At 34.7% G+C, this 72,089-nt stretch overlaps 3 protein-coding genes across 3 annotated transcripts; 2 read left to right on the top strand and 1 right to left on the bottom strand.

Annotated features, from left to right (window-relative positions):
* Nucleotides 1-16,499: 16,499 nt before the first annotated feature.
* On the bottom strand, nt 16,500-17,246 carry LOC132799566 (putative ubiquitin-like-specific protease 1B). Its single transcript, XM_060811749.1, has 3 exons — nt 17,133-17,246; nt 16,790-17,052; nt 16,500-16,674 (listed from the first exon to the last, which is right to left on the bottom strand). Exons 2-3 carry the CDS (start codon nt 16,960-16,962, stop codon nt 16,536-16,538), a joined length of 312 nt encoding a protein of 103 aa, XP_060667732.1. The 5' UTR covers nt 16,963-17,052; nt 17,133-17,246; the 3' UTR covers nt 16,500-16,535.
* A 25,806-nt stretch (nt 17,247-43,052) lies between these two features.
* On the top strand, nt 43,053-44,330 carry LOC132799692 (receptor-like protein 33). The gene has a single exon (XM_060812144.1). The coding sequence runs from the start codon at nt 43,053-43,055 to the stop codon at nt 44,328-44,330; it is 1,278 nt and encodes a 425-aa protein (XP_060668127.1).
* A 14,093-nt stretch (nt 44,331-58,423) lies between these two features.
* LOC125421023 (receptor-like protein 6) lies at nt 58,424-61,312 on the top strand. The gene has a single exon (XM_048468729.2). The coding sequence runs from the start codon at nt 58,424-58,426 to the stop codon at nt 61,310-61,312; it is 2,889 nt and encodes a 962-aa protein (XP_048324686.2).
* The last annotated feature ends 10,777 nt before the right edge of the window (nt 61,313-72,089 follow it).

Genomic DNA, 72,089 nt, shown 5'->3' with positions numbered 1-72,089 from the left:
AAATGTAATGATTACAAATTTGTTATAAAGCATAAATCTGTATTTTCTCTCTCTCACACTTTCACGCACTCACACATTCATTCTTGTAGTTAGTTCTGTGACACGTGGCATATGAGCCACTGTGAAATACACCTATGTAGCCTCATTTATCCACATCTGCATGAACCTCCATGTCAGCACAGCAGGTTATATTCCAATACTCCCCTGTAACCTCTGTGCTGAAATAACTCTAAGCTTTTTCCTCAAATAATTGAGCATGTCCTTTGGCAAAGACTTAGTAAATATGTCTGCAACTTGTTCTTTAGAGGCACAATTTGTCAAATCTACAATTCCATCTTGCAAAGCTTCTTTGATAAAGTGGTACCTATTGGCAATATGCTTGGTTTCCTGATGAAAAACTGGGTTCCTAGTGATGGCAATTGCTGAGATATTATCACAATGTAAAGGTGTAGCTTTTACTTGCATTTCACCAAATTCTTCTAGTACAAACCGAAGCCAAATTGCCTGTGTAGTTGCTTCTGAGACACTTATGTATTCTGCCTTAGCAATAGAAAGAGCAACACAGCTTTGCTTGACTGAGGCCGATGAAAACACCCCACTTCTAAAACTGAAAGCATATCCTGACGTACTCTTCATGTCATCCATAGATCCACTCCAATCACTGTCATAATATCCCACTAATACTAGTTGTCTTCCCTTGGCATATTGTAAACTATATTCTAGAGTACCTTTAACATATCTTAGTACTCTCTTTGCTATACCAAGATGCTTCTTTGTGGGACAATGCATGAATCTTGTTAGAAGACTTGCAGCAAACATGATATCTGGTCTTGTAGCTGTAAGATACAGAAGACTTCCCACAATTCTCCGATACATCTCTTCATCTACAGCTCCACTTCCATCTTCTTTACTTAGTTTCTCATTTGCAATCAATGGTGTGAGAACTGGATTGCAATTTGTTAAGCCAAACTTATTTAGCAATGTAGAAGCATATTTCTTCTGGTGCACAAAAATGCTAGAACCTATTTGTATTACTCCCATACCAAGAAAATGATGCAGCAATCCTAAATCTATCATTTCATACTTGTTCATCATATCTTCCTTAAACCAATGCAGCATTTCATCATCATTCCCTGTATATACTCTGTCATCAACATATATAGTAGCAATTAGTATTGCTTTTTCTCCCCTAGTTTTTGTGTAAATAGTGGCCTCATTTTGACTCTTTTGAAAACCACTCTCACTGAAGTATGCATCAATCTCACTATACCAGGCTCGAGGAGCCTGTTTCAACCCATATAGTGCCTTGTGAAGTTTATACAATTTATTCTCATGCCTTTCAATGAGAAAACCATCTGGTTGTTTTACATAAACCTCCTCTTGCAGCACACCATTTAAAAAAACTGATTTAACATCAAGCTGGTACAATTTCCAACTTTTGTGAGCTGCTAAAGCAATTAAAGTCCTGATAGTATCGAGTCTAGCAACAGGAGCAAAAGTCTCATTAAAATCCACTCTTGGTTTCTGTGCATATCCTTTAGCCATGAACCTTGTTTTTTCTTTTGAATTGAGCCATTTAGATTGAGTTTAGTCTTGTACACCCATTTGACACCAATTACAGGCTTATCTGTTGGTCTATTCATCAACTCCTAAGTTTTGTTTTTCTCAATCATTTTCAACTCATCTGTCATTGCATTACTCCAGGATTGATCTTCTGCTACCTCATTGTAGTCTTCAGGTTCAATGATGCAATTATTGCACTTTGCTAATATATCATTCAAACTCCTCCATTTTACTGGTGTATGATCAAATTCAGCATGCCTTTCACTAGTTTCAGTGTGTGCAGGATCCATACCTATGCTCCTATGTGTATTCAAAATGTTCCTGCTGCTATTTGTAGCCTCTCTTGAATTAAGGACACTTTGTGCTGACTTTCCTGGTGTTTGGTAAGCATCTTCGAATACTAAATTCACCTCTTCTGAAGCTTTACAAGCATCCCTGGTTATTGAAATTAACCTTCCACCATCATTTCTCCCATCTTTCTTCCAATCCCATGAATTTTCTTCATCAAATATAATATCCCTTGATAAATCAGCCTTTTAGCTATAGGATCAAATACCCTATATTCTTTCTCATAGGTTCCATAGCTAACAAAGATTCCTTTTACACTTTTGGAATCCAATTTTTGTCTTGTCTCAGTTGGTACATGAATATAACAAAGAGATCCAAAATTTTCAAATGTGTTACACCAAGTTTTCTTCCATTATAAGCTTCAAAAGGAGTCACACCATTCAAAGCTTTGGTGAGGCACCTATTTAACAAATACACAGCTGTATGAACAGTTTCTCCCCACGGATAATAGGGTATCTGTTTATCTGTTTATCATGTAGCATGGCCTTAGCCATTTCAACAACCACTCGATTCTTCTTTTCAACCACCCCATCCTGTTGAAGAGTGTAGGCCATTATCATTTGCCTTTGAATTCCCTTAAATTCACAGAATTTTATAAACTTAGCAAAAAGAAATTCTCCTCCTCTATCACTCCTTAAACAATTAATTTTAAAACTGCTTTGCAGCTCAACCATTGCTTTGAATTTATTAAAACAGATAAAAGCTTCAGATTTGTTTCTTAGAAAGTACACCAAAACCATGTGTGTACAATAATCTACAAATAACATAAAATACCTATTTCCAGCAAGTGTCTCTGTCTGCATTGGACCACATAAATCAGTATGAATTAGTTGCAGTGGCTGATTTGCTCTCCATGCACCATTCTTTTGAAGGACTTCTCTATGCTACTTTCCAAATTGACATCCTTCATAAACCTTCATCATTTCTCCAAGCTTTGGTAATCCCAAAATCATATCCTTCTTCTTTAGTTCAAAAAAAGCATTCAAATGAAGATGTCCCATTCTTTTGTGCTAAGTTTCCACACTGAATTCAGCTTGAACTCTTAATGCAATCTACTCACTCGATGTCATAGTCAATGGATAGCATCGATTTGTCTTTGCCTTCACTTTCACAACAAGGTTTTCTAATGTTGGTCCATCATAAACATTACACATTCCTCCACAAAACATTAGATAATAACCATGCTCATCTATTTGACCAACACTCAATAGATTTTCTTTCAAACCAGGTAGATACAATACCTCTTTGATATGTCTTTTTCTCTTGTCAGTGTCAATCACGATTGTACCTTTCCCAGCTATGTTCTCTAGTGTTCCATTAGGCATTTGGACTCTTCCAAACAAATTTCTCTTAACATCAACCAATAAATTGATATACCCTATCATGTGGTTACTGCAGCCACTATCTATGGACCATTCACTGCTTTTGCTTGAGCCGCTAATCTCATTAGCTGCATAGAACATATTCCCTGATAGTTCCATTTGATTTGTACAATTGGCTTTCTGCACATTCCTTCCATTTGTACATTCTCTTGTCCAATGTCCAAACCTGTCACAATTATAGCATTTTGGCTTTCCTTTAAACCTAAACTCTCCAAAATGGTATTTGCCATAGGTTTTACATTGTGGTTTTGAATTTTATTGACTACCTCCAACTTGCCATTTATTTCCACCGTGAATAGTGTTTGCAACATGTGTGTTTGTCATTTAAGTTCCATGAAACCTTTGCTAAAATCTCTGCTTAGGTTCTCATTTCTTCTCTTTTGAATACCATGACCTCTGAACTTAGCTACATTAGCTTGTGTTACTCCCTTGTTCTGTATTTTGGAATTCACAGACAATGTAGTAGAATGCTTTCTCTATGGAATCAGTAATTTGCAAGTCAAGTCTCTGCGCTTGACTCTTCAAAATTGCAATTACTTCTTGAGATTCCACCGATGTTAAGTCCTTAGTATTTTCTATCACTAAACAAATAGGTTCATATGCTTTTGTCAAGCTAATTAATACCTTTTGAACCATTCTCTCATTAGATAGAGTTTCTCCAAATGTTTTCATCTAATTTATTAGATCATTTGGCCTAGTTAGATAACTAGACAATGTTTCATCATCCTTCATCTTTGTATATTTGAATTCTCTCCTTAAACTTTGCAATTTCACAGACCTTACCTGATTTTCACCATGAAATTCTTTGTACAAAAGCTCCCAACTTCTTTTGAGGTCTCTGCATTTGCTATCCTTAGGAAGATCTTATTTGTAACAGCACCTTGAATAATTCCCAAAGCTTTTGCATCCTTCATGTAAAACTCCATCATCTTCCATTACTGAACTTCCTTCAGCTTTCTCACACTTCTCCTTTTTCTTTCCAACAGAAATTGGGATTCATTTCTCCACGAATTTCCAAAGCCCAAAGGATTTGAAAATAGTGACAATTTTGATTCTCCAGAACTCATAGTTCTCACCTGAAAATATTGGAGCTCTTACCTTAGATCCAGCTATTGATGATGCAGATCTGAAGCTCTAGCTTGCACTCTCTAGTCAAGCTTAGATTTACTAGAACTCTGTTTTTTTTTTTTTTTAAATCACAGTGTTTACTCCCAACTCAAATTCGACAAGCTTTGATACCATGTTAATAGAGCTTGAAGAATTTTGTAGTTACTGGTATATTTTGTAGTGAAGATGATGATAGGTTGAGAGAAAAGTTAGGTGAGAGAAAAGTTAGAAGAGAGAAAAACATGAGCTCAGCTTGTATATTTTCATATTTCCTCAATGTAACAGTAAACCAAAATATTTCTGGTTACATCATAAATGTAATAATTACAAATTTATTCTAAAGCATAAATCTGTATTTTCTCTCTCTCACACTTTCACGCACTCACACATTCATTCTTGTAGTTAGTTCTATGACACGTGGCATATGAGCCACTATGAAATACACCTATGCAGCCTCATTTATCCACATCTGCATTAGCCTCCATGTCAGCATAGCGGGTTATATTCCAACATCATTGACTTTTCTTTTAATAATTTTAGTGGAAGTTTACCATCACAATACTTTAGTAATTGGAGTTCCATGACAAAACTTGCTGATGGAAATGGGTCGCAATTGCATTATATGGGAGATAAGTCCGGTTATTATGTTGACTCAGTGGTTGTAATGAACAAGGGAAAGAAATGACATTGGTGAAGATCTTAACCATTTTCATATCCATTGATCTCTCAAATAACAGATTTGGCGAAAAATTCTAAGTACAGTAGGCAATCTTCAATCCCTAGTTGTGCTCAATTTGTCAAGTAACAGTTTCACAGGCCTCGTTCCGCCATCTTTAGGGAATCTAATTGAGCTTGAATCATTAGATCTCTCTAATAACAAGCTCTATGGTAGAATACCTCAAGAACTAACAAGCCTCACATTTCATGCATATTTGAACATGTCAAAGAACAATCTCACAGGACCCATTCCACAAGGCAGATAGTTTGATACATTTCTTAATTCCTCTTATGAAGGAAATTCAGGGTTATGTGGATTTTCATTGGTACATCAAGTTCTGACCTTGAAAATGAATCAGAATCGGGGGATGGTTTTTCTTGGAAAGTAGTATTAATTGGATATGGATGTGGAGTAGTAGCTGGAGTGGTTATTGGACATATCACCATATCAAGAAGGTTGAACTGGTTCCTGATTAGGACTTTCTGTGGGAATCTACGCAAATGGAGATGGATTGGTGGATAAATAATTCTCATAGTTCACGGGACTTTGCCTTGTGAAAAAACTAAGAATTTGTCGGAACTTTGTACTTAGTTCATCATTAATTAAATAAAAGTCATTATAATTTAATAATTTTATTATTTCCATTTTCCATACCACTATCTTTATTTAGGGGAGATTCAACATGGCAGGTGACCATGGATTAAAGTGTTAAATTCGGCCATATGTGGTTTATTTATTTAATTAATGATTTAGTATATGTTGGATTAGAAATTTGATCACATGTACAGGATTTTTAAACAAGCCAAAATTGGTTCTTTTAGACTACAGTTGCGTTTGCTTTTTGTCTGTGATTTCTTGTTTAACTTCCTTTATGAGCCATAGTTTTATTGCATTGAAAGAAAAACATGAAAAACTATCAAATGTCCCCTTATTTCTTTGCTATTATATTGAACTCGCTAATAGTTTTTGACACACTGGTATTGGAGTTTATAAAACTCGAATAAACAAATTTAATTTTGTCATCCAATTGCCCAAAAAATTATAATTGTAATATTTGCCATGCGGAAATTAAAGAAAAATCTGGAAAGAACTGAGAAAAAGACCAAGTATGTCCTTCTATTTTAGAGAGAATATAATTGTACAGAATACATCTCAGAGTTGTTTCCAGCTCATGTACAAAGCTAATGGTCGGTTATGACGTAACAAACTTTAATTTGTTTTATCACTAACTAACTAAATAGTTAGAGCTCAACTAATCTTGCTGAGTTGGCAAGAGTGGATGAGTTTCACAATTTTTACCCCTTCATTTGTTATCTTTTTTTTTTCTACCCTTTCAATTTTTAATAATCCTAAAATACTCTTATATCCAAATTAAATATTTTTACTTTTTTTTATTTTATGTTATTTCTTTTTTTTTCTTCACTCGACTGTTCTCTTCTCTTTTATCATGCTTCCCTAAAGCTGGCTCATCTCTTCTCATTCATCCATTAAGCTTTCTTCACCTAGTTGCCCTTTTGCCAAACAACCCCGTTTCGTCTCTCCGGTCACCAAAAGTCCATACAAAGAAAGAAATTGATGGTTTGGAATTCGAAATTAGGGTATTGTGAAGAAGGAGGACGTGGATTTTTATACGAAGCTCAAGGGTGGTACTACATGGCAGAAGCAGATGCCTAAGCTTGCTGTTTCACTTGGCCTCTCTGATAAAATGCCTGGTCTGTTTGCTTCATTTTTCCTTTAACTTTTCGATTTGATTGGTTTCAAGGGTTTATTTAAAACATTTGTGGGGTGTTTTTTTTTTTTTTGATTGCTTTTGGGATAAGTTGGAATCGAAATTAGGGTTACGTTTTTTTTTGTTTTTGCTATTTCTATAATTTTTTTCCTTATGCTTTTGTAATTTTTGTTTTAGGTAGTGTTCGGTGTGCGATTTAACAGTCTGATAATGGAAATCGACAAGGATTCGGGAATGGAGGACGGGGATTTTGTGGTGGAGACTTGGATTACACATACTCTACCCCCGGCATTGACGCTTGAGAAGGGATTAGAGAGTATCAAAGATGCTGTGGGAAGTTGAAGCTGAATCCTCCTTCTACCTCCAATGGGTTCTTTCGGTTTCAGGTACTGGAAAATTTCGTATGTGATTTTCATTTCACATACTATGTCGTTTCACTTTGCTGTTTTGATACTATGTCGTTTTGTTTGTTTTTTATTTCATATGTGATTCTGTGAGGATTTCTAAAGGTCGCTGTGCCTTCTAGTGCGAAAGCTTTGGATTGGTTTGCCTGTCAGTCAGAGTCTTGTGAGGTTTTCCCTTTGTTTTTATGTCGAAGTAAACAGAAAATCGTGATTGTATGTGAATGAAACTGTTGGAGTTTTTGGAATTAGGTCTGCTATTCACTTTACACGGAGTTCTTCTTCTATCTCAAGAGAGAAGACAATGAGCAAAAGGTTTAGATTCTCGTATCTCTTATTTCTCACTCATCAAAAGCGTCTCCTATGATGATTTAGGGGTTGCATTTGGTTTTTGTTGTTTGTTGTCTGTTGTTCATTATATATATATATATATATATATATATTTATGTAAAAGTAATTTTAACTTTATTAGGACAAGAGTTCCTTTTTTCCTATTGAGCTTGATGGCTGAACTGGTTAAAGTTGGGGGTTTGTAATACGGTTCCCCAACTCTATAAAAGAAAAGATTGCCCTTTGAATAGTTAGTCTGAAAGATGGATGTTTCAAACTTCTATTTGGAGGGTCATGGACAATTTTGGAGCTATTGAGACTTACGGCTTACCCTATTCCATTGACATCAAGGTGCAGGAGCTTATGTAATCATTTTTTTAAGTGGCTTTAGGCTAATGAGTGGAATATTTGTTGAATAAAAACCCAAGATTTGTTAGTTATTTTGTTGAAAGTTCTATTTGGAAAATGACAGAGCAGAAATGAAATTGAATATTAACGTGAACTCTTCATTGGCAATTATGTAAGGAATGTTCAACATATATGCTAAAGGCTCTAAAACATTTATGAAATTTAGAATAATTTTGTCCATTTATTGGAAATTTGTGGTTGGTATGAAAAATTGATTAAGTAATGATGGTTAGTTGCTTATGGTTATACATCTAATTATGATGCAAAATCTGTTGCCTTTAAGGTTCCTGCGTGTTTGATAATTTGCATTTAGTATTGCAAATATGATGCATTCTGTAGTGGCAATTTTTTTATCTGCATTTAGGTGTACGTTGTTTTTACGGATACTTGGGTCTTTTAGATTTGTATGAATCTTTTCCTTGACAACTCTAAAAATGGTAGCAAGATGCTATTAAATTTAAGTAATGTTTGTGGTTTCTCCATAGATAGAACAAATGAGCTCTTGCAAAATAAGGGTAAAACTTTGACTGTTCATTACTCACGGTTTTGCATGTGATAGTTATTTAATTTATTGCTTTACGTAGTTGCATGTGATACTTATTTAATGTATGTCTTTGCTGTACTTAGTTGCCTGGTGCCATTGCTTATCTTTTTATTACCGTAGTTGTGTTGTGTAATGGTATGTTTTTTCTTATTCTTCTACTGTTTGTTATTTATTTATTTTTATTAATTTTTGGTTAGTGGCATTCCAAAGCATTGTTGAATGTTGATCATGTTGATGTTTTGTTTGATTTGTTGCATCTGTGATGTGTAGTTTGTTCTCTGCTACATGTTTTGTACTTGTTAGATTACTGGTGGATGAATTTGATGCTGCACTTTGGAAGGTTGGTAGAGGTTGACAAGGAAGTAGCAAAAGAATTTGATGGAAAACATTTTCACATTCTTCCTTTTTTGGCTGTTTTGGAGATTTGGGCATCCTTTAGCAAATCAGTCTATGAGATTGGATTTTGGTTCTCTACAATTTATAGAGAGCAAGGGATATTACTAGGTATGAGCTATTGCCTCAATTGTTAGATTTGAACCTTTATACTTCTTTATGGATCCTCTAGGTATTTAATTATTTTCTTTGAAACTTGTATGCTAAATATTGTAACTAACTGCAAATATTTCGTTTGATTTCATCTAGGTATCAAATCGGTCTCCGTTTTAGTGGAGGTGCCCCGTATGCTTTTAATGCTGTCACTAAAGTTTGGCATTATACTAATTGTGGTGCCAGTTGGTGTTCAAGATTTTGACATTGATGGGGAACATTGGATCAATTCGGGATTGATACCAACAGAGGCTTTTATAGGAGCTGTAATATTCTCTAGTTTTTATTCATAAAACACTTGTACAATTTCCTCTTGCTAATTCAGATTTTGTTTTTAGTTTTTGTACATGATTCTCGTGTCAATATGATGTGTAAGGACCCAATTTCATTATTAAATTCTTCATATTATTTGATATGTGGAAAAGCAATAAATAAGAAGGATGATAATTTAAATGGATGGTAATTGAGTTCTCAAATATTGGCTCTCTAGTTTCTGACCATTAGAACTTGTTTGAATGGTATGCATTGAAATGTAGTTAGTTTTAGATTGTAGACTATTCCCAGCTTGCAAGCTTCTTCCAATCACTTTTAAAATGCGGCTCTATGGTAGTATGTCCAAACGGAGTTGTTAGGAGGGAATTAATTGTGCACTTATGGAAACTATTTAAATAAATGGATATGAAAGTGTAAAACAAATGTAACAGTTTTCCATTTCTTATCTACCCTCATTTCTCATTAACTGTCGAATAAAGTGGAAAATATTAAAATAAATTTTTTTACCATCTCTCATTTCTCATCTACCCTCATTAACTTCTATCCCTCTCTCTTACTCTCCTTGCTACCACATTAAATGAATCCTGTGTGTTTTCCTCTCTCTTTCTCTTTTGTTGGTTACGTACCTTTCAGCCTTTCTTCGCATTGACGAACCATTGCAGAAAACACAATACCACCTTCAGTTCAGTTCACTCTCCCTACATACCCCCAACTTTTTGTGATAACAACAAGACTGAAAATCTTCAGTGTGGAGCCCATACACTTCAAAAGGGTGTAATTAAATTGTACATTTCTGCGGATCAAAGTTAAAGATTTTTTGGTATGTGTATATATATACAAATATATATATATATATATATATATATATATATATATATATATAAATATATGTACAGATATGTATACATTTTTCCCTTATATTGGATTCATTGTTTGTCACATTTTGACATGATATATAAGTGCAAGTTCTATGTTGGTGCTATTTTAGGTAAAACAATCCATAAATGGTTCAGAAATTTCCATTTGAAAATTACAACCTTTGTTTGTTACATATGGTCCATCAGTAATTATGAAACACTTGCTTGTTGGAAAATTTAACGGCGGTTCCATCGGAATATTTAATTTTTCCATTTTCTAAAATCAAACCGATCGGAAAATCGAATTTGTCCACTTCTCTAATGTTATTGTAAGCGAATGACATGCTAAATGTAACTATATTTATGATGTTTAACAAAATAATCCACAGAACACCACATTGTCAACATTGCATCCATTTAGGCTAACATTATGTTATGATTTAGCACATGTGCCACAAATTCGACATCTTAATCTACTTGATCCACTATGTCTGTCAAGAGTAGCTATTCTACTAGGTGTTAATATGCAACATTTAAAATGCATTTGTACTCATTTACAAAAAATGCATTTGTATTTTATCTTTACTCATTTACTGAAAATGCATTTGTATTTGTATTTAAAATGCTATTTTACTCATTTGCATTTAAAATGCTATTCCACTAGGCATTAATAACATAATTGTTTGGCTTATTTTCTGTACTCATTTACTGAAAATGCATTTGTATTTTTTCATTACTTTTGCTTCAGGATTATAGTTAAACCTTCCAGCAAAGATTCTAGGATTGCAATTATTTTTAGTCATACGACCTCACGAAGTACCATAAGCTTGTGAAAAGTAGATACTTAGTATGTTTTGAATTGGTAAACCCTTTGTGCTCAATGTCATAAATTTTAGTTTTACTGTTCTATGATGGAACATGGAGTGTATGTTCTGAAGGTACTTGAAGATACTAGCATCAAAGAACGAAGATTATACATATCAAAAGGAATTGTACGTTGGCAGAACTTGAAGATGTTGTCTACAACGCTCTCAACTTAGATTCTACACAACATCAATTAATCTTCAAGTTCATATACCATGTGTGTTTGTCATGTGAGCCGTACGTTATGGAAAATGATGAAGACCTACAAAGTTTTATAAAAGAGTATAGTTCACACAGACCTCAAGATAGATCTCCATTTATTGTTGATGTGTTATCCAGGGTTCCACAGAGTATTAATACTGCTGGATGTGTTGTGAATAGGATACCTACAAGTTCAGGATTTATGACTATTGCCCCACTATTTGCAGTTCTCGAGACAGCTACTTCTACCTCTGATGCTAAAATGCAATCCCCAGCGACCGAACTTCATGTGCCGGAAACTCAACCTGGATTCTCTGAAAATCAAATTTGTGAAAACAATGTGCAATTTGTGGAACATGATCATGATAATGAGTGCTTCGACATTAATGATATGAATGAATATCGTGGACATGATTATGATCAAGATGAACAATTTGAGGTTGAGGTCAACACTGATCGTAGTGAAGATGGGTTACGTGACATTTGTTGGACCCAACATTCAGGACTTTCAGCTGGTGATAGTCGGCATGGTGAGTCTCCTTATGGTAATAGTCCAATTGATAATGTGAATGATGATGTGCTTGCCTCTCCTTGTACTGAAAACCATTTGGACATTCGACAGGATTCTACCGCAACCATTGCTGAACTTAGGGTTAATCGTCGCTTCTCATCTGTCAATGCCCATGAAATCATTTGAATCAACCAACTCTTTGCGAGTAAGAATGCGCTACAGAAGAAGATTAGTCTTTACGCACTAAGGAGAAATTTTGAATTCAAGGTCAAGAAGTTAGATAGAGTCCGAATGAGGTTGTAGGTGCAAATGACAATTGCATGTGGCAAATGCGTGCTACCAAACTACATGGTGATAATACAGAGGCCTTAATGATTAGGGCCTTCAAGGATGAGCATATTTGCTCTTTAAATATCATGAAAAGGGATCATCGTCAAGCAACAATTTCAGTTGTCGGAGACATCATCCAGCCAACGTTTGATGGGATTTCAAGGCAATACAAATCTCGAGATATCGTGCATGACATTCGCTCTAATTACGGAGTAAACATAAGGTACGACAAAGCATGGACCGCTAAGGAAGTTGCACTATCAGGTTTGTGGGGCACGCCAGAAGATTCATATGTAAAACTTCCTTTATGGAGTCACGTTTTGAAGAGCAAAAATCCGGGCACGTTTACTCAAATTGAAACTGAAAATCAAAACAGATTTTTATATTTTTTCATGGCACTTGGAGCTAGCATTAGAGGGTTTCAGCATATGCGGAGAGTCGTAGCTGTCGATGGAACTACACTGAAGAATAGATATAGAGGTTTTTTATATATTGCATCATGTTTGGATGGGAACAATCAAATTTATCCACTTGCTTATGGAATAGTCCCTGGGGAGATGGATGCGGTTTACACGTGGTTTTTTGAGAGCTTTAAAGAAACGTTTAGGGATTATTCGAATATAGCTTTTATATCGGATAGACACAAGAGCATTGCAAAAGCAATATGTACAGTTTTCCCTAATAATCACCATGGCCACTGCACATATCATCTTGGTACAAATTTATGTGCTAAGAAGTTTAAAGGTAATGTCAATGCGATTATATCAACTTTTAATGATGCAGCTAGAGCATATATTGTTGAGGATTTTGATAAGGCCATGTAGCTTTTAGAAGGGGTTAGTATTGAAATTGTACAATATCTCAAGGATGCAAGTCCTTCAAAATGGGCTAGATCACATTTTCCGGGCAATAGATAAAAAATAATGACAACTAACATCGCAGAGAGCATGAACTTTGTGCTTATTGATGCTAGGGATAAACCTGTTTTGCCATTACTAGTTCACATTCATGATGTCTTGCAAAGGTGGTGGTATGAACGTCGAACTAACGCAGCTGCAATTGAAACTCCTGTTACTAATTGGTTGAAAACAATCATGCAAGAGCACTCAAATAATGGCAGAGGCTTACGTGTTATGCCAATGAACTTATATGAGTTTCAAGTTGTTGGCCATGGCATGTTCATTGGAGTTGTTAACTTAGAAAATAAGACGTGCTCATGCAAGGAATTTGACATTGATGGATTTCCTTGTGTCCATGCAATTGCAGCATGTAAGCATCGACATATTTCTCATATTTCCTTTGCTCGGCGCATTACTCAGTTGACTCACTCCATGATGCATATTCAGAAACCATATATCCACTTGGAGATAAATGTTAGTGGCATGCTCTAGATGATGTCATAAACCAGGTTGTACTTCCACCTCAAATTGGCAAATAGTCAAAAAGACCGACAAAGAAGAGGATTCAATCTCAAGGAGAGGAGCGTCATCAATATAGATGCGGGAGCTACAAACAGATTGGTCACAACAGCCGATCATGCTCCGCCGCCGTACCTCTTGATAGCACTACCAACCAACAGCATCATTGAACCGAAGGCCCATCAATCGCGCGATGCTATATTCAGACAATGGGGCCATGTTATGCGGTATGCGTGTGTATGCAATGTAGTCAGGAATACAATAAGTTGCCTAACCGCTTAACATGTGTTTTGGCATAATAGACGTTGGTTTTATGTGTTCTTTTGTTGTCAAATTCATCGTTGTCAAATTCATCTGTCGTATTGTTTTGATAACATATCATTCTATGTTCAGTTTTTGGTTTAGTTGTTTGTATGTTTCTTACTGTTGCATGGATGATATTACTGCCCAATGATAATGATCGATGCATCGTCGGTAATTGACATTTGTACACCGTCGTAAAAGAGTCATCGCAATTCCATCCAATAACTTCAATCATGTGTGTTCCAACCAATAACATGCTAAATGTAGCATTATTAATGATAAATTTTGACAAAGTAAGAGATCAAACGGCATTAAAAATTGAAAACGTTCAATTTGTTTTTGCTTTAAACATTACCGTAGGTTTCATCGGTAATTACCGAAACCCTAGTGGTACTCACATTTTACCAATGTTATCGCCCCACCAGTCCCCTAACGTGTGTTAAATGCAAGAACATGGAAAATATGGATGGTTACATAATCATAAGGAGAGAAAACCCAAAAATCTCCGAAAAAGTTCTTAAATTGGAAAAAAAATACGATGACTGTAGACCTTCGCTAATTACAGATGAAACCTTCGGTAACCAATATATACTCTCTAGAAAAATTACCGTAGGTTTCATCGGTAATTACCAAAACCCCTATGGTAATCACATTTTACCAATGTTTTGGGCCCCACAAGTCCCCTTATATGTGTTAAATGCAAAAGCATGCAAAATATGGATTATCAAATGATCCTAATCAGAGAAAATCCCAAAATTGCTTAAAAAGTTCTCAAATTGGCCAAAAAAATACGATGATTGTAGACCTTCGGTAATTACCGATGAAACCTTCGATAACCAACATATACCCTCTGGAAAAATTACCCTAGGTTTCATCGGTAATTACCGTAACCCCTTTGGTAATCACATTTTACCAATGTTTTGGGCCCCACAAGTCCCATAATGTGTGTTAAATGCAAACACATGCAAAATATGGATTCTCAAATTATCCTAATGAGAGAAAATCCCAAAATTGCTTAAAAAGTTCTCAAATTGGCCAAACAAATACGATGACTGTAGACCTTCGGTAATTACCCATGAAACCTTCGGTAACCAACATATACTCTCTGAAAAAATTACCATAGGTTTCATCGGTAATTATCGAAATCCCAATAGTAATCACATTTTATGAATTTTTTGGACCCCACAAGTCTCCTTACCTGTGTTAAATGCAAACACATGCAAAATATGGATTCTCAAATTATCCTAAGGAGGGAAAACCCCAAAATCTCTGAAAACGTTCTCAAATTGGCCAAAAAAATACAATGACTGTAGACCTTCGGTAATTACCGATGAAACCTACGGTAATTTTTTCAGAGGGTATATGTGTGGCTACCGAAGGTTTCATCGGTAATTACCGAAGGTCTACAGTCATCGTATTGTTTTTGGCCAATTTGAGAACGTTTTCAAAGATTTTGGTGTTTTCCCTCCTTAGGATAATTTTAGAATCCATATTTTGCATGTTTTTCCATTTAACACGCGTAAGGAGACTTGTGGGGGCCAAGAAATTAGTAAAATGTGATTACCATAGGGGTTTCAGTAATTACCGATGAAACCTACGGTAATTTTTCTAGAGAGTATATGTTGGTTACCGAAGGTTTCATCGATAATTACCGAAGGTCTACAGTCATCGTATTTTTTTGGCCAATTTGAGAACTTTTTAAGCAATTTTGGGATTTTCTCTCATTAGGATAATTTGATAATCCATATTTTGCATGTTTTTGCATGAAAATAGACGTAAGGGGACTTGTGGGGCCCAAAAAATTGGTAAAATGTGATTACCATAGGGGTTTCGGTAATTACCGATGAAACCTACGGTAATTTTTCCAGAGGGTATATGTTGGTTACCGAAGGTTTCATTGGTAATTACCGAAGGTCTACAGTCATCATTTTTTTTGGCTAATTTGAGAACTTTTTAAATAATTTTGGGGTTTTCTCTCATTAGGATCATTTGATAATCCATATTTTGCATGTTTTTGCATTTAACACACGTAAAAGGACTTGTGGGGGGTAAAATATGATTACCATAGGGGTTTCGATAATTACCGATGAAACCTACGGTAATTTTTCCAGAGAGTATATGTTGGTTACCGAAGGTTTCATCGGTAATTACGGAAGATCTACAGTTATCGTATTTTTTTGGCCAATTTGAGAACTTTTTAAGCAATTTTGGGATTTTCTCTCATTAGGATAATTTGAGAATCCATATGTTGCATGTGTTTGCATTTAACACACATTATGGGACTTGTGGAGGCCATAACATTGGTAAAATATGATTACCACTGAGGTTTCGGTGATTACCGATTAAACCTACGGCAATTAAATATTTTTTCCAATTGGAGAACGTTTTCGGAACATTTGGGGTTTTGCTGTTTGGCGGCATTGATGAATGTATAATTTGCATGTTGTTGCCGGAAACACTCATTGGCTTAGTATTTGGAAAAAAAAATATTAATTGATATTACCGAAAGCGTATCGGTAATTACCGATGGTGAATCGGGAATTATCAATGCACCATCGGTAATCATCTTTGTTTTAATTTTTATCACAATTGAGGTTCTTCTTTTCTCTTTTTTTTTTTTTTCAACAGTTATCATTACTAAAGATAGGTTCAGCATATTAAGATAACATTAGTATAGAGTGTCATAACATTAAACATACGATCTACATTGAAAGTTTATTAAAGTACAAATCAATAGCATATTTTTTTCTAAAAAACATAATGTCTTGCGGGCCAAATGAAAGATTCTCCTCACTACTCTTGTATTCAATAAATTTCAAAGCGTAGACGCCACAATCACCCCTGCAGAATAGCATTAATGATTAGCATTAATGAAAACCAACCACGTGTATTTCCACACGTAACCACAATAAAACAGCAGCAATAGAAGTTGTTTTAAATGACAACACATTCATACCCATTATCTTGGCGGGGTGCATCTTTGATCATGGTCATCGTGAATGGTTCTAAAGTGGGAGGCACGTCCGGATTCTTCTCGTAATATCCCCCATCCTTCAATAGGTAAGGCAGCATATACGTAAGGCATTCCGCATTGTTCAACTCTTTATTCTGGACATATTTATTTCCCATATTTGGATCGTATAAATCAATATGTCGAGCCTTCAAGTCCACACATGCTGCCAACCAATGCGCGCCTCCATTGTTGATAGGGATGTACACCTACAAATTAGAACATAACCTCATTATCCACAAAATGGGAAACTTAGTGAGAATTTTTTTAAATATATGTAGGGACTTACATAATCACATCTCCGCCACGGCACGCTAGGTTTGGGTGACTTCCCACGCACATAGCTACGAAGGGTCACATCACATAAACATGTGCTACGAGATGCCCTCCATATGGGATAACGCCCTTTAATGGATGACTGCCAAATAATGAAATATATACAATATAAAATATCATCAATATAACATTAAGCAACGCAGTAACATCCCATCATCGTACCCAAAATAACACGTCTAATATGGCACAGGTGTGGGTGAACATCTTCTCATTCTCAAACAGCCTTTTCGTATGAAATACAAAATAGTGTCAATATGCTACAAAACCACATTAAAGGAAATAGATAACATTAAGCAACGCAGTAACATAATATGGCACAGGTGTTGGTGAACATCTTCTCATTCTCAAACCACCTTTTTAGTATAAAATACAAAATAGTGTCAATATGCTGCAAAACCACATTAAAGGAAATAAGTAACAAGTGTGAGGTGATAAATAAAACATCATTCCAAACGTAGGAACACAATGATTTTACATGAACATAAAGCATATAACTTACATCGGAAGTAGCTCAGCAAAAAATTTCTTCCGCACCGTCATATAAGATGTACACAAGATTGCTTTGTTCGGTGCCACCCTATACCACTCATCGAATGCCCTCTCCTTTAATGCATCAATATGTCGATTAAGATTAAATTTGACCTTCTTTTTACATGGGTTGGTGTAAGGAGAGATGACGTGATGTGGCTGGTGGTAAACTCTACTGAATCGGCTTGTATCACCAACGTTATGCGTCCAATCTTCCACCTCAATCTCAACTGATTGGTCATGATGTGGACTGTCAGCTGAAGCACCGATATCCCACCCCAAATGCAAAGGCCGATATGGCACCAAAGCCCAGGAATCCTCCACATAGGATCCTTCAGGTACGATAGGCTCAAACGGTGTAGTACAATCATCATCCTCCTTCCTACCATTGGAACCGTCTATGGGTGCATCAAATTCTTCGGCTTGCTCTCCAAATGACGGTGCCACAGGGGATGATGGTCACACCGAAGATGATGGTGAATGGCTGTGCATATGATGTTCGGCCTGCAAAACACAATGGTTATTTTGCAGTTCCCAAACTCTAACAACAAATAATTGCTGAATTATAATATATAATTTAATAATGCTGAAACACTAAAGTATACTAAGTTGTCTAAATGATACCTGATGCTTTTGTTGGTCAATAACAGAACAAAGCATCTTCCTTAACGATGCCATCTCTTTATTTAATTCATCAAATTTTGCCTCTCAGCAAGCAAGCTAATCAATATCAATATCCAAAACATAAGTCAACATATATTAGTACAACATATGAAATACAAATTTGCGTGCAAGTAACAATTGCATACCCTGAAATTAGCATCTGGAGGGCCACTAGAATGTTCCTCAACTTTGGACGCATCTTTAGCGCCAACAGTGGCTATTGGTGCTACAAGTGGTGGTGTCGTATAGCAAACTTCATGTATGTTCACTGCTATTGTTCGCCAGTAATCCATAGTCTTCTCCTCATCAGTAGTATCTAACCTCCAGTGCACAACATACTACATGAAATGAAGAAAGGAAAAAAAAGTAAATTTGGAAACTGACTTTGGTAATGTAACTTGAATGTAGTCTAAAAAAAATTTGCCTTACATTGCTATTTGAGGTGAACCAATTATGGACAGCAAAATGGTTCGTTTGACTTGTAGCATGCCATCCAAGGATCCTCAGACAACGAGTTTCCCGCCGCTCGCCAAATTGGTTACCAAAATCAGGGATTGCTTCAAACCCCCACAACTACAAAATATAAATTATAGGTTATTAAATATAATTTTTAAGTATACGGTACATGTATTAAATATATTACTGTACCTGAAACGCAAATGGAAAACCTTTTAGGTCATAATACTGTGATTTATTCTTTACTGCACGTCCTCTATGCTGGAATGCATTGTGGAATGAGTTGATCGTCTCCTTATAGCTCAGAATACCCCAAGGGTAGGAATTAAATACCTCGATATCAGTAACCAAATCAATGAATTTTCTATTTATTTGAACCCTCGGATCCGTTCCGAGTACACCATGAACTAAGAAATATAGTAACGCAATTCTTACAGCATCCCAATCATCCACAAAAAGTGTACCCTTGAATATTTGTTCCAGTTCAGGCAGTTTCAAGTCAGTCCTGTCATCTAGCAACCTCATGAGCAGCTCCTTTCCTTTGGAAATTTGCATATCATACATGGAAAGGTACCTACAAAACTTTAAACCACTAATGAGTGCGAATTCCCACTTCGTAAACCGCACTCCAGATCCGCCGAAGTTAAACTCTAGTACTTCTGGATTGTTGGACACAACTCGTCTGCAAAGCAGGTGATGCACTACCTGACCAGAGAACCAGAGGTTCTTCATGTCAAGTAAGTGTCCAAAACATGTTTGTCTATACTTTTCCAGCTGCTCATTTATGAGAACACTTGTAATTACTTTGTTCGCTTCTATTGGATTCCCGAATGAATGTGCCCTAACTTTAAATATATCGGCATCCTGAAAGATCCATTCCTTTGGAGCATCGATGGGCTGCAAAATGAATTACATAAATGGAACTAATGTCAACGATTTAATCATACCCTATTTTTCCACCCTAACTTGATAATAATAATTTCCAACTAAATCTTAAGACATATGGGTTCACATTTTTGCACAAGTGGTAATTACCGATGTAGTCATCAGTAATCAACCTACAGTGAACTAAAAAAAATCCCGATGGCCTATCGGCAATTACCAATGGCCATCGGGTGAAGATTTTCTTGAGTTTTCACATTCATGAATAAGTAATGACAGATGTCTTATCATTTACCGAACAAAACAACATAAATGAATATAAAACTTACCATATCAGATGGGGGAGAGGAAAGTGGAACGTGCCCTTGAAGTTTGGAGCTTTCCGTCTCAGCTTTGGATTTCTGCCTAGTAGTTCGTCGACGCTTAAAGTCGGGTGCTGCTGTGCTTCCACCTTCTTACCTCCCTTCTTCGGTTGACGTCGCAAGTTCCTCTTTGGTGCCATTATAAAGTACAACCTACGAATGTACATTGACAACATTAATAAACTTTTATCTACCTTTAACCACATTGTCAACTATGTATACATATATAAATATCCGCAATCCTCAATTTCATACGCTCTCTTCCTAAGGATATTGTGTATGCCATCTACAAAATATTTACTGAACATTTACTATATAGCAGTGTGTTTACTTCTAAATCATTCTATCTTCTTCTTCTTCTTTAATTTTTTTTTTCTTTTTTGGGGATAAAGTGTTTGCGTGTTTGCTTCTAGCTAACCATGTACCTAAAATTTTATGCACCGATCTTCTCTCTCTCTATATATATATATATATATATATATATATCTATACCTTTAGAAAGTACCAACTCTGGAATTCTTAACTTCAATTCTAATTAATCATAAAGTATTTTTCTCTTATCTCCAAGTACTGATTTTTAGTAATAAATTACCCTAGCAAAAAGGAAGAAGAAAAAACTTAAAAGAAAAAAGAAGGTCTGAAAAGCAACTAAGATTTCTAATGCAGCTATAGTCTAAAGTGGGGTTTTAATAAAGCAACCCACAATTGTGGCCAATTATGATGCTACATACAAAAGCAGATAAAGTGAAATATTGAAATGACTGGAGAGGAAGTAGTCAATTCACCCAAAATAGAAAAACAAGAAAGTGAAGTATAGAGGTGGAAGACTACATAGAAGCTATGCAACAGATAGATTGTTATAAGCCAATCAAAAGCAGCCCTTAGACTGTATATATACATATCATATTCATGTTATATTTAATTATTTCTTACCATACAATATATGTCTAAAAAATGTGCACAGAAAGTTGCAGACTATAATATGAACATATAGGTTAAGCTGGACTACAACATGTCCACCACTTCTATATGAGTATGTCAACTAATGTAGCTACATCTCTTCCCCATACTGCTTGTGTTTAACCTGATTTGGTTATAAAAGCTCAGACCTACCGACACCTATATATGCTATACAAATCATTCACTTTATATTTATTTTATCTGTATAATTAGTTTAGGGTCAAGGATTTATCTGTATACAAATCCAAAAAGAAATATAATTAGTTTCCTAAGGGTCAAGTACGTGTTTAAAAAAATTCTTCTTTTCAACCCACAAAAGTAGTTTTCTAGACAGAGTTTGAGTATCATGCACTAGTGAGATAACACCTTTAGCTTTAGGATTTAAACTTCGATCAAAGTAAAAATCCTTATATCCCTAAGTTGTAACAAATATATATATATATATAGATATATTATGTTTTTTTATTTCAAATTAACATTATTCTTCATCAAATTCATTGATTTCCCTGCCTTCATCCTTTATTTATTTTCCATGCTCAGGGATGTCGATGGAACCCAAAAAAATTTTTTTTAAATTTAAAAAAAAATTAAAAACGACATGTCGTCTGGGTGTCGTTCATCCCAAACGACGTGTCGTTCGATCCATCTTCAACCTTTTTCCGGGTTGACCCGAACCCGCCTAAACAGGTCCCGATCCAATTCTTGACTCGGTTGTTTCTCCCACCTTCGACCACCGTTCAAGGCCAAACCGGTCCCTTTTTCTTTTTCCTTTCTTCATTTCCTACTAATACCCAATATCAATCTATCCTAAAACCTAGGTTATAATCACTTCCATACAAAAACCTAAATCTTCAAAAATTCCACATTTTTAACCGGTTCTAAACACAAATCACAAGTTTCAATGTCTCACATTGTACTAAATTTGTAAGTATTTAATGGTAAGGCAACAAATAAACAAAAAAAAAAAAAAAAACCCACACGGGTCCACTACAAGGCAACAAATAAACACAAAAACAAATCCACACCGGTCACGGCAAGATTAAAAATCCACACAAAAACAAACCCACACCGGTCCACGGCAACAAATAAACAAAAATATTAAAACAATTACCTCGGAGAGTGCTGAGATGAGATGAAGTTTTGTTTTTTTGTTTTTTCTTTGTATTTTTTTTGGGTGCTGAGATGAAGCTTTCTTTGGCTTTTCCATGGCAAGTTTGGTTTTTTGTATTTTTGTGTATTCGTATAAAAACAAGTTTGTTTTCTTTTTCTAAAAAGTAGATTTTTGTTCTTTGTTTAAAATATAAAAAGATATCTAAGTCATTTTTTATTGTTTTAAGGTTAAAATAGATATTGAAGGGTAGAAAAAAAAAAAAGATAGCAAATGAAGGGGTAAAAATCATGAAGCTCATCCCTATGAGGACATTGGGCCAAATTCCCCTTCTATTGTATACATAAAATGTCTCCCACGAGCGGCCCAAGCCCTAAAGTTTCATCTTTAGCGCTTTAATTGACGCGGAAGCTGAAGTGACGTAGAGGTTTCCAGAAGTTGATTCTTTGATTCTAAACTCAAATTTATGTGTGTCTGAGATTATTTGGAAGGGCATCCCACGGTGCAAATTTTCCGAACTGACCTGAGATGGTGAACAATTTCTTAAATAATTCCCAATATCTCAACTTATTTAAAAGGTGAATTAGCCACTTATTAGTAATTACTGATGATAATTATCACTGTTTCTGACATGTTTTAGAACTTAAATTTAATTTGTAGCATATTATATTTGTATATTTAAATTTGATTTGTGGTGTTTTAGATTGATGAAACATTTGCAAGATAAATACTAGCAAGAATCAATCTGTTATATGCTAGTTTTCAAATGAAAAATAGTTTCTGAAATCATATACACCGTTTTGTTATCAAATTAAAAAATGGATTTTATACTTTTGAATAACGCCGGAAAGAATTATACTTTCAGAAAATATATCAAGAATTTGTTAGAAAAAGAAAATTGAGTTAAGGTGAGAGAATCATTCAAACAAGAAGCATAATTTATAAATTTATGTTTTTAGTATTAAAATTATAATAGTCGCATCATGATTAATAAATCTTATAATAATCACCAAAAAATGAAAAAGCTTGCCAAAAATAGTGAACTTGGTGGGCCATATTTTGACTTTCACCCCTAGAATGATAGACCAAATAGCTAACACGTATTTATTGTTTTAATAATTTAAATATGCATATGTTATCTATTAAACTTGGTGGACTCTCTAGACATAATTTTAACGTTTTTTATTTCTTTTTTCTTTGTTTAATGAAAACATCTTTGTGTTGGCCAAATTCAATTTGATTTTCAAGTTTAGAATTTCAGAGTAGTGCTACAACTTGTTGATCAAGTATTTGAAATAATTTCACCATTTTACCATATCCCAGTTTTAGGCCCTCCGCCTCAGTACAATACCATTAAATACTTCTTCACTTCTTCCTGTTGCATCTTTCTTTATTTTTCTGTCATTCTGTGTACAAGTAGTTGTTTATCTGTTCGTCCACTTTGATTATCAAGCCACCAAAATGAGCAAGAATCATACAAGTTTATAAATGGACAAAACAATCCTTCAGATTATGTAACCCACAAAAGTCAAAAAGTATCACATTTGTTGAGTTTTTAGGTCTGTTCGAAAATCAACTCACGGGTCTAATACCGCGTGGAACACATTTTGATACGTTTTCAGATTTTCATCATTTCTGGACAATTCAGGAGTTTGGTGTTAGGCAGGGATGAACCCTGTCCTTAAGTTTCCATCAACAACTTTCTCAATGATTATTTTTCAAATGAAACCAAATAAGAAAAGAAGATAAAATTCTATAATTGGAATATAAAGTTTTCTTTTCATTTCATCATAGGTGCAAGTTAATTAGGATTCTGGTTCATCATTCTCAAAAATAAGTTTCCTAATTAACTGCAGGACTTCTTTCCAGCTAGCAGGCTAGATCAGAAAGTTCAGGGGAATTATACTAATAAAATATAGCTGAAAAACACAGAGCATAATTCAAATGTGCTCAGTGTAAATGATTACGTAACAATCTTAGTATATTGTGGACATTAAAATTTGAAGTAGGTTCAATTGCAACCAAAGGATTTTATCTTTATTCTATGGAAAATTATGACCAAGTATTTGCTTCAACAGACAATCAAGAAAAGCAAAGTATGCATAGGGGATCAGTCCAACTGCCAGCAGGACAATCCTTTTCTTGAAGAATGATGGGACTTCGAATTTTGAAACCATTGGCAATAGAACTACGCTTGTCAAATCCTTATTTCCTGTCGATGACTGGCAATCATAAGCTTATCAGCCACTAGTGAGGATTTACGAAAGAAAGCTTTGCAAAAATTTGTCTACGTTTTGTAAAATGACTAGGACTACTTTTCAGATTCTTAAAGTCATGCAGCAGTTGAACCATTTGTGATAGCATAACAGTGAATAGACAGCTGAGTGTGATTAGCCTATTTTTAAAAAATTGCATCCTCACTTCTGTGGCAAACATGAATGTAAATGCAGTGTCAAGGAAAATTCTTATTCATGCAGATGGAGCAGTAAAGCTGACCATTTTTCCTGCAAAGTATTCCGTGGAAATGATAGAAAAATTTTACAAGAACCAGGTTTTTCCTAACCGAGCACCCATTGTTGATATGTTAAAAGTGGTAAATCTTCATCACGATGTCCTTTGAAAATTAATCCATCATTCATCGGAAACTGGAACAACCACATATTTGCATTTGGTATTAGAACATTGGAGTCAGGAAATTATTGCCAGACAAAATGTTATATTCTATTTATTAATTTTATACTTTGGTTCATATTCTATGCTTATTTATAAAAATACAATTGCCCTGAACTTGGGATCTAACAATATCTTAGATATGTTAGATCAAATAGGAATAAACCTTTTATTGATGACATGTTATGATATACAGTTGCTCATTTTGTAACCGGAAAGATGACCTCTGGAACTCTAAGATGACCCTCTTGAAAACCAGATAGGAACATGCAACATCAACGTATTGATTGTTCTTACTATCATGCAGCATTCAATTCGAACAGTACTTTTAAGAGGCCACTTTCCGAGCAGAATAAGACGTTGAATTCATGCCCAAAGAAGGCAACGTCGCATATGAGGAGCTGAAGACAAACCCAAAAAAGGCATTCTATATTGGTCTGTAAGACTATAGTTCTCCAGGATGGACGGCAGATGCAGAAGTAATGAAGCTCTTGAAAAATTTGGGTAAAAGCTGAATGAAAGGGAGGAAACAATTATATGGACGAACATAACCATCTATAATGCATCTGTTGGATATTTCTTTAGCTAAAATAGATGTTCACAAATAGAATTTATAAGACAGCAAATAATGCAATCTGCAAAGCTTGAGAGCAGAGTAAAAAACAGAGGAGAGGAACTCTTCACTTTTCTGTGTTCTGTTTCTGATATATCAAAATGAGCAATAATCAGTAAGTCAAAAAAGACAAAAACAACCGTTCAGATTATGAGCCTCACAAAAAGTCAAAAGTATGTCTTTTTTTTTTTTTTTTTTTCCCATTTTTTGGGTCAAGGCTTTCCTTGTTCAGGATGAGTACATAAATTACTTTTTTCTTTGGCCCGAAATTGTAATCTCACTTTTATCATGGTCTGGATAGATTTGTGGGTTCATCAGCTCACCAATTGAAATTTCACGAAAACAATACTCATCAGCTAATGGATTCAGAAGGCAGAGCATTTTTTACAGCCACATGATCATGCCTTGAGAGGGGAAGATATAATCACATAAATATAAGTTGATCACATGATAATACTCGCTATGTTTGCTCAAAAAATATCATTCTAAGCAGTATTTTCTAATATATATATATATATATATTAACTAAAATAAATAAATAAAAAATCTCAATTTCAGCCAACAATAGATTTTCGGACTATATTTTTGGCATACTTTGGATTTCGAGCTATATTTTCAATTTCAGCCATAGCTGACTTTCGAGCAATTAGACCATTCCCACAATAGCAAACTGGTTGACTGGTTCTGGGGTGCCATAAGGAAAAGGAAATTGGACATTCTAAAATAGAGTGGCCAAAAATTGGAAGAATCACTAACGAAATTTAGGCCGATCCGGGCGGTCTTAACATCAGCACTGCTCCCTCAAACAACACATATGATGGAGAAATTCTAAGTAGGGCGGAAGGAAATTCCAAGAAGGGTAGTTGCGTGTTAAACTTTTCCAGCAACAGTTTTCACACGCTAGCTCCTCCATCCCTTTGTGCGTGCGTGCGTGCGTGCGTGTGTGTGTGTGTGAAATATTAATATGGAGACGCTTGAATAGTTGGATTGTTTGAGAAACAAGTGCTGTCTGGTAGCATCCCTGGACAATTGTTAAAAATCTGTCCCAAACACATCTAACACCTCGTGGAACACAGTTTAAAAATCTGGACAATTTTTATGTAAGAAATAGGCGGGGACAGAGGTTGTGTTCACCTCGCCGTATCCGTTCCCTACATATAATATATATATATATATAAACACGTTGTTCAAGCAATACAAGACAGCAACATAAAATAAAATAAAATGAAAAGCATTAATTTTGCATATGTATATATGTATATATAGGTCCATAACCTTGAGAACCTATAGCTCTTCTTATATATATAAAGCTCTCTGCTAAGATGCTGAAAAGCTATAATTACCAATGTCTCATATTTTATTTCATGATGATCGTCATCATCCCCTGTTGCTGCAGCTATGTTTTATTTTCTTCCAACGCCTCTGCCACTTCCTCTTCGCTGAGATGCCTCCCAGACCAGCGCACTGCTTTGCTGCAATTCAAACAAGAGTTTGCATTTATAAAACCCAACTTCACTTCTTATCCTTATGCTTTTTCCATATATTCAAATTCTTACTACAATGATATTTATGATCAGTCTTATCCGAAAATGAAGTTTTGGAAGGCAGAAAAGGATTGCTGCTCCTGGGATGGTGTTACTTGCGACTTGAAAACTGGTGATGCTGTAGGCCTGGACTTGGCAAACAGCTGGATTCGAGGACATTTGCATTCTAACAGCAGCCTCTTTAAGTTGCATCAACTTCAAGCAGCCTCTTTAAGTTGCATCAACTTCAAGAGATCAACCTGTCATTTAACAACTTCAGTTTCAGCCTCATCCCCTCTGAGTTTGGCTGTGTTTCGAGGTTAACAAATCTCAACCTTTCTTTCTCTATGTTTTCTGGGCATGTCCCATCTCAAATCTCATTTCTTACCAATTTGGTTTCGCTTGATCTATCTTCTTTTAGCAATGATGATGAAACTAGTATTTTGCATCTCACAAAAATAGACTTCACAAACATCATCCAAAATATGTTCACCTGCGCCAAGTTAACATTTCATCACCCATACTTGAATCCTTGGCAAATTTAACATCTTTGACATCTCTCATACTTTGTGGATGCGGATTACATGGTGAGTTTCCAAAGAATATTTTTCAACTTCCGAAGTTACAAATCATCAATCTAGCACGTAACTATCTTCTATCTGGATTTCTTTTGCATTTTCAACCTTCTAACTCTTTGGGGGCGTTGAAACTTGACTACACAAATTTTTTAGGAAAATTGCCCAACTCAATTGGCTATCTTAAGTCCTTGAATAGATTGTCTCTCTTTGATTGTAATTTTGTAGGGCCTATTCCTTCTTCAATTTGGAACCTTTCCCAGCTCACGTGTAACACCCCGTCCCAAATCGCACCGGAATCCGTGCACGTTGACCGAGGTTGACCGTTGACCGAAGGGGGTCAAAAGTTGACTTTTTGACTCGGTGAGAATTTTGAGTTGACTAGGGTACCGTGGCGAAGTGCACGATGCCACGAGTTCGTAGACTGGTAGCACGTCGAAAACGGAGCTACGGTTTGAAAGTTATGGACGAAACAAGTTGCGGTCCAAACTGTCCAAGGGGTGCCGGAGTTGACTTTTTGTTTATGGGGAATTGAGCTTTGACTCATGCATGGTTGTGAAGTGCTCGTCGATACGAGTTCATAGACTAGCGGCACGCTTAAATCGGACATGTGGTTAAAAAGTTATGGACGTTTGAAGTTTACCGGATACCGTATTATTTTAATGTTTTTGGGTCGGTGAACAGTGAAATGCCATGTGTCAGCTTCTGAGTGGTCCACGTGGCATGAACAGTGTCACACAGGGGTTTTATTTGTTAAAACTCTCGGGGAAGAGAGAGAAAGAGAGAGAAGAGAGAGAAAGAGAGAGAGGAGAGAGAAAGAGAGAGAGAGGACCCGCCGGCCGCCGGTCATTTTCACGTTTTCCGGCCTAGTTACTGTACATGCGCCGGCCAGCCAGATTGCCCACCTCATTTCCGGCAAAACCTCCAAATTTCACGGCGAACGGCCACCGAACGCGCCCGGATCGGACGTTCGAAGTTTGGCGGCGATTTTTCCCCCTCCACCGCCGGCCACCGCGAATCGGCACTATTCCGGCCGATATACAGTACATGCGCCATACACCCATCATCCTCTCCTCAAGTCCGGCCTACCCACCAAAAATCACGGCCATCGGACCACCGACGCGCCGGGATCGGAGCGTTTTCCGGCGAGGGGTCGGAAATCTTCAAACGGTGATTTCTCCGCCGTCCGACCTCCGTTTTGCTCACCGTCGGTCCTGTTGGATTGCTCTCCTCACGATCTACAAATCTGCAAAATTTCACAGCCAACGGCCACCGCCAGAAAATACTGTTCCGGTGACCGTTGCCGGTGACCGTGGCGGCCCGCCGGAAAATACTGTTCCGGCGAGTACCCGAAAATTCCGGCCAGCTCCAGTCCGCAGTGTTCGACCTCCTGAACCCAAATCCGACTTCCGTTTCCGCCAATTCGCGACGGTTTGGGAGAATTGCGGATCCGAAACCCGGAAAGCTTCCCGACGAAATTCAAACCCCATCGGGTACGATCATCGAAAATTACGACCGGATCTGTGATTAGCATCACTCGAGCTTCGATTCGGTATATAACTCGTAAATTCTAGATATCGTTTGTGTTTTGACCCCCCGGGTACCGGGTATTATTTACCCGAATAAAATATTAATTTATTTGACTGTCTGTGAATTTTGTTCTAGGAGCACCGGTGAGTCGTAGAATTGATCCCGTAGTGGATCATGGGTTAATTGCGTGCTCCAGGTGAGTGACCCACCTTCAATTTAATTTTGGGAAATTTAATTGGTGAATATATTATGTGTGATTTAAATATTTGGAATTTAATTTCTATGTGCCAAATATTTATTCAATTTATTGTGGAATTATTTATGAATTTATTGGATTTAAGAAAATGTGCATTTTGATGCCATGTGAAATTATTTTATGGTTTTGAGGATTTTGAAATTGGTGTGGTTTTAATGGTAAATTGGGCACGATATTATATGGTATAGTAGTAGGGTCGCTCACTGAGATGATTAGCATCTCACACTCTTAAATTCCGTTCCTCTAGGTACCAGGTTGTCGGTGTTCACTCGGAGCGGACTTGATCTTCCTCGCTGTTTTAGTTCGGCAGTACCCTGTTATTCTTTTATTGCAGTTGTAATATTTCTTTCACTCTTGTTGTATTTATTTTGCACTGGATTACTGTATTTATTTTTTTTAAGTGCTGCAATTTGTGGAATCGATTTGTAGTACTGTGGGAGGAATAAGGGGATAATTTTAGAAGTGTGTTTTCAGTGCAGGGAATTTTGTGGTAAGTAAATCCCTTAGGGGAGGCTCTGCCGGATTTTCCGTTGGAAGGTTCGGTAGGGTTTCCCTGGGATCAGGGCTGTCTAGGGTTCCGGGGAAGGAATTCTGGACGGGTCCTGACATCACGCATCTTCAGCTTTCATGGAACTACTTCAATGGTCATCAACTTCCACCGACATTGGGAAACCTTGCAAAACTTACTTTCATAGCGCTTCAATCTTGTGGGTTTAGTGGTGAAGTACCCTCTTCACTTGGAAATCTCACACAACTAGAATGTCTTAGTCTCTCAAGTAATAGTTTCAGTGGGCCAATCCCAGCTTCACTTGGAAAGCTCAAACAGTTGTGACATTTAAATCTTTCAGATAATATTTTTAGTGGTCAAATTCCTGCATTGCTTGAAAATCTTACACTCTTGAAACTTTTAGATCTTTCATTTAACAACTTCGAGGGAGTGGTTTCTTCATTTTTGTTTATGTTGTCTTCTTTGAATAGATTATATCTTCGTAACAATCAGTTTACAGGCTCCCTACATATCCAAAACATCTCTTCTTCTCAATTGGAGAGTTTGGATTTAGGGGAAAACAAATTAAATGGACAAATTCCACAGTCGATGTTCAAATTGGTAAACCTGGTACATCTTTCCCGTAGTTATAACAACTTAAGTGGCACAATTGAGTTGAGCAACTTCTCGAAACTAGTCAAGCTCCAAATTCTTATCGATAGCAAACTTGAGTACAATTGAACTTCCAAAGTTTCAAATGTTAGGTTTGTCTTCATGCAACATAAGTGAATTTCCATATTTCCCTACGACCCAAGATCAGTTAGAGTCATTAGATCTTTCTTCCAATGGAATTGAAGATCAAATACCAAATTGGTTATCGGTGCCAGAGGGAAAATGAAACTGGACTACATGGACTTGAGGGGCAACAAGTTGCATGGATCACTAATTGTTCTACCATTGTCCATGTCCTACTTTTACATCTCCAACAATAACTTTTTTTTGGCCCCGGGGGGGGGGGGGGGGGGGTGCAGAATTCATCCATCATTTCGAAATGGAATAATCTTAAAGTCCTTGACATCTCGAATAACAACTTTGGCGGAAATGTTCCAAGATTGTTGTGCAACTTCAGCAGTTCTTTAGAGGCGTTGAATCTGCATGGGAACAATTTTGAAGGGAGACTACACGAGATGTTTACATGTGGAAGCATGCATAATTTGAAGCTTCTAGACCTCAGTCATAATCGGTTTGAAGGATAGATTCCACAATCTTTGGGTAACTATAGTAAGTTACAAATTTTAAATCTAGGACATAACCAGATAAATGGCATATTCCCATTTTGGCTACAAAAGTTGCCAGAGTTCGAAGTCCTAGTGTTACAGTCGAATAAATTTTATGGTCCAATATGGCATCAAATATTTTTTGGGGTTTTTGTAAAGTTGGGCTATATGGATCTAGCTTTTAATAACTTTAATGGAAGTTTACCATCAGAATACTGTACAAAATGGGGTGTCATGATGGTTAAAGATGTTGATGGAAAGAACTCATTCTTTACATATTTGGGAGTTTCGTCACCCAGACATGGAATTCGGTTTTACCGTGATGAACAAGGGAGTGGATATAGTTGACTATAAGGTATCAGTTATCTTCAAATCCATTAACCTCTCTGATAATAGATTTGATGGAGAAAGTCCAAGTAGCACTGGTAATCTGCAGGCTTTAATTTCCCTCAACTTATCCAGCAACAGTTTCACAGGTCCCATCCCATCATCTATTGGAAACATGACGGTGAATCATTGGATCTTTCAAATAACATGCTCTGTGGCAGAATTCCCCAACAGTTGACAAATCTCTCATTTCTTGAGTATTTAAACCTCTCCCAGAATCAGCTGACAGGTCTGATTCTACAAGCCGGAGAGTTGGATACATTTTTAAGTTCATCTTTCGAGGAAAATCCAAGATTATGCGATTCCCCATTGTCAAAGAAATGTGAAGCCAAGGAGACACCAACTTCTTTCAAAAGCAAACAAATAGAATCAAAAAATGGTTTTGTGAAGTCCAGCCGCACCACACTGCACCGACAGTGTGAAATCAGCAGCTCACCATTTTTGACAATGGCCATTGTTGCATTTAACACCGAACTCCAATTTTGCTCAACAATTGTGGGCAATGTCAGACGACCGGTGTTGAATGTCAGAAGAGGTTGAAAATGGAGGACATGCACCGAATTTGTGAGCCTATAAATAGGCTCCATCCCGTTGCATTTCCAAGCTAAGCGGTGCAACCTCAATATCACCCAAGTGAGGTGTGTTGAGACTAGTGTTTAAGTTCCAGAGAGAGCTTGAGAGAAGAGTGAGCGATTCCAGAGAGAATTTGACAATGTAGAGAGAGGTTCCACGCGAGAATCCTCCAAGAAAGAAGTTTTTATTTTTGTAATTTTATTTCCAAGTGAGTAATAGAATTAATTTTATTTTTCTTCTCACATTTCTTCTCTAAAGTGGTCAGAGAACCACAAGTGGTATCAGAGCTCCAGGTTGAGAGCTTGGGTTCCAAATTTGAAGAAACAGGGCTTTGTTCTTCAAGGTGGTGTTTTGGAAAGTTAATTAAATCAACAATTTGAGGATACCAACTGAAAGAAGTCGACAAGACGAGAAAAACCAAGTTCTCCGGAGAGAAACACGACGTTCCACATGCCCACATGTGCAGCTGAAATTTTCTACAGCAGATCACACCCATCACGCACCGCACGCACCGTCTAGAGGTTGAAGACGACCATGTCAGCATCCACGTCATTTGACACATCACCGTGCACAGCCACGTCATCAACCACGCGGTCTGACACATCATCAGTCATGCGATCACGATGTCATCTTCCACGTGTTGACATTTCATCACAATCTACCACATCAGCAAACGTTTATGAAATTATTCAAAAATTATAGATTGATCCTTGTAGTTTCTATATTTACATGTTGACCCTAAAATTTTTGGGAAATTGCATTTTTGCCCCGAAATTTTTGGTAATTATATTTTGACCTTGAAAGAGTCAAGTCCACCATTTTCGGCCATTCTGGACGCAACAGTTGACTCCATTTTGCCAAATTCAGCTCCGTTTTTGGTCAAGCCATAATGTCAATGGAAAAATCATCTTCAAGAGCTATGGTTAAGCTCACTGCCACAAATTATACACTTTAGAGACCTCAAATGGAAGATCTCCTCAATTATAAGGATCTGTTTGATCCTACAGAAGCTAAAGGAGTAAACCCCAATCCCAACCAAAAAGCAGAATGGAAGAAATTAAACAAGAAAACAATCGGTCAGATCAGGCAATGGATCGACCACAGTGTCTTCCATCATGTAGCAAAGGAAACGGATGCATATGCCTTCTGGACAAAATTGGAGGACATATACCAGGCCAAGACTACTCGGAACAAAGCCCTGTTGCTTAAGCGATTGATAAATTTAAAATTATAGAGTGGAACTTCTGTAGCCGAGCATACCAGTGAGTTCCAAAGCTTGGTAAATCAACTATCTGCAGTGGATTACAAACTAGGGGATGAGGATCAGGCTCTCCTACTTCTAAGCTCTTTTCCAGACAGTTGGGAGACATTGGTAGTCTCTCTCAGCAATTTGGTCCCGAATGGAAAACTTACTATGTCTATGGTTAAGGATGCCCTATTTAATGAAGAAGCCAGGAGAAAGGACATTGGCATGAACCAGTCACATACCCTCGTCAGAGAGAGAGGAAGATAGCAAAGAGGTGGTCGAGATAAGGAGAGAGGCAGGAGCAAGAGCAGAGGTAGATCTACAGACAGTAGGAAATCTTTATATAAATGCTATCATTGTGGCCTGGAGGGTCACTTGAAAAAGAACTATAGAAAGTTGTTGAGAGAGCAAAGACTCCAAGGAAATCAGTCAAAGAAAGATGGAGAGACACTAGTCACTGTTACAAGAGAAGTGGCACTCTGCTCCACCAAAGAAGAGACATGCCCTCATATATCAACCCAAGATGTTAAGTGGGTAGTCGATACTGCAGCATCCTACCATTTCACTCCACACAGAGATTTCTTCAAAACGTACAACGCAGGAGACTTTGGTACGGTAAAGATGGAAAATTCCAGTTTTGCAAAGATTGTAGGAACTGGTGATATTCAGGTAAAAATGAATGTTGGTTGTACAATCACTTTGAAGGATGTCCATCATGTTCCAGATCTTTGACTTAATCTACTTTCGGGAGCAGCCTTAGACAAGTAAGGCTATGACAACCATTTCAGTAAAAGCACATGGAAAGTGATGAAAGGTGCCATAGTTGTTGCCCGAGGACATATTTGTGGAACGTTGTACAAGACTCATGTGAAGATATGTGCAGATAGCCTCAACATTGCAGAAGGAGAGGCATCTCAAAATCTGTGTCACCGGAGACTAGGTCACATGAGTGAAAAAATGATTGTCTACTTTGGCTAAGAAGAAGCTTATCATTATTTGCAAGGATGCTGCACTAGATCCTTATAGTCACTGCTTGTTTGGTAAGCAACATAGAGTCTCTTGCAGTTCCTCTGCATCAAGAAGATTAGAGTTGCTTAGTCTGGTGCACTCTAATGTTTGTGGTCCCATGGAGATGGAATCATTAGGTGGCAATAGGTATTTTCTGACCTTCATTGATGATGTTTCTCGGAAGGTGTGGGTATATTTCTTGAAGACAAAGGACCATGTATTGGATTACTTCAAACTATTTCATACCATGGTAAAGCGTGAAATAGGAAAGAAACTGAAATGTCTCCGCTCAGATAATGAAGGTGAGTATACTTTCAAGGAGTTTGATGCCTACTGCAGAAGACACGGCATTCAACATGAGAAGACGGTCCCTCGCACCCCACAACATAACAGAGTAGCCAAGAGAATGAACGAACAATTATAGAAAAGGTCAGAAGTATGATGAATACGGCTAAGCTGCCAAGGCCATACTGGGGAGAAGCTATTTGTGCCACCTACTATTTAATCAATAGATCACCATCCGTACCGTTGAATTTTGAAATTCCGAAGAAAGTGTGGTCGAATAAATTTCCTCCTACTCTCACTTAAGAGTGTTTGGTTGTTTAGCTTATGCACATGTATCCAAGGAGCTCAGACAGAAGCTCGATGCAAGATCTACTCCATGCATCTTTATAGGATATGAAGATGAAGAATTCGGATACAGGTTATGGGACCCAAAAACAAAGAAGGTTATTAGAAGCAGAGACGTAGTATTCCATGAAAACCAGAAAATGGAAGAAATTGAAAAGCCCAGAATGTCTTCTAATTGTAGTTCTAGTGCTGAGAATTTTATTCCTAATCCAGCACCTGCACAAATAGCCACAGAGGATAACTAGGCGCATGAAGATATGCTAGAAGCAGACCAGGCGGAAGAAGGGGATATTGAATATGGGGAGACTTAATCCTCTCAAGAAGCTGCAGGGCCATCACAGCGGCTAGATCATGGTACACCTCCTGAAATCAATGGTTTGCGAGTTCAAAGATCTGAGCAAGGCTGAATTCCATCAGAGATATTTCCAAAATTTGAGTATATTCTGTTTACTGAAGAGGGGGAACCAGAGAGTTTCCAAGAAGCTATTTCTCATCAAGACAAAAAAAAATGTAGCTACAAGCAATGTAAAATGAGATGAAATCTTTGCAGAAAAATCATACTTATGAGTTAGTCAAACTTCCAACAGGAAAGAAGGCACTAAAGAATAACTGGGTGTTCAAGCTCAAGAAAGATGGCAGCGGAAGGGTGGTGAAACACAAAGCCTGATTGGTGGTTAAAGGATTTATTCAGAAGAAAAGAATTGACTTTGACGAGATTTTCTCACCAGTGGTAAAAATGACTTCGATCCGAGTCATTTTTGTTTTAGTAGCAAGTTTAAACCTGGAGCTTGAACAGATGGATGTGAAGACAGTATTTCTTCACGGTGATTTACATAAGGAAATATACATGGAGCAGCCAGAAGGATTTGAGGTTTTAGGGAAAGAAAACCTTGTATGCAAGCTAAAGAAGAGTTTATATGGCCTCAAGCAAGCACCAAGACAATGGTACAAGAATTTTGACTCATTTATGGTAAGTCAAGGTTACAAGAGGACTGCAACAAACCAGTGCGTTTATATTCAAAAATTTCCATATAGAAACTTCATTGCACTTTTGCTATATGTGGAAGACATGTTGATCGTTGGACAAGATGCAATGAAAATTAGTCAGCTGAAGAAGGAATTGTCTAAGTCCTTTGATATGAAAGACTTACGACTAGCTCAACAAATTTTGGGAATGCAAATAATCCAAGACAGGAAGAACAGAAGGTTATGGCTATCTCAGGAGAAGTATGTTGAACAAGTGATAAAGAGATACAACATGGATAAAGCCAAGCCAATTAACATTCCACTTGCAAATCATTTCAAGTTGAGCAAGAACTCGTGCCCCTCATTTAAAGAAGAGATAGAGGAAATGGCTACAGTACCATATTCTTTAGTGGTAGGAATTCTGATGTATGCTATGGTGTGTACCAGACCAGACATTGCTCATGCAGTAGGTGTTGTGAGCAGATTTCTTTCAAATCCTGGAAAAAAAACACTGGGAAGTAGTCAAGTGGATTCTCAGGTATCTTAAGGGTACATCAAAGCTATATTTGTGCTACGGGAGAGGTGATCCAGTCTTAGGAGGCTATACAGATCCAGATATGGCCGGAAACCTGATAATAGAAAGTCTACATCAGGTTATCTCTACACTTTTGCGAGGAGAGTTGTGTCATGGTAGTCAAGATTGCAGAAGTGTGTTGCTTTATCCACTACAGAAGCAAAGTACATTGTCGCAACATAAGCGGGTAAGGAAATTTTGTCGCTAAAGCGTTTTCTCACAGAACTGGGCATCAAGTAAGAAGACTACAAGATACATTGTAATAACCAAAGTGCCATAGATTTGAGCAAAAACTCAATGTATCATTCCCGTACAAAGCACATTGACATCCACTATCATTGGATATGAGAAGTAATAGAACAACAGTTGCTGAAATTGATGAAGATCCATACAAAGTAGAATCCAGCAGATATGTTAACAAAAGTCATTGCTCAAGAGAAGTTGAAGCTATGTAGAGACATAGCTGGAATGGATGGTAGATGACCATCAGTTTAAATGCAGCTGGAAGGGGAGAATTGTGAAGTCCAGCCGCACCACACTGCATCGATAGTGTGAAAACAGCAGCTTACCATTTTTGACAATGGCCATTGCTACATTAAACACCAAACTCCAATTTTACTCAACAATTGTGGGCAATGTCAGATGGCCGATACTGAATGTCAGAAGAGGTTGAAAATGGAGGACATGCATCGAATTTGTGAGCCTATAAATAGGCTACATTCGATTGCATCTCCAAGCTAAGCGGTGCAACCTTAATATCACCCAAGTGAGGAGTGTTGAGAGTAGTGTTTAAGTTCCAGAGAGAGCTTGAGAGAAGAGTGAGCAATTCCAAAGAGAATTTGACAGTGCAGAGAGAGGTTTCACGTGAGAATCCTCTAAGAAAGAAGTTTTTATTTTTGTAATTTTATTTCCAAGTGAGTAATAGAATTAATTTAATTTTTCTTCTCACATTTCTTCTCTAAAGTGGTTAGAGAACCATAGTAGGTTTTACTTGGAAAGTAGTAGCAATGGGATATGGATGTTGATTTGTTGTTGGATCTATCATCGAATATGTCCTCATCTTTAAACAAGGTCCAACTGGTCTTTTTTGGAGAAGTTTAGTAGGAAGATATATCCACGAACGCTGGTGAAACAGAGCAGTAAAGTGTTGAAGGTAATTTTCTTGTCTATCTTATGTACATGTTTGCAAAAATAATCACATAAGGAAGATTAAGTACTTAAATTCAACTGCAACCCATTGTTATTTCTCAGGTCCATTGGTAGCACCAGAAAACTGCAGGGGGAGACAGAATCTTCAAAATAGTCATTGACAACAGTTTGTCAAGCTGCTAATTATATATATTATGTTTTCTTTTCATTCTGAATTTCCCTTTCTTTCTTTTTTTTCGATTTTTTGGTCTTTTGTTGTGTTTCGATGGTACAGAATAAGGATGTATGTATTAGTGGTTTTATTATTTTATCATTTCCATTTTCTATATCATATCTTCAATTTATGTTTCTTATGTAGTTTTCTTTTTAATATTTGTATTGGAACTAGGAATTTGATCGCTTTCATTTGATCAGGGAACAATGATTTTCTTAGACTTCCTTGCTTATACTCTGCAATCCATAGGCCAATTTCTTTAAACATGAGCATGAAGTTTTATTTGATAAAACCACAAACGAGTTTGATAGCAACCAGGATCTATTTAATTAAGCTCTATGTTATAGGATTTTTTAATTTTTTTCTGGGATCTTTCTCTCTTTTTTTTTTTCTTTTCTTTTTTTTTTTTTTGAAAGAAGGTACGTCGTATTTAATTTTCAATTGATGATTAGTTAGAACTCATTATAATTTAATTGTTCTATCATTTCTATTTCTCTGTCAATATCTTCATTGTGTGGAGATTCAACATGGCAAGTGTGTTAGAGAATCATGGCATTGTTAGCCATGAACACACCAAACCCGAGACCAAGCAAGGTGCCCTGGCCGAGGGTCACTTTCATGTTTGTTTTTGTACTTTCGTTTTGTATTTTACGAAAGCCTTTTTTGTGTAATCTAGGCTTGTTAAGTTGGTGCACAAAGACACCAAAATGTGTTATTAAATATGTATTAGCGAAATTAGAGTATTAGGAAGCTTAGGAAAATGAAGCACCTTGATGACATGGAAAGCACCTTGGTGACTAAGATGGTGACATGGAAGCTACTTGGTGACATGGAGATAAACCATTGGGCCTCTCTCTCATCCAATGCATGGAAGGACATGTGTCATCATGCATGAGGACTACTTCAACATGAAGCACCTAATGAGGCAACAACATTTGTCAACAAACCATGAAACATATGGCAAAATTACTTTACACATGTGTGCTTCTTCATGAAGGACTTGTTTTGTATTGGTGTTTAGAACTAGCAATGGTGTGCTTTCACACCTATTTTGTATACTATAAGTATGTATTACATCTAAAACAAGTCCTTCATGGAAAAGTAAAACACATGTGTAAAGTAACTTTGCCACATGCTTCATGGTTTGTTGACAAGTGTTGCTGCCTCATTAGGTGCTTCATACTGAAGTAGTCCTCATGCATGATGACACATGTCCTTCCATGCATTAGATGAGAGAGAGGCTAAATGGTTTGGCCCCATGTCATCAAATAGCTTCCATGTCACCATCTTAGTCACCCAGGTGCTTTCCATGTCATCAAGGTGCTTCATTTCCCTAACCTTCCTAATACTCTAATTTGGCTAATACATATTTAATAACACATTTTGGTGTCTTTGTGCACCAACTTAACAAGCCTAGATTACACAAAAATGGTTTTCATAAAATACAAAACAAAAGTACAAAAACAAACATGAAAATGACCCTCGGCCAAGGCACCTTGCTTGGTCTCGGGTTTGGTATGTTCATGGCTAACAATGCCATGATTCTGTAACACTCCTCCTTGGCAATGTTAGGCATGATATGTAGAAGACTCCTAAGCATTTGAATTCTTTCTTTTGGCAATGGTTTTGTGAGAATGTTGGCCAGCTGGTTTTGTGTTGAACAATGCATCAAATTGATTTCTTTATTTCTTTCAGCCTCACGGATGCTATGGTACTTCACAAGGATATGCTTGGTTCTTCTATGTTGTACTGGGTTTTTGGTGATGACTATGGCTGAAGTATTGTCACAATGAATGGTGGTTGCATTTGTTTGCTTGCAACCCAAATCATTAAGCAATTTTCTTAGCCAAATTGCTTGATTTGATGCTGCTGTCGCCGAGATGTATTCAGCTTCTGCTGTTGATTGTGCCGTGGTTCCTTACTTATGTGAACTCCATGAAAATGGACCTGAATCAAACATAAACAAGTATTCAGAGGTACTCTTCATGTCTTCCAGGCTACCTGCCCAATCACTATCACAATAGCCAACTAATTCACATATGTTGCTATGCTTGTATAGGATTCCAAAGTTGGTCGTGCCCTTTACATACCTTAGGACTCTTTTTGCAGCTAAGTAATGGTTGTGAGATGGTGCACTCATAAACCTTGATAGCACACTTACAGCATATATAATGTCAGGTCTTGAAGCAAATAAATAAAGCAAGCTTCCAATTAGGCTTCTATAAACCGAAGCATTCACTTTCTCACTTCCATCATCAAGTTCGAACTTGGCATTTTGAATCATTGGTGTTTCAACAATCTTGGAATTTTCTAGTTGAAACTTATCAAGCAAATTCAACGCATATTTTTCTTGAAATAGAATTATACCTTTACTTGTTTGCTTGGTCTCCAAACCTAGAAAATAATTCATTAAGCCAAGGTTGGGTTTCCATCACTTTATCTTTGAATCTTTGAATGCCTTCGGTATTGCAACCTGTTATTAGCAAATCAACAACATAAAGAGAGATTACCATTGCATCTTCATGTGAGTTGGCTTTGATATAGAGTGTAGGCTCATTATCACTTCTTGAAAAGCCTTCATGAGTGAGGTAGTCATCAATTCTTGCATACCAAGCTCTTGGAGCTTGTTTCGAGCGATATTTTCAATTTCAGCCATAGCTGACTTTCAAGCAATTAGACCATTCCCACAATAGCAAACTGGTTGACTAGTTCTAGGGTGCCATAAGGAAAAGGAAATTGGACATTCTAAAATAAAGTAGTAAAAAATTGGAAGAATCACTAATGAAATTTAGGCTGATCCCAGCGGTCTTAACATCAGCACTGCTCCCTCAAACAACACATATGATGGAGAAATTCCAAGGAAGGTGGAAGGAAATTCCAAGAAAGGTAGTTGCGTGTTAAACTTTTCCAGCAACAGTTTTCACATGCTAGCTCCTCCATCCCTTTGTGCGTGCATGCGAGAGTGCATGTGTGTGTGTGTGTGTGTGTGTGTGTGTGTGTGTGTGTGTGTGTGTGTGTGTGTGTGTGAAATATTAATATGGAGATGCTTGAATAGTTGGATTGTTTGAAAAACCAAGTGCTGTCTGGTAGCATCCCTGGACAATTGTTAAAAATCTGTCCCAAACACATGTAACACCTCCTGGAACACAGCTTAAAAATCTGGACAATTTTTACGTAAGAAATAGGCGGGGATAGAGGCTGTGTTCCCCTCGCTGTATCCGTTCCCTACATATCATATATATATATATATATATAAAGAAAAGACGTTATTCAAGCAATACAAGATAGCAACATAAAATAAAATAAAATAAAAAGCATTAATTTTGCATATGTATATATGTATATATAGGTCCATAACCTTAAGAACCTTGCACAGCCAAATATACATAGCTCTTTTTATATTTATAAAGCTCTCTGCTAAGATGCTGAAAAGCTATAATTACTAATGTCTCATATTTATTTCATGCTGGTCATCATCATCCCCTGTTGCTGCAGCTATGTTTTATCTTCTTCCAATGCCTTTGCCACTTCCTTTTCACTGAGATGCCTCCCAGACCAGCGCACTGCTTTGCTGCAATTCAAACAAGAGTTTGCATTATAAAACCCAACTTCATTTCTTATCCTTATGCTTTTTCCATATATTTAAATTCTTAATACAATGATATTTATGATCAGTCTTATCCGAAAAGGAAGTTTTGGAAGGCAGAAAAGGATTGCTGCTCCTGGGACGGTGTTACTTGCAACTTGAAAACTGGAGATGTTGTAGGCCTGGACTTGGCAAACAGCTGGATTCAAGGACATTTGCATTCTAACAGCAGCCTCTTAAAGTTGCATCAACTTTAAGAGATCAACCTGTCATTTAACAACTTCAGTTTCAGCCTCATCCCCTCTGAGTTTGGCTGTGTTTCGAGGTTAACAAATCTCAACCTTTCTTTCTCTACGTTTTCTAGGCATGTCCCATCTCAAATCTCATTTCTTACCAATTTGGTTTTGCTTGATCTATCCTCTTTTAGCAATGATGATGAAACTAGTATTTTGCATCTCACAAAAATAGATTTCACAAACATCATCCAAAATATGACAAATTTAAGGCAACTTCACCTGCGCCAAGTTAACATTTCATCACCCATACTTAAATCCTTGGTAAATTTAACATCTTTGACATCTTTCATACTTTGTGGATGCGGATTACATGTGAGTTTCCAAAGAATATTTTTCAACTTCCGAAGTTACAAATCATCAATCTAGCACATAACAATCTTCTCTCTGGATTTCTTCCACATTTTCAGCCTTCTAGCTCTTTGGGGGTGTTGAATCTTGACTACACAAATTTTTCAAGAAAATTGCCCAACTCAATTGGCTATCTTAAGTCCTTGAATAGATTGTCTCTCTTTGGTTGTAATTTTTTAGCGCCTATTCCTTCTTCAATTTGGAACCTTTCCCAGCTCACGCATCTTCAGCTTTCATGGAACTACTTAATGGTCATCAACTTCCATCTACATTGGGAAACCTTGCAAAACTTACTTTCATATCACTTCAATCTTGTGGGTTTAGTGGTGAAGTGCCTTCTTCACTTGGAAACCTCACACTACTAAAATATTTTAGTCTGTCGAGTAATAGTTTTAGAGGTCCAATCCCATCTTCACTTGGAAAGCTCAAACAGTTGCAACATTTAAATCTTTCAGACAATATTTTTAGTGGTCAAATTCCTGCATCGCTTGAAAATCTCACACTCCTGAAACTTTTAGATCTTTCATTTAACAACTTTGAGGGAGTGGTCTTTCATTTAACAACTTTGAGGGAGTGGTTCCTCCATTTTTGTTTATGTTGTCTTCTTTGAATAGATTATATCTCCGTAACAATCAGTTTACAGGCTCCCTACATATCCAAAATATCTCTTCTTCTCAATTGGAGAGTTTAGATTTGGGGAAAAACAAATTAAATGGAAAAATTCCATAGTCGATGTTCAAATTGGTAAACCTGGTACATCTTTCCCTAAGTTACAACAACTTAAGTGGCACAATCGAGTTGAGCAACTTCTCGAAACTGTTCAAGCTCCAAATTCTTTCGCTTTCATTTAATATCCTATCTATAGCAAACTTGAGTACAACTGTACTTCCAAAGTTTCAAATGTTAGGTTTGTCTTCATGCAACATAAGTGAATTTCCAAATTTCATTAAGACCCAAGATCAATTAGAAGGCAAATACCAAATTGGTTATGGGGTGCCGAGGGAACATGAAATTGGACTGCATGGACTTGAGTGGCAACAAGTTGCATGGATCACTTATTGTTCCACCATTGTCCATATCCTACTTTTACATCTCAAACAATAACTTTAGGGGAGGAATTCATCCATCATTTCGAAAATGGAATAATCTTAAATTCCTTGACATCTCTTATAACCACTTTGGTGCAAGTGTTCCGAGATGGTTGTGCAACTTCAACAGTTCTTTAGAGGTGTTCGATCTACATGGTAACAATTTTGAAGGGAGACTACACGGGATGTTTTCATTTGGAAGCATGCATAATTTGAAGCTTCTAGATCTCAATTATAATCAGTTTCAAGGACAAGTTCCACAATCTTTGATAAATTGTAGTAAATTACAAATTTTTAATCTGGGACACAACCAAATAAGTGACGTATTCCCTTTTTGGTTGCAAAATTTGCCAGAGTTGCAAGTCCTAGTATTACGGTCCAATAAATTTTATGGACCAATATGGCATCTAAATAAGTCTCCAGGTTTTTTAAAGTTGGGCTTTATGGAACTAGCTTTTAATTATTTTAATGGAAGTTTACCATCAGAATACTTTACAAATTGGGGTAGCATGATGGTTAATGATGTTGATGGAAAGACAACAACCTTCACTTATTTGAAAGTTATGTCGTCCAAGTATTTGGTTCAGTGCTACAGAATGGAGGTGATTAATAAGGGAGTAGAAATGGAAAACGATAAGATATCAATTATCTTCAAATCCATTGACCTCTCAAATAACAGATTTGATGGAGAAATTCCAAGTAGCATTGGTAATCTGCAGGCTGTAGTTGTGCTCAACTCATCCAGCAATAGATTCACAGGCCCCATTCCATCATCTATTGGAAATATAAGAGAGGTTGAATCATTGGATCATTCAAATAACAAGCTCATTGGCAGAATTCCTCAACAGTTGACAAATCTCTCGTTTCTTGCATATTTAAACCTCTCCCAGAATCAACTTACTGGCCAAATACCACAAGGCAAACAGTTTGACACATTTTCAAATTCATCTTTCAAGGAAAATCCAAGATTATGTGGTTCCCCATTGTCAAAGAAATGTGAACCCAAGGCCAAGGAGACACCAATTTCTTACCAAAGAAAAGTACAAATTGATTTTAATTGGAAAGAAGTAGTAATGGGATATGGTTGTGGATTTGTGGTTGGATCTGTCATTGGATATGTCCTCATCTTTCGACAAGGTCTAGCTGGACTTTTCTGGAGAAGTTTCATAGGAAGATACATCTACGAACGGTGGTGAATTTGGATGGATAAAGAGCAGTAAACTGTTGAAGGTAATTTTATTATATCTATCTGATTTTTATTTTTATTTTTATTGGTGCAATAAATAATTACATAAGAAAGAATAAGTGCTTAAATTCAATTGCTACTTATTTCTATTTCTTAGGTCTACTACAAGGAAGCACCATAAAACTGCAGATGAAGATAAAATCTTCAAAATAGTCATTGACAACAGTTTGTCAAGCTGCTGATTACGTATACCTAATGCATATTATGATTTCTTTTACGTTGAATTTCCATGTTGATCTTTTGTTATTGTTTGGTTGGTACAGGACAAGGATATATATGTGTTAGTAATTTCATTATTTTATCATTTCCATTTTTCTATAACATATCTTCATTTTATGTTTATTCATGTAGTTTTCTTTTTAGCATTTGTATTGGAATTAGAAATTCGGTCACATGATTTTTATTTGATCAGGGAAAAATGATTTTGTTAGACTTCTTTAGTTGTATTCTAAAATCCTAGGCCATTTTCTTTAAACATGAGCTTGAAGCTCTATTTAATAAAAAACCATAAACGAGTTTGATAGCAACCAAGATTTATTTAAGCACTGTGGAGGAGGAATTAAGTAAACCTGGCAATTTACTTCGAACTATTTTGGGAGAGAATCCTTGCAGTGGCAGATTTGCTGAAGGAAAATATTCGCAACCAATGGCAAAGAACTCCTTAAATTTCTAAAAACCACACAAGTTATAAAAAGGTAAGAGTATGCAAGGTAGCCACTTAGTCAATACTAAGATAACATTGTTTCTGGCATGTTTGAACTTGTGGCACAATTTTCTATGCTCCTTCACATGCTATTCCTAGTTTAAATTTAATTTTGGTGTTTTACAAACTGGTATGTGCTCGATGCCTGATGAACAATTTGCAAGACTAAATGCTGGCACAAAACAACCCTCTCATTGTTTGTGGCTTAACATGATTATTTTTCAAATGAAACCAAAGAAAGAGGACAAAGAATTCCGTAATTGGTATGTCAAGTTAATTCCATAATTGGTACATCAAGTTTTCTTTTCATTTCATGGCATTGCATTGTAGGATTCTGGTTCATCATCCTTAAATATATTTATACAAAAAGTAGAACAAAACAATAGCAATAGAAGAAGAAAAACAAAACACACACAGATATATGTGGAAAATCCTTGATGAGAAAAAAAGTACAAGTAAAGAGAAGCAAACTTTTATTGATGAAGATTGGTACAAAAGGTGAGCAAATAGAGCGTCAAAAAATTAATACATCCGAAAACCCCCAAAAAAAAAAAAAATATATATATATATATATATATATATTGTACGGACAAAATAAACTTAAAAATTGGAAAGGTCTGTACAGCTGGAGGGCTGCCCACGCACCCCATCGGGCTCAATGGTGGGCTACAATCTCAAGCCTATCGGCCCTCCACCTCCGCTACCACCACAGAGGCTCATTTTTTCTCTCAAAATAAATTCATCAAACGGATCGCACCGCGTGTTTCGGGTCAGATCAATAACAATTCGAATCACCAACTCTAAAATATATGTTTCTGAATTAACTGCAGGAGCACCCTCCAGCAAGCAAGCTAGACCACAAAGTTTATGGGAACCATAGTAGTAAAATAAACAAAGAACACATGGAGCATAACTTGAATGAATTCTGTGCAGATAATCAGGTAATGATTATTTTATTCAGATTAGAATTTGAAGCAACTTCAGTTGCTTTCTGGTTGCAACATAAGAAATTTAATTATAATTATTTTGTGGAAAATTGTCACCAAGAATTTGTTTAAACAGGAAACCATTCCATAACATATCAATATCGTTTAGGAGGCCTACAAACTCAACTGCAACAAAGAGTTATGCCAGCAAGACACTCGTTTTCTTGAAGAACTATGGCACCCCTTGTTGATCAAATAGTCAAATCTTAATTATCATTCATCATAAACTGGAACATTCAAATATAATTTGCAATTGATATTAGAACATTCGATTCAGGAAATTATTGTTAGACAAAATATTATATTTTATTCATTTATTTTATACTTTGGTTTATATCCTATGCTTATTTAGAAAGAAATGCAATTGTCCTGAACTTATCTTACAACATCTTAGAAATGTAACCATATTGGTTTGAACTGTTAACTAACAAAGATAAACAACATCATATAGCAGTAACATTTTTTTGGATGACATGTTATTTTCTATAGGGTTGCTCTTTTCAGAGGAATGAAGGTTGAAGGAGCAAATTCTCCACATTGTTCTGCGCTCACGTGAAGGAGAATTGAAATATGGGTTAATAGTATTGCTCTTTCTACAACATATAGTAGACGAAACTGTACAAATTACTCCGAACTTCAGTCAATCTGGTGGAAAGATTTCAGAGAGAGGTGTCATTTTGTAACAAGAAAGACGAACACTGGTGGCCTAAAATGCAGATTGAGACTTGTGAAGAGCTAATGGAAACGGGCACCATCATCATATTCATTGTTTCCTCCTATCATGCAGCATTCAAAAAAAGGCTTTCGTGAATAACTTTAATTCCCAGATACAGAGTGGTCCTTCGCGCATTGCCCTCGTAGAAATTTTGTCAAGGCACTCATCTGATGTCACTCTGGCGAAGATCATTGGAAGCTTCGGCTTCTACTGGGCTTTTTCTCACCTAAATTTTTTTTCTTTTTTCAAAAATGGGTAAAAATTGCTCGAGTAAGAACGAGCAATTTTATTGATTAAATCTTCTATCTCATGTATTTACTAGAATTATAAACAGTAAAATAAGATTTATGAATAAATTCTATTGTATTTAAATTGAGCTCTATGTTTCATCAATGTAATTAATAAATCATTTTTTTATATTGAATATGTATTTAGTTCTGGTTAATCAACAAATCTAAGATAGTTTGGTGGTACGATATTGAACAATTCGAAACTAACCTATTTTGGAAATAAATAAATAAACTATGTCTGACAACTACCTGTAAAACAAGTTTTGATTGGTCAATTGTTATATACCAATTGTATTTTACTAGTGTTTGAATGAAGTCCATTAAACATTGAAATACTATTTAAACATGTAAAAGTAAGCAATTTTAATTTTTAGATAAGAATATTTTAATACTTATTATAAAAAATTAAAAAATAAAAATCCGTCCCAAAAGAAAATACAGTAGTGTAAAAAGAATGCCCCATTTTTATTATATATAATAATTATTAAGCCTAACCGCCTTTGGGATTGGAGTTTACTGGGCGTATGCTTTGCAGGGCCTGACGGCCTCCTGGCTTCGGGTGTTGTTTGGGGTTCACCGGGTCCAGCCGAGAACTAAGAACTCTGGGCCTCCAAAATTGAGGGCCTCGATCTCCAGTCTAGGGCAAAATAAAAGTTTTATTTAGCTCTCCCTCTGTGTACCGTGTGCATAGAGAATCGAAAACAGGCCAGCAAAGGAAATCTGCGGGTTTGGTGCAGGAGAAATGCGAGGGCAAGATTCAACCCTATTGTCATTTTTTGTCTTCTTCGGGTATTGCAATAAGTTTACATCAAAATTTTTTTATGTTTACTGAAAATCATGTGCTCCTTTTTGTCACCAACATAAAAATGTATTAAGTAGTTATATAACATCAGAAAAAATATATTTTCAGAAAATACCAATAATTTGTGAGAAGAACAAAATTGAGATAGTAACAATAAACAAAATCATTCAAACAAGAAGCACAAAATATATAATTCTAATGGTTTTTAATATTAGATTGTAATGGTCATATCATGATTAATGGATTGTATAATGAGGAAGAGGGGTCGAAAATTCCTATGCAATAAAATTTTTGCATCCATTATTTTTTGACTTTTACCTTTAGGATGACTAGAGGTTTATGCTATATGGTATATGGTTATTTGGTCATCTTTGTTTGATTTTAATGATTTAAAATATAAATTTTATTCTATTTGTTATAGTTGTTGGACTCTGTAGACACAATTTTTTTGATCCTTGTTATTTCATTTTTTTGGTTGTTTGATGAAGACATCATTGACTAATATCATTGGCCAAGTCTGATGCATTTTTATATTTCATTGGAGGCATTCAATTTGAAATTTTTTCACTTTGAGTTTAGAGCTTTTTTGAGTACGCTACAATTTATTGATCAATTCTGAGATGAAAAATTCCACCCTCCAACCATTCCTACTTAAAACCAAATACCAATGGAAGTGTAATAAAGGAAGTTGGATAAACACTACTACTAAAATCAATCAAGCATGAAATTTAAAAGACTTTCCGATACTTTTATTTTCTCCCAGAGACTATTATAAAATAAGCTAACGAGCACCATATGTGGCATACCATATATAAACAATATAAAGTTTTTAATAATATAAAGTTTTATACGTTACATACTTTTTCCCAATTTTTCTTTCCTAATATTTCTGCCATTCAGTGTGCAAGCAGATATTGAGTTTCATCAATATATTTTTTAGCAACAAAAAATAGTCATCAACACCTTATCCTACTTATCCTCAGCATTTTTTTTTAGTAAGAAAGCTAATCAATTTTTTGAATTTTAAAACTAGTCAATTCGAGAATTGAACAAGGAATTGGACTAATGTGCAATAAATTATAAATTAATGGTCTAATTTGAAATGTTTTAAACTTGATTGCCCAACATGCAACTTGGTCAAATGATAATCTTTACCAGCCATGATTTAACTTTTGGGGAGGCTTGTATGGAATTTTTTTGAGTGAACTTTAGTAGGAAAATTTTATTACCTTTGAATATTGTTTATAATTACTGCAATACATTAACATAAAATAAAATAAAAAATAATAACACCACAAAAACAAAATCCTGAAAAAATTAATCAAAAGAACAAAAAAAAAAAAAAAAAAGAATTTCAATGCAAATAGAGTAAAACATGATTTTGGTTGTAACTTATAACTGCTCAAAGAGGGAACGTTATTGAGTTTTCTAGGAATTTTCTATTTTCCTATTAAAAAAAAAAAAAACTTCTTTTTATTTTCTTTCTCTCTTATTTCCTTCTTCAACCGCCTTATTTTATCTATTTTTGTTAAATTAATTATTTTATTTTATTTTTTATGGTATAAGTAATACTATATGTATATATACAAATATACTTTTTTCAATTTTAGCTGGGTGGCTTGAGCCCGCCCAAGGCTAGCTACGTCTCTGTTCAGAAACTGTTTTGGTAGGAAATACTGGATTTTCATTTTTTTTTTTCTCTTTTTTTTTTTTTTTTTTTTTTTTTTGTTTTTTGGTGTCAAATAGGTCATGGTATAATGTCACTACAAATTAATTGCTTTCTATAATTAATAGATCATAAGACCAGAGTAATGGATATGAAGGAGGTGAAAAAGTAGGGAAAGCCTTTGAGAAATTTGAAAAGCATTCCAACAATAAAGGTGGAATTGCTGGCAAGGGAATTCCCAACATTTTTCTGTAACTTGTTAGAACAACTTCTGTTTACTTGTTGGTCAAGTTGCATTAGATACACTTAAAAAAAAAAAAAAAAAAAAACAAAAGTTCAAATTACAGAAGTCATAGACACTTTCTGACATCAAATTAAAATGGCATGAAAAGTTATCAAAGAGCAAGATATGATAAAACTATCATTATAAAATAACCCTGATTGACCGGGGAATAAATCACTAGCGTAGAGGACGGGTAATAAAAGCTGCCAATTGTGGAGCGTATTCGTGATTGACAGTTTCATCATTTTTCATTTGAGAGAATTAGTATCATCTACTTGTAGAACAGAACAAGCCTCTTTTCGGAATATATAATTGCATGTTTACATAATTTTTTTTCCGGATATTATGTTATTATAATTCTGACAAATAGATAAATTTTTTATTCTTTTAAACTAGATTTCATTAAGAATTAAAAAAAAATATTTGTTTCGGTTCGCTTTAAGTTTCTATTTGAAAATGTTAAAATTAATGGTAGTTTGAAATTTTTTAGGAAAATGAAATTTTCTTGTGTTTGGTTAACCTTTAGAATGAGAAAATCATAGATCCCAGAAAAAACTAAATTTCACCATATGAGAAAATAAGGTGAAAAAAAAATCATTCAAAAAAAAATATCGTTTTAAAACTCTTTAAATACTAGTTTTATATATTTTATCAAAAGATAATTTTTTAAAAATTTTTAAACATAAATTAATTAATTATTTGTAAGTCCTAAATATCTTTGAAAGATAATTTATAAAAAATTAAATATCAAAAAATTGATTTCTGAGAATTAGTTTACTTTAAATATTTTATAGTTTCCAAATATTATGTGAGATCCCAAATAGGTTGAAAAGAAAAACGAAGCATGGCTTATAAGCGTGTGGATACATTTTCCTTGTACACGCGTTCCCATGAGGGAAGTAAAACCATGAGGGGTAGGATTGGGCTCACCACCTAGCTTCCAAAGCGGACAATATCCTGATTGGACTAGGAAGGCCCGGGCCAGTGGGATTGGCAGGTGAGGGGTGGGACCCCTAATCATTAGGAAGCGTTTTAACAAAACCATGTGGGTTGAATCCAAAACGGATAATATCCACATGCGGGTGGCTGGGCTCTCACGGATGGTATCAGAGCCGGACCCGGATCGGTATGCCAACGAGGACGCTGGGCCCCAACAGGGGAGGATTGTGAGATCCCACATCGGTTGGAAAGGAGAACGAAGCATGGCTTATAAGCGTGTGTGGGCTGGGCCCAAAACGGATAATATCCACATACGGGTGGTCTGGGCTGTCGCAGATGGTATCAGAGCCGGACCCGGATCGGTATGCCAACGAGGACGCTGGGTCCCAAGAACGGAGGATTGTGAAATCCCACATCGGTTGGAAAGGAGAACAAAGCATGGCTTATAAGCGTGTGGATACCTTTTCCTTGTGGACGCATTCCCATGAGGGAAGTAAAACTGTGAAAGGTATGATTTGGCTCATCACTTAGCTTCTAAAACGGATAATATCCTGATTGGGCTTGGAAGGCTCGGACCAGTAGGACTGGCAAGTGAGGGGTGGGACCCCTAACTATTAGGACGCGTTCCAATGAGGGAACGCAAAACAGTGCGGACTGAGCCCAAAACGGACAATATCCACATGCGGGTGGTCTGGGCTGTCACAGATGGTATCAGAGCAGGACCCGAATCGATGTGCCAGCTAGGACGCTGGGCCCCAAAGGAGGGAACTATTAGGACGCGTTCCAATGAGGGAACGCAAAACAGTGCGGACTGAGCCCAAAACGGACAATATCCACATGCGGGTGGTCTGGGCTGTCACAGATGGTATCAGAGCAGGACCCGAATCGATGTGCCAGCTAGGACGCTGGGCCCCAAAGGAGGGAGGATTGTGAAGTCCCACATCAGTTGGAAAGGGAAACGAAGCACGCTTTATAAGGTGGTGTGGATACCTTTCCCGTACAACATTTTTTGACAAAACCTTGAGAGCTGGGTTGTAAGAGGATTCCCCAGATCCAAAAAGGACAATATCAGACGCGGGTGGTCTGGGCTGTCACATATTAAGCCTAAAAAATTAATGTAAGGCAATTTAAAATTAGTTTTTGAATTGTTTCAAACCAAATGGTACTTTTTGAAATAGGGGTAAAATATAGGAAATATAGGAATTCTAAATGATATTAACTCTTATCCATATCAAAGAGTATTTGGAGATACTTTTTTATAAGTACTTATTCTTCATAGCACTTTTGTGAATAAATAGTTCATAAAATAAGCGGTAGAATATTTAACTATACATAATAAAAAGTACTTTTAAATTTATTTTTGACATTTTTATATTTTAATTAATGCATTTAATATTTTTTTTTTTTATCTTGAAGTACTTAGTTGGAAAAAGCGCTAACTTAAATCATGAAAAGCATCATGATTTAAGTTCCAGGCATTAGGGCTACAGCCCGCGGCTCTATAATACTAGGGTCATGGCTTTGCACAGAGCAACTTCAATATTTTTTCCCGAGAGACAAAGCTGCAGCTCTACAATATTAGGGCAACAGCACTATAATGGAGATTTTTTGGAATGAATCTTAATCTAATTAGGAAACAAAGGCCTAACGTAAGTGTATTATAAATAGAGATTAAAAGACCATTAGAGAGGATTTTTGGACAGCTGGAAACCAAAGGAGAGCATGCAAGGAAGCAAGGAACAAAGAGGAGACGAAGTTCAAAGACAAATTCGATCATCATTTTTCCTAATTTTCTAGTTTCTTCTTCTTCTTCTTCTTTCTCTATGTTTAACAATATATTTAGGGTTTTTGATGTTCTAAATTTCTTTTTTAAGTCAACAATGTAACCAGATTATGAATACTTAAATTCATTTCTAGTTTTAATGAAATTGGCGTTCATTCCATATCTATGTTGAGTATTTTATTATGTTTTTAATGCTTGTAATTGTTTGACCATCACTTGTGTGATTTATTATTTGATTTGAGACTAAGAGGTGAAAATTGAATTAGGTCCTAATAAAATACTACAAAAATTGTCATAAAATAGAAATATCTATGAGATCTTATGCAATTATATTAACTTCTTGTATTGAAGGAGTTCTAGTAAATTCTAAATAACATAGGATATATATAATTGTTTGTTTATTTATGTTGTTAATATTCGAGAGAGATTAATAACCAACTTAGTGAAATTCGTTGTCAACATAGAGAATAAACATTAATTCATTAATTTATATTCAAGTAGGATTAATTTTGGTGAACCGAAAGCCCCAGAGCTTTTAATCATTGGATTATCAATTACTTTAATTTCATAGTTTAATGTTTAGTTTGTTTTAGTTTAAACAACTCTTAAATTGAGATTGTTCAAATGAAATTGGAGTTAGAATATTTTTGGTAGTTAATAATCACAGTCTTCGAGGGAACGATATCCTATACATCACTATTTATTTATTTCCGATTCATACACTTGCCATTTTGAGCAACACTCAGGTCTAAAGCAAGGAATCACCACATCAGCAGAAGGCAGAGGAAAACAGAATCTTCAAAGTAGTTATTGAATCTTCAAAGTAGTTATTGACTACTGGCCATGATAAAATACACTTTGTCAAGTGTTGCGGAATATATATGTGTTTGTGTGTGTGTGTGTTGCGTGTTCTTTATTTTGAAATTCCTTTTTCGTCTTTTGTTATGTTTGTGGCACAGAACAAGGATGCATATATTAGTGCATGGCTTAATTATTTTATCATTTCTGTTTTCTGTATGATATCTTCATTTTATGTTTCTTATATGGTTATTTTGCTAAAAACATAATTTGTAATTTTGTGAAGTGGCATGACGGCAACTTCATCGAGAAGAAAATGGCATGGCCGCAACTTCATAAAGAAGGATGTTTTGTTCTTGTATTAGGCCGTTACTTAAGCATGAAGGTGTCTTTTCAATAAGTTAGTTTAAGCATGAGATGTCAAGTTTACATAATATGGGACAAGGATAAGCGCTGAAAAGTGCATGCATAGACTGCCATAGTCCTAATTTTATCTCCATTCATTTGCTGTAATTAGAGCACGTACCTGATTGTAATGGACCAACGAATTGCAATAGAAATCCTTGCCTCCATGTCTTCCTCACTTCTCTATAGAATCAAAAGCTTTTAAACAGTGGCAATTAATTCTCTCCACTACTCCCTTATTCCCCTGCTTTTTAACTGATTGCTTCTAAGTCATAAAAGACAACCAACCCACTCTTGATTTAATTAGTTTTAATATAACCCAACAATTTTTTGTATTAGTTCTGTGATTAGGAATTCGATCAGATAAATTTTTATATGATCAGGGAACAGTGAATTAGTTAGACTTCCTTGCAAATACTCTGAAATCAATAGGCCAATTTCTTAAACTTGAGCTTCAAGCTCTATTTCATAAAACCCCAAACTAGTTTGATAGCAACCAAAAGGTATTTAAGCTCAGTGGAGGAGAAACTGAGTAAACCTTGAGTTTACTTGTAACTATTTGGGAGAACATCTTCGTAGATTTGCTCAAGGAAATCTTCATAACTGATGGTGAACAATTCCGTCTATTCTCAATGCTGCAAAAAGGTATAAAATGGTAAGAGTATGCAAGGCAGCCACTTAGTTGTTACTGTTGATGACAGTGTTTCTGACCTGATTGAAAACTAAGTTTCCGGCATTATATTCTATTTCATCATTAATATGCTGCAATTTATTTCCCTTCACATACTATTTATAGTTTATAGTTGATTTTGTTGTTTTACTTGTAGCAGAGAAGATGGCAGTAACCTACTCTGCCTTTGTTTGCATCTTTAGGTAATATAAAATTTATGCCAATATCTTTCTTTGATTATTTTTCAAATGACACCAAACATAAAGAAAATTGGAATGTCAAGTACTCTTTTTATTTCACGGTACTAGAATTTAGGATTCTGGTTCATCATCATTCAAAATATATTTTTAAGTAACTTCAGGAGTTCCCTACAGCAAGCAAGCTAGACAACAAATTTTACAAGGGTCATACCGGAGAAATAGCCGAAGACCTTAGTGCATAACTTAAAGTTAAATCTTCCACATGGTTAAGTACAAACAGCAAATAACTTTTTTCTCTTTATTTAGAATATACTTGTTTTTCACATTTAGGAAGATTACATACCTGCCCATGTTTATGAATCATGATTGTTTAATCTAAGTAATTAATTTTATTAGAATTAATTAATTTATTTATCGTAAATTGCACGGCTTCTGGTCATAAGTTTGAAAGAATAATTTTTAAAAATCATCCGAAAATTCCCGGAAAATATTGAGAAAGTGACAATGAGGAGAATCATTCAGTGCAATCAACTAAGAAGAACATTAAAAGACTTGATCTTATAATTATCAAATCTTATGTATCATAATTTAATGTTATATGTCATTAATCACGTTAACTTACACTCAACAGATGAATGATTTCTTATTTTTTTTATTTTTTTAATATTGGCGTATGAGGATTAGTCATAATATTAAGTGGCAGCTCAGTTATAACCAAAAAAGTAAATACCAGCTCAGCTCAATATGGCTGGTTGCTCTTGAGACTCAATTAGGGGTAAACAAAATCTAATCCAATCCATTTAAACCGATCAATCCAATCTATTTTTAGCTATTTAGATTGGATTTTTATATCAATTGGATTGGATTAGGTTTAAAATATCATAAATTGTTTAGATTGGATTGGTTATTGAGTTGAAAATATAAATCCAATCCATCCAAATTATATATTATATAATTAAATATTATATATTTTCTATAATATTTTTTCATTTTTATATATTAATTTTTAATATATATCTTTTTTTAACCTATCCCAAATTCCCAAATGAAATTGAAATCCTAAACATTTACATGTCTTGCCGTCACAGCACCACCATAACCATTAACCAAGCTTCGATTCGACCATCACACAGACAGCCATCAATTTCAAAACTCACGGCACCACTAGCTAGGGGTGAGATGATGACTATTAATGCATGCTACCTAATGAAATGTATGATGTGTATCAATTGCTTCATTTTCTTCTTTATTTTCCATTGAAGAGTATTTTTTTATTTTTTTATTTTAACATTGATGAATGTTACTAGATATTATAGATTGCATACTTATAGATTGCAATCTTATATTTTATTCTATATTGGATTACTCTAATTGTATTTTATGTTTGGATAGCTATAATTTGTTATTTGTATTTTATGTTTGAAAAACTTTTAGTTTGTATTATGTATTTGTAGACTAATAAGTTTCAAACCGATTAACTAATCTAAACCAAATCGATCATAAGTGGTTTGATTTGGATTTAACGCTTCAATGGTTTGGAGTAGATTCTATATTAAATAAATCAAAAAGTATGAATTGGGTTATATTTTGATCCAAAATCAAACCAACCCAATCCATACCCACTCCTAGACTCAATTATTCTGTTGTTTAACAAACAGCTAGTTTGAGCTTTCAATCGTATTTGTTAGAGATCTTGTTTTGCATAAATACTAAGAATTAGTCTTCTTGGCTAGTTTATAGTTTATAGTTGATTTTGTTGTTTTACTTGTAGCAGAGAGGATAGCAGTAACCTACCCTGCCATTTTTTTTGCATCTTTAGGTAATATTAAATTTATTGCAATATTTTTCTTTGATTATTTTTCAAATGACACCACACATTAAGAACATTGGAATGTCAAGTATTCTTTTTATTTCACGGTACTATAATTTAGGATTCTGGTTCATCATCCTCCAAAATATATTTCTAAGTAACTTCAAGAGTTCCCTACAGTAGACAACAAATTTTAAAAGGGTCATGCTGGAGAAATAGCCGAAGACCACAGAGCATAACTTAAAGTTAAATCTTTCACATGGTTAAGTACAAACAGCAAATAACTTTTTTCTCTTTATATAGAATATGCTTATTTTTCACAGTTAGGAAGATTACATACCTGCCCATGTTTATGAATCGTGATTGTTTAATCTAAGTAATTAATTTTATTAGAATTAGTTAATTTATTTATCATAAATTGCACGGCTTCTGATCATAATTTTGAAAGAATAATTTTAAAAGTCATCAGAAAATTCCTAGAAAATATTGAGAAAGTGACAATGAGGAGAATCATTCAATTCAAGCAACTAAGAAGAACATTAAAATAGTTAATCTTATATATTACTAAATCTTATGTCTCATAATTTATTTTATATGTCATTAATCACGTTAACTTACACTCAAAAGATGAACGATTGCTTATTTTTTTATTTTTTTAATATTGGCGTATGAGGATTAGTCATAATATTAAGTGGCAGCTCAGTTATAATCAAAAAAATAAAAATAAAAAAATACCAGCTCAGCTCAATATGGCAGGCCGCTCTACTAAGAATTAGTCCTCTTGGCTAGTTTAAGCATACTCATTTTCTCTTACTAGCAATTTTTCTTTCTTTCTTGTTCGTTCTTCACAATTTCTATTGGATTTGACTGAGGAAAAAACTGGGAAATTCCCGTAGAGGGACCTGACAAATTAAAGAAACTTAAAAGGCAGTGCCATATCTTTAAATATATATATATATATATATATATATATGTAAATTTGATTGTAAACTAAGATAGTAATTTGTATTTTTGGTATCAATTATTTTATTAAAAATTAAAGGTCCAATGCAATAAGATGTGACTGATATTTAATTTTTGTTACTCAAACATAGTTAATGTTTTATTTTAGCTGTATGGACTTCAGAGATGCAACTTGCAGAAATTAATTATTTCACTATATAATTAGCTGATGTAGCCACAGCAGGTTCCCTATTAAGTGTTATGGTCAATTTTATTTTTAAAACGTCCGATTTTTTTTTTTTTTTTTGGTGGAAAAAAAAGTCAGAAAAATTTAAGTTAAAGCTACTAACTAATAATATTATCATATAAACTGTCACATCGTGTTTAGTTTTAATCTTTTATCATCTCATATATTGTTTCTTTTTGTTAATTGAATTAGGAAAACTAATTAAAAGCCTAAAAGCAATGAGAAGTATCAACAAAATATTCCTACATATTAATTAATTAAACAAATAACTGTTGAAGTACAAGAAAAGTTTTTTTTTTTTTTTTTTTAATTACAACAACAGAAGTATTTAGATAAAGAAAATAAGATCATAAGATCCTTCACAATGTTATTCTGCTAACTAGGCGGCCAACCATAGGTCAATTTCAGGGCAGTGTTCACTTTTCATGTGGTATATAAATGTGATGGAATATGAAGGCTTTTATCCAATATACCTTCAACTTTTACATGATATATAAATAGTCCTCCAAAATTCTTGTTTCCTAAACTCTCTCTGTATGCAAGCAGTTCTTGAATTGCCCATCAAAATCTTTGTTAACATCCACAATGAAAAAAATGAAGCCTGAGAGCAATCAATATTATCTTCTACTTAACCTTATCGTCATCTTCTGCAGCTTCATTTTTTCACAATCTTTGAATGCATCAATCAATTCCTCTATGCTGAGCCCGAGATGCCTTCCTGATCAAAGCTCTATCTTGGTGCGGCTAAAACGAGAATTTACTTTCAGAAGTATTTACGTCGATAACGATGCTTCATATCCAAAAATGAGAACTTGGAAAGCTGGAACTGATTGTTGTTCATGGAATGGTGTGAGATGCAATAAGAAAACCGGTGATGTAGTAAGCCTAGACCTGAGCATGAGTTGGCTTCAAGGTCCTTTGCTTCCAAACAGCAGCCTCTTCAGATTGAATCAGCTTCAAAAGGTCAATCTTGCCTACAACAACTTCAGCTTCTGCTCCATTCCTTCCGAGTTTGGACAGCTTTCGAGGTTAACATATCTTAACCTCTCCTTTTCCGAGTTTTCTGGGATTATTCCATCTAAAATCTCATGGCTGACAAAATTGATTTCACTTGATCTTTCATCTTATTCATACTTTTTTTATGAAATGGATTTTTTATTTCTTAGAAAAGTTGACCAGACGAGGTTTATAAAAAATTTGACAAATCTAAGAGAGCTACACCTAAGTGGTGTAAACCTTTCTTCATCATCACCACTACTTGAATCCTTGGTAAATTTGTCTTCGTTGACATCTATCTCTCTTTATGGATGTGGTTTGGTGGGTGAGTTTCCTAAAAGCATCTTCCTCTTGCATAATCTACAATCCATTGATGCTTCGAACAACCTTTTGCTCACAGGTTTTCTCCCGGAATTTAATTCCAGCAGCAACCTAAAGTCAATACACATCTCCATGACAAACTTCTCTGGAACATTACCTGATTCAATTGGCAACCTCAAGTCCTTGAAAGTTCTGGATCTCAGTAATTCTTATTTTTCAGGGACAGTTCCATCTTCTATTGGGAACCTTTCTCAACTCACAAGTCTTGGCCTTTCATCGAATAACTTTTATGGAAGATTGCCTGATTCAATTTCGAACCTCAAGTCCTTGAACACGATGGGTCTCGATTCTTGTAATTTTTCAGGGACATTTCCATCTTCGCTTGAGAACCTTTCTCAAATCACATTTATTGATCTCTCACGGAATGAGTTCCATGGTCAGCTTCCATCTTTGCGGAAACTCGTGAAGCTCACTGTTCTTTCACTGTCGTCTAATAAATTTAGCGGTGAAATAATCTCATCGCTTTTAAACGTCACACAACTAGGATATTTCGATGTTTCCACAAACAATTTTGATGGAGGCGTCCCCTCATTTTTATTTAATATGTCTTCTATGGGTGTCCTGTCCTTGAGTGGTAATCGGTTTACGGGCCCTCTCATTATCCAAAACATCTCTTCAACCCATTTGGAGATTTTGTCACTAAGTGGAAACAAGCTAAATGGTCGAATTCCGAGTTCGATATCCAAACTGGCAAAGCTGGTAATTCTTGAGCTTAATTCTAATAGCTTCAGTGGCACAGTTGACTTGGGCATCTTCTCCAAAATGAAAAACATCAAGAATCTTGATCTTTCAGATAATAGCCTTTCCATATCAAATGTACGTATGATTTCTACTCTTCCCATGTTTTGGATTTTAACTTTGTCTTCATGCAACATAAGTGAGTTTCCTGGTTTTTTGAAAGACCAAAATCATTTGACGGTTTTGGATCTTTCCAACAACAAGATTGGAGGCCTTATTCCCAAATGGTTTCTCAGCATAGGAATAGAGACTTTGTATTTTCTAGATCTTTCTAGTAACTTCATTAGCGGTTGGGAGGAAGCCCCGTTGAAGCTTCCATGGAAGATACTCAACATGTTAGACTTCCATTCCAACCAGTTACGAGGTTCACCTGTAGTTCCCCCCCCCCCATCCATATTGTTCTTCCTCATCTCGGAAAATAACTTGACAGGAAGAATTCATCCTCTATTTTGTGAGTTGAGTAATCTTAAAATCCTTGATATGTCGAATAACCAGTTGGATGGGACCATTCCACAATGCTTGGGTAACTTTAGCAATTCTCTGGAGATATTGGATCTCAAAGGGAACAACTTTCATGGAAATATTCCGCACATGTCTACAAATGCAAGCAATTTAAAGACATTGGACCTAAGTTACAACCATTTACAGGGGAAGGTACCAAAATCATTACTCAATTGCAAAGACTTAGAAGTTCTAAATCTTGGCCACAATAAGATAAATGACAAATTCCCTTTTTGGTTACAAAATTTGTCAGAGCTTCAAGTTCTTGTATTGAGATCAAATAACTTCTATGGTCCTATATGGGATCCTCATAAATTCTTTGGCTTCATGAAGTTGCGCATTATTGACCTGTCTTTTAATAATTTTAGTGGAAGTATACCATCGGAATACTTTAGTAATTGGAGTTCCATGATAAAACCTCCTGATGGAAACGAGTCGCAGTTGCATTATATGGGTCATGAGTCTGGTTATTATGTTGACTCGGTGATTGTGATGAACAAGGGAATGGAGATTCTATTAGTGAAGATCATAACCATTTTCACATCCTTTGATCTCTCAAATAACAGATTCAACGGAAAAATTCCCAGTACAATAGGTGATCTTCAATCGCTAATTGTGCTCAATTTGTCAAGTAACAGTTTCACCGGCCTCATGCCGTCGTCTTTAGAGAACCTCACTAAGCTTGAATCATTGGATCTCTCTAAAAACAAGCTCAATGGTAGAATCCCTCAGGAACTAACAAGTCTCACATTTCTTGCATATTTGAACCTGTCGGAGAACAATTTCACGGGCCCTATACCACAAGGCAGACAATTTAATACATTTCTTAATTCATCTTTCGAAGGGAATCCAGGGCTATGTGGAACTCCATTGTCAAATAAATGTGAATATAACAATGGTACACCAAGTTCTGAGCCTGACAATGAATCAGAATCCGTGGTTGGTTTTTCTTGGAAAATAGTACTGATGGGATATGCATGTGGAGTAGTAATCGGCGTGGTCATTGGACATGTCACAATATCAAGAAGGTTGAACTGGTTCCTAATTAGAACTTTCTGTGGGAATATTCGCATATGATCGAACATGGATAGTGGCTATATAAATTCTCATAGTTGAATGGACTTTTCTTGTTTAAAAGAATAACAACTTAATTAATTTGTTTCTGGGAACTGTGTACTTATATATATATATATATATATATATATATAAAGAAACTTTGTACTGAATTTGTGATTGATTAAATAAAAAGTCATTGTAATTTAATTGTTTTATCATATTTCATTTTCTATATCATTATCTTTATTTAGTGGAAATTCAAAGTGTGTGTCCATGATTTATTGTTAAATTCTGCTGTATGTAGTTTATTTAATTATTTGTTCATTTGGCTTTGGATTAGAAATTTTATCACAAGTTTCTATATGAGAAAAAAGGGATCTATTAGACTCTCTTTGCTTGTGCTCTAAAATCCTTAGATGGTATATGAAGGTTAATTTAATTAACTGTTAAAGCCACTGCTTCAATATTCCCAAATTTTAATTGGGAGGTTCTTTCTACATGAACAATTTTTCTGCTTCCACTCCATTTCCTAAAATTCATCTTTTCTTTTAAATTTTTGTCAACGACTGTTCCTTATCGTGTTTGTAACTCTGGCAAAGATCATTGAAAGCTTTGGCTTGCTGTTGGCGTTACTCCATGGCTTCTACTGTGCTTTTTCTCACCTATATTTTTTTCCAAACAAGGAAAAATTTGCTTAAGTAAGAACGAGGGTTTTATTGATTAAATCTTCTATGGCATGTGTTTACTAGAATTATAAACATTAAATAAGAACTATGAACAAATTCTATTGTATTTAGATTGATTAAAGCTCTATGTTTCATCAGTATAGTTGATGTTTTTGTATATTGAATACGCATTTAGTTTTGGTTAATCAACAAAACCTAATATAGTTTGGTGGTAAAAAATTAAGCAATTCAACACTAACCTAGTTAATTATATTTTGTTTGTCAAGTTAATTTGGTTTAGTTGGTAAGCCATTTACACTTTAGTTTGGTTTAGTTGATAAGCCCTTTACACCTACAATTGGGATATTGTAAATGTAAAATATTAGACTAAGAAAGGAAATTATTTTAAATGAGTAAAAAAAAAAAAAAAAAAAGAAAGAAAAAAATATGTCTTGTTAAAAAACAATTTAAAAAAAAAAAAAAAAAAAAAAAAAAAAAAAAAAAACAATGTCCGACATTTACCTATAAAACAAGTTTTGATTGCTCAACTTTTATATACCAAGTACAATGACCTATTAAACAAGTTTTGACTGCTCAATTTTTGTATACCAAGTATTTTACTATTGTTTTGAATGAAATACACTGAACATTCAAATATGTTTAAACATGTGTTCAAATGAAATCCATTGAACATTCAAATAATGTTTAATCATGTAAAAGTAAGTAATTTTAATTTTAAATGAGAATATTTTAGAAACGTACAAAAAAAAAATTTCTGTCCAAAGAGAAAATATTGTAGTGTAACAAGATTGCCCCATTTTTATAATCATTATTATTGAATGACAAATAAAATGTGAAATGTGAAAGTATGCCAACTTGACCTTGACATTGAATCGGAATTGTTTTTTCTTGGAAAGTAGTATCAATTGGATATGGATGTGGACTAGTAGTTGGACTGTTTTCTAATTAGGACTTTATGTGGGAATCTACACATATGAACATGGATAGGTGGATATATAATTCTCAGAATTGAAGGACTTTTCTTTGTGTAAAAAATTAAGAACTTTTAAATAATTTGTTTCTAGGAATTTTGTCCTTTTTTTCCCCTTAGAAAAAGGAACTTTGTACTTCTTGTGATTGATTAGTTAAAACTCATTATAATTTAACACTTGTTTTTATCATTTCCATTTTGTATATAAATATCTTTATTTAGTGGAGATTCAACATGGCAAGTGTCCATGGATTTATTGTTAAATTTAACAATATGTAGTTTATTTAATTATTTATTTATTTGGCATTGGATTAGAAATCCGATCACAAGTTTTTTATATGAGAAACAAGGGATCCGTTAGACTTTCTTTGCTTGTGCTGTGAAATCCATAGGTGGTGTATGAAGATTAACTAATTTAATTAATTATTGAAGCCACTGCCTCAATATCATCAAATTTTGACTGGGAGATTCTTTTTACATGACCAGTGTTTCTACTCCCACTCCATTTTACATATACGTTCTAAGTAATTCTACCATTCATCTTTTCTTTTAATTTTTCTTTTTTGTCCCACGAATCTTCTCATCGTTTTTTAACTTTGGCAAAGACCAATGGAAGCTGTTTGGCTTCTTGTTGGCGGTAGTCCTTGGGCTTCTATTGAGCTTTTTTCTCACCTAAATATTTTTTAAAGAAGAACAAATTGTTTTAAGAAAGAACGAGGGTTTTTATTGATTAATTCTTCTATGGCATGTGTTCACTAGAATTATAATCATTAAATAAGATTTTTTGGATAAATTCTATTGTAATTAAATTGATTAAAGCTCGATGTTTCAGCACTGTAAATAAGTCTTTTTTTTTTTTTAATACATATCGAATACGTATTTGCTCACGTTAATCGAGCAAATCTAAGATAGTTTTTTTTTTTTTTTAAATAGTAAATCTAAGATATTTTGGTAGTAAGAAATTGAAAAATTCAAAAGTAACCTATTTAACTATGTCCGAAAATTACCTATAAAACAAGTTTTGATTGCTCCTCAGATGTTATGTACCAAATGTATTCCTTAAAATTTGTCTTAACTTTGTATAACACTGTAAAAAGAATGCTCCATAATTATTATTATTATTATTATATACGTAAATATTTTATCATTTACAAATCCAACTTGTATTAAGTTCGTATAACATCGTGAAAAGAATGCTCCATGATTTTTATTATTATTATTATTATTATTATATATTTATCATTTCAAAATCTCCATAATTCCTTCTGCATGTTTCGAACTCTCATAAATGCAGATGTTATGTAAGGGACTTATCGTTAAACCAACAACCTTGTTTGATGATGATGATGATGATGATGATGATGATGATGATGATGATATTATTATTATTATTTAGTAAAAATATGTTTAACTTTTTCACAGAATTGATACGTCCTCTCAAATCCTAAAGGCCTTTGGGCTTGGAGCTTACTGGGCCTATATTTATAGGGCCACGTCCAGCGAGCTTGACTCGTTTCTTGTTTGGGCGTCATGGGGTCCAGGCCAACGAATAGGTTCCTTACTCTGGGCCTGCGTCCCTAGTCCAGGTGGTAAATAATTTTTTTTTTGGTCCCCTTAAATCTATGGTGATCGTGATTTTGAGCGAAGCAGAGGTTACCACCCTTATGAGTTGGAGAAACCTCTGTCTCAAGTGCCATCTTAGTGAAGTAGAAGTAGCAAATTGGAGATTTGTGGAAGCTGATTGATTGTTTGGTTCTACTTTCAAGTTGTGCCCTTGAGACTATTTGGAAGAGCATCATTTGTATAGCTTTGGAAAGTAAGCTTTGCCAAAAATTTTCTATCTTTTGTAAAATGACTTTGAAATGTTCTGCAGGTTGACATCTCTTGCAGCAATTGAACCATTTGTGATAGCAGAGAATAGACAGCTGAGTTTGATTTAGCCTATTTATAAACTATTACATCCTCACTTCTGTGAAAAACCTGAATGTAAATGCAGTTTCCTAAGCAAGCACCCCTTGATAATCAAATAGGCAAATCTTAATTACTATTCATCATAAACTGGAACATTCAAATATAATTTGCAATTGATATTAGAACATTCGATTCAGGAAATTATTGTTAGACAAAATGTTATATATTTTATTAATTTATTTTATACTTTGGTTTATATCCTATGCTTATTTATAAAAAATGCAGTTGTCCTGAACTTGGATGGATCTTACACCATCTTAGAAAATGTAACCATATTGGTTTGAACTGTTAAGTAGCGAAGATAAATAAAATCATATAGCAGTAACAGTTTGTTGGGTGACATGTTATTCTCTGTAGGGTTGCTCTTTCGATCTGAGGAATGGCAGTTGAAGAAGCAAACTCTCCACATGTTCTGCGCTCACGTGATGGAGAATTGAAACATGGATTAAATAGCATTGCTCTTTCTACTACATATAATAAATGAAACTGTACGACAAATTACTCTAAACTTCAGTCAATCTGGTGGAAAGAATTCAGAGAGAGGTGTCATTTGTAACAAAAAAGATGAACACTGGTAGACTAAAATGCAGATTGCGGACTTGTGAAGAGCTAATGGAAACGGGAACCATCATCATATTTATTGTTTCTTCCTATCATGCAGCATTCAGAAGAAGGCTCTTAATAACTTTAATTCCCAGCTACAGAGTGGTCTTTGGCATTGGCTTTGTAGAAATTTTGTCGGGGCACTCATCTTATGGAGATCTATATTTTGGCAGAGAGTCTTACTCCGGGATGTACAGTAATGCACATGTACTGAAGTTTTTGTGAAATTTGGGAAAAAGATGGAAGGAAATGGTGGAAACAATTATATTAATTATGGATGAACAAAACTATACATGCAGTATATGTTGGCTATTTTTTAGCTAAAATTTGGACAGCAGCTGAAGAAGTTCACAAATTTATATATAGGACTACAAAGATTTCAAACTGCAAAGCTTGTTACCAGAGTGAAAAACGGAGGAAAGGAACTCGTCTCTTTTCTATGTCCTAAATCTGATTTACCAAAAGGTTTGCTTTTGATCATTCTTAAGTTTAATCAAGACCTTACAAGTATCACCAAGATCTACCATATACAATAAATATTAATTATAGTTGTGTTTTACCAAACCATAGTTACTTTTGTCTATTCAAAACATTTACTAACCATATAATGTTCTTAGGTCATGTCGTATAAGATATATTTAAAATGGACAGTAAAAGTTATTGAAATCATATAGAATCAGATTGAAATGCATAAAAAGTTAGATGATACTGAAAGATAACTGAAAAAAATCCTCCACGAAAATTCTCAGAAAACATTGAGAAAAATTTATTTTGTTAATAGGTAATCTGTACAGTAAAAAGAAATAGAGTCATTTTAAGGTCTAGTCTAAATGTCTCTCCTTTAATAACTGAATATTAATTTTGTTAGATATAGTGACAATATGGAGAATCATTCAATTAAGATGCACAGATAGATTCTAATAAAAAATAAATAAATAAATCACATCCAAACACACTCAAATAATGGATGAACTAAAGGCAGAGCTATATTTTCTTGAAAATATGAAAGCGTAATCAATTGTAAATGTGTGGAAATAATTTTTTTATTTGATAGTTTAGAAATTAAGATGCCATCAAAAAATGTATATTGATTGGTGATTGGTGATTGGTAATAGAATAAAAAGAAAGGAAAAGCAAACAGCGTGGTTGGCAATTAGCAGGAAAATACTTGATAATGTTTTCAATATTTATTTCTTAATCACTTTTCAAAATATAAAAATAAATTTTAAAAAAAAAAAAACTGTTTTTTGGTCCTGGACTTTTTGATAAGTAGCGTAACAATTTTGTGGCTAAATCAAATTTTTAGAATGACAATCAGTTTAAAAAATAAATTAAATAAGTTGTAAACATTTTTAGCTGCAAAAAAAATTATAGCAAAATTTTTAGCTAAATCAACCCTATCGTAGTTTTTTGTTTCTTCGGGTATTGTAATAAGTTTACATAAGAAATCATGCATTCAAGTTGATCCCTCATACATCCACCTCAAAGTCTTAAGGTTTAGAAATATGCAACCTTAGTTGGCCCTAAAATTAACATATCAATCACCCTGTCCTACATAGAGACAACCAATAAAAGCATCTCTATTAAACTTGAATCCAAATTTATTTAACAGAACTATGCCTCACTACTAGATGCTTCAGTTTCAGTATTTATATGTGTAGAAATTATTCTTTAATAAATCATCAACACGTTCTACTCAACTTAATATCTCTTGCTTTTGTTTTCTCTGTTTCACAATCTTGGTATTCACCTATAAACCAATTCCTCTAGCTGAGATGCTTACTTGGCCAAAGTTCTATTTTGCTGCAGCTGAAATAATAGTTCATACTTGAAAATCCCAGGTCTGCTATTCATGTGAGCAGTTCATATCCCAAAATGAGAACTTGGAAGGTTTGAAATACTAAAACCTTGTGAAGAATTAAACGTATAAGTGACACATTCCTTTTTTGGTTACAGAATTTGTTAGAGCTACAGGTTCTTGAATAGCAATAAACTAAGTTACAGAGCCATGATGTGGAATGTAACTATCTTCTCACTGGATTATTTCCTCAATTTCATCCTAATTCTAGCTCGTCGAGGTTGTTGTCTCTTGACTAGCCAGGTTTTAACTTTTGGGGAGGCTTGTATGGTAATTTTTTGAATGAACTCTGGTAAGAAAATTCTATTACCTTTGAATATTGTATATAATTACCGTAATACATTAACATGAAATAAAATAAAAATAATAATAACACAAGAAAAAGAAAATCCTGGAAAAAATAATAAAAAGAACAAAAAAAAAGAAATAAGAATTACAATGCAAATAGAGTAAAACATGATTTTGGTTATAACTTCCAATTCTTCAAAGATGGAACTTTATTGAGTTTTCTAGGAATTTTCTAGTTTCCTATAAAAAACCAAACCAAACTTCTTTTTATTTTCTTTCTTTCTTATTTCCTTCTTCAACTGCCTTATTTTATATATTTTTGTTAAATTAATTATTTTATTTGATTATTTATGGTATAAGTAATCCTATATGTATATATACACTTTTTTTCTATTTTAGCTGGGTGGCTTGAGCCCGCCCAAGGCTAGTTACGTCTCTGTTCAGCAACTGTTTTGCTAGGAAATACCGGATGCTTTGGTAGAATAATGGATATGCAGGAGGTGAAAAAGTAGTGAAAGCCTTTAAGAAATTTGAAAAGCATTCCAGCAGTGAAGGTGGAATTACTGGGAAGGGAATTCCCAACATTTTTCTGTAACTTGTTAGACCAACTTCTGTAACTTGTTGGTCAAGTTGGATTAGATACACTTATTAATAATTACAGAAATCATCGACACTTTTTGACATCAAATTAAAGTGGCATGAAAAGTTATCAAAGCGCAAGGCATGATAAAATTACCATTATAAAATAATCATGATTGACGGGAAATAAAGCACTGGCGTAGAGGACAGGGTAATAAAAGCTACCAATTGTGGGCCATATTCGCGATTGACAGCGAATTAGCATCTCCTACTTGTAGAACAACAGAACGAGCCTTGTTTCTGAATATACAGTTGCATGTTACATTTTTTTTTTTAATTTGCTTTTAATTTTTTTTTTAAATATCGTGTTATTATAATCCTAACCAACAGGTAATTTTTTTATTCTTAAAACTAGATTTCATTAAAAATTTAAAAGAACTTGTCTTGCTTTAAGATTTTGTTTAATAATGTCAAAATTAGTGGTAATTTAAAATTATCTAGAAAAATAAATTTTTTTTGTAGTTGGTTAGCTTTTAGAAGGAGAAAATTATGGGTTTCACAAAAAACTAAATTTTACGATGCAAGAAAATAAGGTGAAAAATAAATCATTTAAAAAAATATTATTTTAAATTTTTTTTAAAAATTATTGTTATATATTTTATTAAAAGATAATTTTTTTTAAACATAAATTAATTAATTAATTATTTGTAAGTCTTAAATATCTTTAAAAGATAATTCATAAAAAATTGAATTCTGAAAAATTTATTTTAGGGAATTAGTTTATTTCAAAATTTCGACACTTCCTAAACAAAGGCTAAAAATTTTAATATAGGGCAATTTAGAATAAGTTTTTGAATTGTTTCAAACCATATGATACTTTTTGAAATAGGGGTAAAATACAAAAAATATAAGAATTTTAGATGATATTAATTCTTATCTATATCAAAGGGCATATTTGGAGGCACTAGCACTTACGAATAAATACTTTGTAAAATAAGTGGTAGAATATTTAACTATACATAATAGAAATTATTTTTAAATTTATTTTTGATATTTTTATACTTTAATTAATGCATTTAATGTTTACTTTTTTTTCTTTTTTTTAATCCTAAAGTACTTATTTGGAGAAGCACCAACCTAATGCTTTTCTTAAGAGCATTTTTAATACTAATTTTTTGTCAGAAAAATATTTTTTAATTTTTTATCAAACATGATTACAGGTTTTTTTCCCCCCCTATTTAAAGCATTTATTGGAACTCCAAAAACAGTTTCAAGCACGTCCAAAGAATGTGTCTAACCATTTTCAAATCCCATATTTCAAAAATAGATACCGAATAATTTTCCATCATTTTTCAATTTGTAAAGTGAAAAATCGTTTTGCAAAATGGTAAAGAATAGACCATAATATTTATTTGATTTCAACAATTACGTTTTCAATACTTTACCACCTAAATTTTAAAAAGTATCACATTACCACCTGAATTATTGTTATTCTATCACTTTAGTCTAATTATATCATTTTGATAAATGAATTTTATATAAAATTAATCATACACATGTAACTTTATTGGAAAACAATTTTATTCTATTCTACTGCATTTCTAACTAATGTATTTGGCTTAATTTTGCCAAATTTATTTGAAAAATTGAAGAATTGCACTAAAGTGACAAAAAATATGTATTGTTTAAGTGGCAATATGATTTTTTTTAAAGTTTAGAGGGTAAAGTGTGTATGGAATAATAGTTAGGGAAAAAATATGGCCCTTATTATTCCCTAGAGAGATTGGTCTAAGTAAACAAAGTGGTTGGTGAAAAAAAAAAAAAAATTATACTATCAATATTCTTTAGTACTGAGGAAATATAATAAGAATTACAACAAAAGTCTTCCTCCATTTGCCAAAAACTTTCCATTCTCTTATAAATAATAAATAATAGACCACTCCTTTCCCTACGCATTCACCACTTACCTTTCCCTTCTTCACGCCAAGCCAAAAGTCCACATGCATTGACCGCCTACCCTCCCCTTCTTCACGCCAAGCCAAAATCCTTCACTTTTTTGAACTTTTCAGTCTAATAACATTTTTTTTTCCCAAATAATAACGCTTTTTGAGTAAATAATAACACTCCTATACATAAATAAATAAACTTAAACAGAAAATTATGACAAAAAAATAAAAAATAAAAAAAAGGATGTCACACACCCTGTAGACTACTGTCCAATTAAATGTTATCATTGTCTAATTTCACGTAATTGTGATGATCATACAATGATACATGATTGTTGGCCACGTTGTATTGCATTGACTGATGAGGTTGCCCGACATACAGTAGGAGATGTCGCCTAGGATTTTCTTTTTTTTTCTTTTTTTGGCCAAAAAAGGTGTGTTTTATAAACCAAAAGAAGCAAGCAACTTGCTGTAGGTCAGGGGCTGGCTGCAAGGTCACTCTCCTTAAAAGAGATGTCACCCATGTTAGCATTTTTCGTTTATGTGAAATCTATGTTTATCTAAATGAATTTTATGGTTATATACATATATATATATATATCTCATATGCGTGAATTATGTTGGTTAATTTTTTGTTAATTTTTTTATGGATTATGGTTCCATAATGAACCCATAATTCCATGGCCTTAACTAACATTCCTTAAATTAATTAACTACTCATGAAAAAAAAAACCCCATCAAAACAAACAAATTGTTTTACCCTATTGAATAATACTATTTTTCGCACTTTGCTCTTCAAACTACAAATAGGTAATCGTTTGGACCATATATTAAATTTTTCAAATTCAATATTTTAATTTATTGAAATATTATTTTTGGGAGATTAATTAATTTATTAACCAATAAGATGCTGGTTGAGTTGGTAATAAACTACAATAACAAAGGCTTTTAATGGCCAGAGGGTCAAGGGTTTGAATTGGAATAGCTCTTATTGGGAGATGAGAAACCTATTAATATGCAAGCTAATTAGCAAATATGGATTAAATTCATATCCAATGGGACATGGGGACATTATATTGATTAGAGATGACAAATACATGTGATTTGCATATATAGGATTGTTGAGCCATCTTTACCTATATAAATTGAAGCTTCATTGGCTTTAAAAGGATCATCGAATGTCAACAATTTTCAATTTTCAAATTGAGCCATCTTTGCCTATATTATTGATTAGAGATGATATGGATATATATTTTGTATATGTATAAATTGAATTTATAGAAGATGTGGGATTGTCGAATCATCTTTGTCTATATAAATTGAAACTTCATTGGCTCAAAAAGGATCTTTAAATGTCAACAATTTCAATTTTCAAATGGACAATCAGATTATTTAGTTTAATTTTATTGAGAATTTTATTTAGTGTATATCATCAGTAAGGAAAAAAATTTTGAGTAGGGTCTGGGTCTGTTCATCGCCAGGTGACATACTAAGGGCTCATTATATCACCTCGAATTGGCACTTGCTGCAAAGAGAGTCATCTCTTAATGGGCGAGCTTGGGCCTTAATTTTGATTCTTTCTTTCTTTCTTTCTTTCTTTCTTTCTTTCTTTCTTTCTTTTTTTTTTTTTTTTAATGATTTATCCAAGTTGTGCAAGTCACTGTTTTTATCTCATCCGATAAGTCTGATGCATAGGTCTATTAGCCCTGAAATCTTAGGCGAATGTCTAGGTTAAAAACAAGTTTCTTTAGCTTAAAGACTTTCTTTTCCTAGAATTCACGTTAGCCGGTCAAAGATTTTGTTGGAAAGGTAGAAGACATTTCTGCTCTTTCGGTTCCCTTCCTTTGCTTTTTAGTGAAATTTAATTTTAATCATTAAAGCTGTCAAAAAGATTTTG

The sequence above is a fragment of the Ziziphus jujuba genome, chromosome 10 (genome assembly GCF_031755915.1).
Source record: "Ziziphus jujuba cultivar Dongzao chromosome 10, ASM3175591v1".
Lineage (NCBI taxonomy): Eukaryota > Viridiplantae > Streptophyta > Magnoliopsida > Rosales > Rhamnaceae > Ziziphus > Ziziphus jujuba.
This window is presented reverse-complemented; position numbering and strand designations above follow the sequence as displayed.

What these genes read in the sequence shown, in the direction of transcription:
- LOC132799692 (XM_060812144.1), top strand. Translation starts at nt 43,053, where the DNA reads ATGAAATTGGACTGCATGGACTTGAGTGGCAACAAGTTGCATGGATCA.
- LOC125421023 (XM_048468729.2), top strand. Translation starts at nt 58,424, where the DNA reads ATGAGAACTTGGAAAGCTGGAACTGATTGTTGTTCATGGAATGGTGTG.
- LOC132799566 (XM_060811749.1), bottom strand. Translation starts at nt 16,962, where the DNA reads ATGGGAAATAAATATGTCCAGAATAAAGAGTTGAACAATGCGGAATGC. An exon ending in GCACCCCGCCAAGATAATGG is followed by an intron (nt 16,675 to 16,789) that starts GTATGAATGTGT and finishes GCTATTCTGCAG; the next exon opens with GGGTGATTGTGGCGTCTACG.